Source organism: Neovison vison, chromosome 1 (assembly GCF_020171115.1).
Source record: "Neovison vison isolate M4711 chromosome 1, ASM_NN_V1, whole genome shotgun sequence".
Lineage (NCBI taxonomy): Eukaryota > Metazoa > Chordata > Mammalia > Carnivora > Mustelidae > Neogale > Neogale vison.
Genome location: NC_058091.1, coordinates 294,484,664 through 294,556,752, shown reverse-complemented (window position 1 = coordinate 294,556,752; position 72,089 = coordinate 294,484,664). Strand labels below are relative to the sequence as shown.

General features: G+C 34.7%; 1 pseudogene; it reads left to right on the top strand.

Annotated features, from left to right (window-relative positions):
• The first annotated feature begins 47,242 nt into the window (after positions 1-47,242).
• LOC122902299 lies at positions 47,243-48,065 on the top strand (annotated as a pseudogene).
• The last annotated feature ends 24,024 nt before the right edge of the window (positions 48,066-72,089 follow it).

Sequence of the window (72,089 nt, the reverse complement as noted above, 5' to 3'; positions counted from 1 at the left end):
TAAAAGTCTATTTTGATATGCTTAAAATATAGTGATCAAATAATTTCTATAATAAGGTAAAATCTCCATGGACAGCATTAAATTAGTATTGTCTTTTTTGTAAGGTATACATGTCAAGAGTCTAGATAAATTCTTCAGAGAGATTATCAAGACCAAAATATGTTTAGATACTAGTATTTTTAATTTTTTCCCATTTCTAATTTTTAATCCATTGTGTACTTTATTGATAAAACACCACTGACAGACTAAGCCAACAGCAGGAAATAGAACAGAATCTACAAATATTTTTGTGTCATTACTCCAGAGGAAAATAATCCACTATTCTAAACAGGGTCAAGAATCAAGTAAATGTAACACTATTTTTTATAGCATATCTCTTTCAGCAAGGCTACACACACTTTCAAAAAATCACATCTGAAGTATTTTTAACATTGTACAGATGTTGGAATTAGGAAATTTGGTGCTCCCTGTTTATTTAATCATTACTTATATATTCAGTGATGGAAATCTTGATGTGTTAGTAGCAATTTGTATGATGTTGTCATGTCATCTCATTATTTAGCTGAAAAACCACATAAATTCAATCCTTCTGCACATCTGTACCCTTTATTTCCTATATATAGTATTTTGTTATATCAACCAGTTTCCTATGAAAAATTTCTATTTATATTCTCATTCATATTCATGTTGAAGTCATAGTTTTCAAGATGCCAATTCCATGTTTCTGCAGCCTATGAAAAGAAAATTACAGAAAGAAGTTAAAAAGCAAAGTTAACATTAAGTTTAAGGTATTAAAATTTTTAAAAAGATACTAAGTTGTACATAGTATAACACAACAATCAGCATACAGAGCTTTTTTTCTCTCTTTTTTTTTTAAGGTTCCGTATGCTAAGCATACAATGTTTAAATTAGTTCTAGGTCCACAATATAGTGTTTCAGCAATTCTAAACATTACTCAGTGTTCTTAATATCATTCCCCTGTCTCACCCATCCCCACCCACCTCCCCTCTGGTACCTACCAGTTTGCTCTCTCTAATTAAGAGTCTAGGTGTTTGTTTGTCTCTTTTTTTCTTTGCTCATTTGTTTTGTTTCTTAAATTCTACATATGAATGAAATCATATGGCATGTGTCTATCTCTAACTTATTTTACTTAACATTATACCTGTAAATCCATCCATGTTGTTGCAAATAGCAAGATTTCATTTTTTTATGGCTTAGTAATATTTCATTGTATATAAGCAAACTGGTGTAGTCACTGTAGAAAACTGTATAGAAGTTCCTCAAAAAATTAAAAATAGAATTACCATATGATCCAGCAATTCCACTCCTGGGTGTTTACCCAAATAATGTGAAAGCACAAATTCAAAGAGATATAGATACCTGTATGTTCACTGCAGCATTATTTACAATAGCCAGATTATGGAAGCAGCCCAAGTACCCACTGATACATGAATGTAAAAGGGAGATGTGATATGTATATGTTTATATGCATATGTATATATGCTTATTTTTAAGATTTTATTTATTTATTTGACAGACAGAGATCACAGGTAGGCAGAGAGGCAGGCAGAGAGAGGAAGGGAAGCAGGCTCCCTGCTGAGCAGAAAGCCCAATGCGGGGCTCGATTCCAGGACCCCGGGATCATGACCTGAGCCGAAGGCAGGGGCTTTAACCCACTGAGCCACCCAGGTGCCCCTATATATGCTTTTTTGAGCATTATAATACTCAGAAAAATCCTCAATTTTATTTCACCATTAGAGTTTCAAAAGTATTTGCTATGAGGAAAACATGAAAATGTATGTTTGTGAAAAAGAAAATAGATCTGGCTGTCAAAATTTAAAAGAATTATTAGTTATTTCCACCTTAATCCAATTTTTTCCAGCTTTTTAAATTATTTTTATATCCAGAGATAACTGTTCTGTGCTTTCTGGAGAAGAGATATTAGGTAAGGATTTAGGAGCTCTGAGCTAGTGTTCTAATATTTCACCAATTAGCTGATTAATTTTAGGCAGATGAACATTTCTTTTCCAGATTTTACAAATTGGGTTACTGATTTCTGAGCTACTTTTCAACTGTGTTTCTTGGATACATCTAGGAAAAATCTCTTTATATGTGTGTGTGCGGGTGTGTGTGCTTCCTGTTCCTGACCACACTTTTTTTTTTTTTTTTTTAAGAGAGAGAGAGAGGGAGAGAGACACTGTGCAGATGGGAAGGGGCAGCAAAGGAGGGAGAAAGAGAATCTTATGCAGGCTCCATGGCCAGAGTGAACCTGGGTGAGTGGTCTGTCTCTAGACCCTGAGATCCTGACCTGAGCCAAAATCAGGGGTTGGATGCTTAACCCAGGGACCCCATGACCACACATATTTCATGCTATTTGACAAATTTACTCCATTTGCAATGCAATATTTTCTATTTATTTGTTGTTAATATATATTTGTTGAGTTTGTCTAAGTGGTGCATTTCATACTTTATAGTGTGTATAGTGCAGAACATAAGTAAATTTATGTGAAAAGTCCCAATTAAAACTGAGTGAAAGAGGGGTGCCTGGGTGGCTCAGTGGGTTAAAGCCTCTTCCTTCGGCTAGGGTCATGATCCCAGGGTCCTGGGATCGAACCCCACATCGGGCTCTCTGCTCGGCGGGGAGCCTGCTTCCTCCTCTCTCTCTGCCTGCCTCTCTGCCTACTTGTGATCTCTGTCCGTCAAATAAATAAATAAAATATTTTAACAAAAATTGAGTGAAAGAGATAGCAGTCTTATTCTCTGTATCTTTCCTATCTAGTCTGTTGCCAATGCTACCCAATCTCACCCATATCTTTATTTATTTATTTTTTTTAATATTTTTATTTGACAGACACATCTTTAAATATCATCTACATTCTGATGATTCTTAAATTTACATTACAACGACTCCTGTTTTGAAATGTCTCTCAATATCTCAATACTCAAATATCTCTACTCAAAAAGACATTTAAAATTAACAGTACTTAAACTGAATTTCTCATTTCCCCACCAAATCTGCTATATTTTCAGTCTTCCCACCTTTGACAACCTTATTCTCTAAGTATCTCTAGCCAAAAACTTATTATTTTCCCTCTCTTGTTTTCTTCAAACATCCATGTCAGACATTTCAAGGAATATCACTAGTTCTAATTTACAAATAGTACATAAAGACAACCACTTCTTACAACCTTTGCTACCATTCTAGTATACCAGGATATCTCACAATTGGACTGATAAGATGTCCTCATTTCCTCATTCCTTAGCTCCTTTCTTCCTTCCCTGCCTTATTAGAACCTATTCTTAATATTGCAGACACAGTCTATAAAACCCAGATCGCATCTTGTCATTCTGCCTAAAACTATTCAATGTTGTTTCCACTTACTCGGTATTTATATGGATTTGGAAGGACCTATCATGATTTTCACTTTTTGTGTATTGTTTAGGAAATGTTTTCTCACCTAACACTCATTTTGGTTATTTGTTTTGTTTTATTATTATACCTGGAGTTTATTTTTATGCAATTCTGCAAGGTACAGAACTAATTTTCTTTTCTCTCATAGAATTAACCAGTTTTGCCAACATTACTGATTAAGTATTATATCTTGTCTCACTGAGTAGTCAAGTAAACTCTACTGCATACCAAGTGTTTATATAAACGTGGATCTTTGCCTTCCTTCATTTGTCTGTTTACTCCTTTACTATTATTATAAGTTTAAAATCACTGTAGCCACAAAATATGTAGTATCTTTTAGGAAGCATCTTTCTTCCTTGCTCAGCTTTGCTGGAGTTTTCTATACTTCTTAGACATTTCAGAACACATCCATTGAATTTCTCAAAAAAAAAAAAAAGTTTCTTAGATTTTGATGGAAATTGCAGTGAATTTAGAGATCAGATTAGTAAGAATTTCAATACTTTATTTTCTTTAAGAGATTTTATTTATTTATTTGACAAAGAGAGAGAGAGACTACAAGCAAGGAGTGTAGCAGGGAGAGGGAGAGGGAGAAGCAGGCTCCCCACTGAGCAGGGAGTCAATGTGGGACTCTATCCCAAGACCCTGAGATCATGACCTGAGCTAAAAGCATCTGCTTAATCGACTGAGCCACTCAGGTGCCTAAGAATTTCAATACTTTAAATGCCACTTTACTTTACCCAAGAATATAAGGGAGATTTTTCAAGAATGTTATTTTTTATATGCAGTTTGTATCTGATGATTGTGATGCTATTATGAAAACCATTGAGGAGGTTTCGCTTTCTTACTTTCCTATAGCAGCGTTTATAGGTTAGGGATTTTATGGTCTTAACACTGCATTGTGATTACAGATAATATTGTGTGATAGACATCAAAGTTGCTAAGTGAGTAGATCTTAAATCATAATTATAATTATGGGACACAATGGAGGTGTTAGCTAACTGCATGATGATAATTGTTTTGAAATATATATATACATCAAATCAACATTTGGTGCATCTTAAACTTCCACAGTATTATACATTAGTTATATCTCAATAAAATTGGAAAATAATTTTGGTTACTTTTCCTTCCTCCATTGTTCATGGGAGTTACTATATTTGCATCTGCTTTATGAAAGACCCAACCAAAAAAAAAAAAAAAACATTAACATAAACTCTAACGGCAATTTCCATTTTTAATATACCCTTGATAATTTTGTGTATATGGGAGTTATATTTTTCATGGGCATATGATAAATACGTTTAAGACAATATTTATCTCTGTATAAAAATTCTTAACAATTGATTCAAATTCTTACTTTGATGAAAAAGTCTTTGGGTTTTTAATTTCTTAAATTAGCTTTATATATATGTGTGTGTGTGTGTATATTTAGAAGTAGAGTGATTTTATCTAAGTTTGATCATAAAATTAATTATACTATTTATAATTTTCTTGTACTATTTTAATGACTGAATCACTCATAATTTCTTCCATTTTTAGTTCTAGTATTTGATTTTTCGAAGTTTACACAATTTTTAATTTTGTTAATATTATTTTAATACCTTGATTTGTATTTAAAAATGTTTCCATTTACTTTTTAATCTTATTTTTCATGGATGTTGTTTTAACATTGTTTCTCTTATGGATTACTGAAAAATCAAGCTCAAAATGTGAAAGGGGTAGAAAGAAAGAACTAGGGTGAAAAGGGAAAAGAAGCCATCTTCAATGTCACTAAGATTCTCCCTCTATTCTGACCTCTTTCTTTCTCTTGTGTCTAACATTTATCAAAGTCTCCTCTGTCTGCTACTTTATCATATTCTGACAGTCAGTTTAATCATCCCAATATTGTAATACTCAAATATGAGATTAAGAGACTGATTTTTTTTTTTGCTAGAATATTATATAATTTCAGGTTAGGATGCTAATTTTATGATTTAAATAGTCATTCTATCTATGTGTCAATACCCACGGGCTGAGTAAAATTAAATGACCATGATCAAGTGTTTTACTAAATCTCCTTTCTGTATTACATTTGTTCTCCATGTTTTCCTAATAGAATTTTGGCTAGTCATATTGACTCCTAAAATAAATATTAGCTACATGTGGCCATGTGTCTAAATTATTTCTACTGAGATATAAATTGAAGTTTTGTATGATAGGTTCCAGAAACTTTTGTTAATTTTTTTTAAACTTTTTTTTCTTTTTTTAAGATTTTATTATCTATTTGACAGAGAGAGAGAGAGAGATCACAAGTAGGCAGAGAGGCAGGCAGAGAGAGAGAGAGAGGCAGAAGCAGGCTCCCTGCTGAGCAGAGAGCCCGCTGTGGGGCTCAATCCCACGACCTTGGGATCATGACCCGAACCTCAGGCAGAGGCTTTAACCCACTGAGCCACCAGGTGCCCTGGAACTTTTGTTAATTAGTTGCTCTTGTGTGCCTCTGCTGTTGTTGTTTGTTCTTGTTGTTATTGTTGTTACTCTCCTCCTTCTCCTTCTTGTCCTCTTTCTTCTCTTCCTCCTTCTTCTTCTCCCTCTTTTTCTCCTCCCCCTGCCCCTCCTCCTCCTTCTTCTTTTTCCTCCTCTTCCCCAATTACAGTGCTTTCTGTAATGAGAATGTTACCATCTTAAATAATGAAGATGGAGGAACGATCTTAAAATGGCAAGGTTCTGGGGCACCTGGGTGGCTCAGTGGTTTAAAATCTTTTAAATAAATGAATAAATAAAATGGCAAGGTTCAGGGAACTATAAATAGCCCAAGGTCTTGAGAACTATGAAAAATATAGGCTTGGATTTATTTATGTAATTTATATGAGAGAAACAAGCCTTTATCTTCTAAGCCACTATTATTTGGGCTCTCATTTACTATTGTTGAACATAATTTTAATTGATATAGTTGATATAGTTTTTTAAGAAAAATACTTTCTCTTTCCCTTATCTTTCTAGTCAAATCTACAAGGCATTCTACTTCCAAAATGTACCATCTCATTCCTTCCGTGTTCAACACAATAATACCATAAGCCAATAATCACATATCACCTGAATTATGGCAATTGTGGCCAAACAGATATCTTTCCTTCTACTGTTGCAATAGTTACAATATTAAAGTATACTTCTTATAAGACAATCAGAGTACACCATGAAAAAAAGCCATGTCATGTTATTGACTAGTAATGAACCCTCAAATAGTTTCTAGTTGCACAAAGAACCCATAAAAATCCTAAATTATTTGATACTAATTATACTTACAATATTATTCCACAGATCTTTTATTCATCATACAGAACCATGCTAGCATTTTTGTTACTTAAAACACCATATTTTTTTTCCCCACTACAATGACCTTACTGTCACTGTTCTTTCTGTATTGTTAAAAAAAAAAAAAAAAAAAAGAGTACCAGATAGTTTTGCATGCAGGGAAAATTTCTTTAAGGCTTTTGCTATAAGAGAAGAAATCAGAATTTAGCTGAGCTCAATAACACTACAACAAAGGGTTCAGGAGTCTTTAAGAGCTGGGGTGAGAAACCAAATAAACTGTCTGCTAATTGGCTTTTTCCAAAAGCAAACTTTCTCCTATCTTTATGACAGAAAGCAGTTTTACAACTTGAAGCAAGGAATTTGTTGAAGTTAGGTTCTTACCCTCTGACAGAAACTGGGAAATAAGGGTACTACCTTTCTTGATATTTCAAAGGGATGGCGCCTCTGTCCTTGAAAAGGGTAGAATGATCTTTTAAAAACTCATTTGCAGTGCCTGCTAGGTAACTTACTTGCTGGGCTGAGGAAAGATTCTATGTAAGATTACATATGCTCTGAATCAACTTCCAGTATATGGTGCCGTTTCTCTGATAGCCATATTCATGAGTCCAGAAATCAAGAAATGGAATTAGCACTGGCACCGTTCAGTATTACCCATAGTAATGTGCTACCAAAACTTACGCTTCTTGTTTCCACATTCTTATGCTCTCTGCTGGTGGAGAGATAGCAGGAAGGGATGCTTCCACCAAGAGACACAACAGTGTTTCCATGTACTGGGCATTAAGACTGTCACTGGCCATTTTGGTCTCTGAATCAACAGACAGGGAAGTTGCTGTGTTGTGATGTGATCCTCTCTACCAAAGGGAAACTGGACTGTTACCCCCACAATGGAGATAAAATAGAGTATTTTGAAATATAGGTGATCCCTTAGGGCATTTCGTAGTACTACCATGAGCTGTGATTAAGATCAATGGTGAACAAGTTTAGGCAAGACCACTAATGACTCAGGCCTTTGTGGAATGAAGGTTTGGGTGATCCTGCCAGGTGAAAAACACAATCAGTTGAAGTGGTGTTGAAAGTAAATGAAATACAGAATGGATAGTGGAAGAAGGTAGTTACAAATACCAGCTATAACCATGTGACCATTTAGAAAAAAGAGAACTGCAGTCATTATAAGAATTTCCATCTTATTTTGTTATAAATGTTTGAATGTGTGTATGTGTATATGTAGCTTCTTTTTCTCCTCTCTCTTACTCCCTTGTCATTTAGCATAAGATGTATTGACTTCAGGGGCCCCTGGGTGGCTCAGGTGTATTAAGCCTGACTCTTGATTTCTGCTTATGTCATGATCTCAGGGTTATGAGATCAAACCCTGTGTTGGGCTCCATGCTCAGTGGGGAGCCTGCTTGAGATCCTTTCCCTCCCCCTCTGCCCTTCCTCCTCTAAAATTAATATAGCAGTCTTTAAAGATGTATTACCTTTATCTCACAGTATTTAAATCATGGGATTTCAAGTAAAAGAATAAACACCATTCAAGGTCTTTACCTTTTTTTGGGGGGGGGGAGAAAGTAGTATGTTTTGGTTGTCACAGGATAGCTGCATTTTATTAGGCAGAAGTATAACCTTGTTATTAATTTTATTTGGAGATTGTCTATGGTTTAAGGAGATAAATTTGGGTGCCAAGTTGACAAGGGATTTGCTTGTGGTGGTTAATTGTATGTCACCTTGACGGAGACATGAGGTACCTAGAGGTTTGGTCAAGCATTATTCTGTTTCTGTGGGTTCATTGTTTATTTGATTAGTTTCTGTTTTTACATTTAATCAGTAGACTGAATAAAGAAGATTGTTCTCTCTAATGTGGTTGAACCATACCTGATCAATTGAAGGCCTACTAAGACAAAATGTTTCCTGCCTGAGAGCATTCAGACTTGGATATTGCCCTTTTTCCTTGCCCTCAGACTTCAGCTGAATGATTGGCTGTTTTTGTTTGTTTGTTTGTTTTTGCCAGTCTTCAGACTAAAGCTATTTCAGCTCTTAGTTCCAGGTTGGAACTCAGCCACCAGCTGTCCTAGGTGCAGCTTGCTGACACATCCTGCAGATCTTGGGACTTGCCATCCTTCATAATCTTGTAAGCCAAATTCTTTATTCTTTCTTTCTTTCTTTCTTTCTTTCTTTCTTTCTTTCTTTCTTTCTTATTTTTTTTTCTAAAGAGATTATTTGTATAATTGAAAAAGAGGGAGAGAGCACAAGCAGGGGGAGGAGCAGAGATAAAGGGACAAATAAACTCTGCTAAGTGTGGAGCCTGACATGGGGCATGATCCCATGACCCTGAGATCATGACCTGAGCTGAAACCAAGAATCGGATGTTTAACCAACTGAGCCACAGAGTTGCACACCCTTTTTTTTTTTTTTCTTTTTTAAATAGGCTGTGCTCCCAACGTGGGGCTTGAACTCATGACCCTGAGATCGAGAGTTGCACACTCTACCGGCAGAGCTAACTAGGCACTTTGTGAGATAATTTCTAGTAATAAATTTCTTTATATATAAGAAGTCTTTTTATATAGATAATTTTATCATCTATGAAATAATAATAATAATTTATATGTGGGGTATTTCTGTTACGTTAATCCCATATCTGTTCCTGTAACATCAGCACTTAAAAATCTGGCCCTTGTCAGTTTTATTTCCTTTGTCTTTGCCTTATAAATTTCTCCACATATCTGCTTTTACTCTTGTACTATATTTCTCTAGAGAAACAGAACCAAAAGAGAAAACATTAACTTCTATGAATTTATCCTGACATGTACTTGGGAATTTAATTGCAATCTTGAATTTCCCTTTGGTTTACTGCCGCAATATAGCTAGACCATTCATGGGTACAGTACAGAATCATGACTGGTTTATCTCAAAGTCAGTTTAAAATCTTCTAAATCTGAGAGTTTTGTGGGCTGGTCATAGCTGAAGTGTATCCATAGGCAACCTGTAGAAAAAAAAAAAACATTTTAGCTATAGTTAATAGTACTTACAGGGAAAAAAAAAAAAAAAGAAATTGTCTTGTGTCTCATAACACCATAAATAGTCCATAAATTCTGCAGCCAGAGCAAAAGTAATCATTGTGTGATTTTCCTCCTCGGAATTATGTTCACGACTGGTCTTTTAAAATCAAACCTTACCAAGAGCACCGTTGTCTAGAAGGTTGTAACAGGCTGAGTTTTAAGAGGATATACAGAGTGTGATGTTCTCAGTGCCTCAAAATGAAGAATAATGACCTTTACATGAGAGTTAGCTGACATTTTTATGACTGGCACTTGGTAATCCTGTCTAAAATTCAAACACCTTCTTTGGTCCTATGTATAGAAAAAGAGTATGGAAGAAGAAAAAATTTTAAAAATCTATGTAGATAGATAGATAGGTAGATGATAGGTAGATAATCTCCCTTTTAGACACAGCTCTGCCACACTGCTATGTAATATAATGTCTTGCTCTCTTTCTCATTCTTTATGCTCTTATTGGCCAGGCTACAGCAGGACACTCAACTGCTTTTAATGACTTCCATTACTCCTTCTTATTTTCTAGGTTAATGACATATTGAAAGTGCTAATGGCATAAAATTTTCAAATAGCTCACACACTGTTCATGAAAAAGGCAGTATATTTTACTTTATATGCATATAATTTTTTTCCCCAGCAGATTAGCTGCAACGTTTTGCTGCTTTGTAATTTCTCAATTTAATTGGGAAAGTTAAAAAAAAGGGAAAAAAAGCACAGAGTCTCTTAATGTGAAGTTGTAGTTAGGAAAGTGGCCATATTCCACCAGCCCCTACCCCCAGTAACTACAAAGGGCATTATACAAGTTGGGAAAGGGAATATGGAGAATCAAAGAATTTGATCCATCTTATTTTTTTTTACAAATCTGTGATAAATATTCCAAGTTAGGAGTATGCACTACTAAAAGTATAGAAGATTAAATTCGTAACAGGAATCAAGTTTATATAACCTGAGTTCTAGGAGTTAGCTCTCCAAGCACAAATTATAGAAGAAAACATTCAATTAAATAATAATCTAAAAAAATCCCTAAATGACAATTTTACTGTTCAATGAAAACACATTTCTACGAAAAGAAATAATACCATTTATGAGTATTCCTTTCTGAATCATGTATTCTGCTCCTTAGTGTCTTCTATAGTGGGGTCATTGGTCTATTTGAAGTATTTTAGATTAAAAAATTCCTGAAGTATAATAAATTAAAAAGCAATATTACCTACACATACACAGTGAAGTCTTTTTTTTCTTTTTCTTTTTCTTTTTTTTTATTAACCTTTTTTTTTCCAATTTATTTATTTTCAGAAAAACAGTATTCATTATTTTTTTTCACCACACCCAGTGCTCCATGCAAGATGTGCCCTCTATAATACCCACCACCTGGTACCCCAACCTCCCACCCCCCCGCCACTTCAAACCCCTCAGATTGTTTTTCAGAGTCCATAGTCTCTCATGGTTCATCTCCCCTTCCAATTTACCCAAAAGCACATACCCTCCCCAATGTCCATAACCCTACCCCCCCTTCTCCCAACCCCCCTCCCCCCAGCAACCCACAGTTTGTTTCGTGAGATTAAGAGTCACTTATGGTTTGTCTCCCTCCCTATCCCATCTTGTTTCATGGATTCTTCTCCTACCCACTTAAGCCCCCATGTTGCATCACCACTTCCTCATATCAGGGAGATCATATGATATTTGTCTTTCTCCGCTTGACTTATTTCGCTAAGCATGATACGCTCTAGTTCCACATGGATGGAACTACACAGTGAAGTCTTAAGTGACAATAGGGATGACTTCTCAAGTGGACCTTCCAGAATCTAGAGCTTTATTTGTGAATTTGTTTACAGTTCAAGGTATAGTTCAGTCTTAGAAGCCCATTATCTTGTTTCTTTAGCAGGGATTGGATTATGCTAGCATCTTAAATCAGTTTCCTTAGAAGCGGTGCCTGAGCTAGTGCTTTCTGTAAGAATCTTGCATTGAAGAAGTGATCTCAAGGGGCGTCTGGGTGGCTCAGTCGGTTAAGCATCTGCCTTTGGCTTATGTCATGATCCCAGGGTCCTGAGATCTAGTCCCATGTCAGGCTTCCTGTTACACTGGAAGTTTGCTTCTCCCTCTCCCTCTGCCCTGCATGCTCTGCCTGCTTGTGTTCTCTCTTGCTCTCTCTGTTAAATAAATTAATTAATGAAGTCTTAAAAGAAAAAAAAAATCATCTCAGGAGGAGTGCTGAAGACAGAAATGAAAGAAAAGGCTAAGCAAGGATGTGGTCTGTGCCAGAGATTAACTTCAGCTGGTGCCACAGCCACATGGAGCATAATTTTCACCAAGGATGTAGTCCAACCTGAAAGCCAGGCATTAGGTTTCTGCACCCCACCCTCCTATAACCTACTGGCTTTGAATCTCTGTGGCATAGCATCATTCCCTTCTACAGCCAATGAACACAATTTTCCAAAGACAGTGTGAGACCTTGACAGCCAAGATTTATGGAAGCTGAGGGATAGGTATAATGTCCAGGGGAAAGGAAACCAACTGGCTTCAATATGTAGTCCTAAAAGTTCATTTTTGCCCTTGCTTCCCTTGCCTTTGGCGATGTTCCTAGGAAGATGTTGCTGCGGCTGAGGTCGAAGAGGTTGCTGCCTGTGTTCTTCTCAAGGATTTTGATGGATTCCTTTCTCACATTGAGGTCCTTAATCCATTTTGAATCTATTTTTGTGTGTGGTGTAAGGAAATGGTCCAATTTCATTTTTCTGCACGTGGCTGTCCAATTTTCCCAACACCATTTATTGAAGAGGCTGTCAAAAGCTTTTGCACAGCAAAGGAAACAGTTAACAAAACCAAAAGACAACTGACAGAATGGGAGAAGATATTTGAAAACGACATATCAGATAAAGGACTAGTGTCCAAAATCTATAAAGAACTTAACAAACTCAACACCCAAAGAACAAATAATCCAATCAAGAAATGGGCAGAGGACATGAACAGACGTTTCTGCAAAGAAGACATCCAGATGGCCAACAGACACATGAAAAAGTGCTCCATATCACTCGGCATCAGGGAAATACAAATCAAAACCACAATGAGATATCACCTCACACCAGTCAGAATGGCTAAAATCAACAAGTCAGGAAATGACAGATGCTGGCGAGGATGCGGAGAAAGGGGAACCCTCCTACACTGTTGGTGGGAATGCAAGCTGGTGCAACCAGTCTGGAAAACAGCATGGAGGTTCCTCAAAATGTTGAAAATAGAACTGCCCTATGACCCAGCAATTGCACTACTGGGAATTTACCCTAAAGATACAAACGTAGTGATCCAAAGGGGCACGTGCACCCGAATGTTTATAGCAGCAATGTCCACAATAGCCAAACTATGGAAAGAACCTAGATGTCCATCAACAGATGAATGGATCAAGAAGATGTGGTATATATACACAATGGAATACTATGCAGCCATCAAAAGAAACGAAATCTTGCCATTTGCGACAACATGGATGGAACTAGAGCGTATCATGCTTAGCGAAATAAGTCAAGCGGAGAAAGACAAATATCATATGATCTCCCTGATATGAGGAAGTGGTGATGCAACATGAGGGCTTAAGTGGGTAGGAGAAGAATCCATGAAACAAGATGGGATAGGGAGGGAGACAAACCATAAGTGACTCTTAATCTCACGAAACAAACTGTGGGTTGCTGGAGGGAGGGGGGTTGGGAGAAGGGGGGTAGGGTTATGGACATTGGGGAGGGTATGTGCTTTTGGGTAAATTGGAAGGGGAGGTGAACCATGAGAGACTATGGACTCTGAAAAACAATCTGAGGGGTTTGAAGTGGCGGGGGGGGGTGGGAGGTTGGGGTACCAGGTGGTGGGTATTATAGAGGGCACAGCTTGCATGGAGCACTGGGTGTGGTGAAAAAAAATAATGAATACTGTTTTTCTGAAAATAAATAAATTGGAAAAAGAAAAAAAAAAATATGTAGTCCTTATCCCAATCAGGCCAGCTAGGTTAGGAAGTGTATTCTTGACAGAATAGACCATGACTGATCAGTCCATTGACTGACTGATGGATTGATTGCCTTTAGGTAAGACGTTCACCTTTGATGTGAAGCAAACCTGTGACATTTAGCATGTCTCAAAAATAATTTTGATTCCAACCCTACAAATTGATTTTCTCCTAGTTTTCTTAATCTCAGTAAATTACATAATCTCCTCCAGATGTACACACTTTGAAGTCATACTTTCCTCCCTTTAGTCCCCTTATTTAAGCTATTAGTTGGAGTGTCTCAGCCAGTGGAGAAGCCAACTCTTGATTTTGGCTCAGGTCATGATCTCAGGGTCCTGGGATCGAGCGCCGTGTTGGGCTCTGCACTCAGTGGGGAATCCGCTTGAGGATTCTCTCTCTCTCCCTCTGCCCGCTCCCTACTAACACTCTCTTTCTCTAAAATAAATAAATAAATCTTTAAAAAAAGAAAAAATAAATAAATAAACTGTCAGTTAAAACTTGCTTAATATTGTTCATCTTATTATTCACTTGCTGCCTGTAACTTTCCTCCATGCTAATGAGGATTCACTAATTATATTAAAATGGAAGAGGTTAAGAAACTGTTCTTGCAGGTAATGGCATTGACAATCTTGTGTATCTCACTATAACCAGAGTCGAATATATTTGGCACTGAATGAACAATATTTAATTAACAAATATAATTTTGGAAACCTCTCAAGGATAATGTCTGTATCTTATTGCTTTTTATAGTGATGCTCAAAAATATATACTAATATGACCAATCTTAAGTACATAATGACATGCATCAAATGTTGCTTCATTTTTACTTTCTTTATACCAGGTTTTGGATCATCAGGAAAAAAAAAAAAGTACTGTAAATATTCCCTGTAATGCTTAACTCTTGGTCTGTGATAATTTAATTATATAGATTCTGAAAACACTTCATAGTCTTTAACTCTTCCTTCACTAATCAGGGTGTAATTTTCAACCGAAGACATCCCTCAGGATTGGGAAAGATAAGCAAAGAGGAATTAATTAACAATCTATATTATATTATGCTTGGAAACAGAAAGTAGATCTTTATGTCTTTGGGGAAAGTACATTAACAATACAATTTAATTTTTGCATTGGGTCTCTAAGCAAGAATATAATTCACACAGGGCTGTTTTCTTTTCAAAAACATATTCTAATCTTTGTACGAGGAAGTCATTCTTCATCTTAATGTCTGCATGTTTGATGCATTAACACATAGAATGTGAAGCTTCGATTTCCTGCTGATTTCCTATTATGTCACTTAGTCTTCTCAGGAGATACCTGCCTTGAAAATACAGGCAAGAAAGACAAATGACAACTTCAAAGACAGATGCATGTTTGTTGTGTTTTCCACCTAAGACATATACTGGATATATTGACACTAGGCGGAGAATATAAAGATACTCCCTTCCAAGTAGGAGCACAAAGCAAAACAACGCAATATGATGCAAGGAAAAAAATTGCTTTTGAGCATTCATATTTTAATTACAAACTTCCAGAGATAAAGCCACCTTTTGAAATACTGTCTGTAAAGCCATAGTGTTAAAATAAATAAATAAATAAATAAATGAAATTAAGTTGCCTGAGCAGCAGGAAATTCAATTTTAGACAGAAACTGTCAGACTGATCTCATCCATCTTTCCAACAAGGATATCAATCACTGTTTCTTCCCTGCCTTCAGTATTGCTTTCCTTACTTTCAGCTGTTCATGTATAGTTAGCTGAATTTCATTGCTTCTGCTTTCTTTGTGTTTTATTCTTCAATCTTTCAAAAGCTTCCATAAGGACAGAAAAAAAAAAAAAAATACCGTGTTGCCCATAATACGTGTGCGATAAAGAGTTTGGGGAGAGTTAAAAGTAAAAGCATTATAAGAGAACAAATCCAAGTCCTCCTTCAGCGGAAAATGTTTGTAAAAAGGCACAATAAATTGATAATATAAATATATCATATGCTATATGGTTTGTTTACACTTTCTCTTTTATAAAACTCAATTATATTTTTGGGTTCCATTGCTAAACTCAGAGGTCCTTGTTTATTTGTTTAATATTTTATGTATTTAGTAATTTACTTGAGACAGAGAGAGTGACAGAGAAATCATGAGGAGGGAGGAGGGGTAGAGACAGAAACAGACTTCCTGCTGGGCAGAAAGCCTGATGCAGGACTTGACCCCAGAACCCTGGGATCATGACCTGAGACGAAGGCACACGCTTAACTGACTGAGCCACTCAGGGGACCATAAACTCAGAGGTCATTGCAAAATCTTTTAATGTATGTAGCCTTATTTATATCTATGAAGGTATTCATTTTGAAATAGATATCTTCAGCTATGTATCTATACATGTTTTTTAAACTCAGAGTTTAATTTTTAAAACACAGAAATATTTTAGCCAAGAATAAACCTGGCCACTAGTGAGTTTGATTATGACTCTTTCAATCAATTCTTTTTCAGTTCCTTAAATAAAACAAGTTTATTAATGTTATCTTACTATAAAAATGTCAACACACAATCTAATTTTAATAAAACCTTTATCATAATTTGTTTTGTTTTACTAAGTCTGTGAGTACTGTGATAATAATTTCAACTCTCTTTGCTATCCCCGATCAATTTCCGTATTTCGTAATAATAATGGTTGTAATCTCTACCTGGGTTTTAATGGCTTAAAATAAACCACCTTGGATTTTTAATATTCTAATACGATAGAATGATCTTTTATAAGAATAGCATGTATATAAAATACCACATAATAAAAGATAAAAAATGGAATACGAGTACAAATAATTACATTGATTCATTAAGAACTTCCATTAGAATACGAAGAGTAGGGGCGCCTGGGTGGCTCAGTGGGTTAAGCTGCTGCCTTCGGCTCAGGTCATGATCTCAGGGTCCTGGGATCGAGTCCCACATCGGGCTCTCTGCTCAGCAGGGGGCCTGCTTCCCTTCCTCTCTGTCTGTCTGCTTCTCTGCCTACTTGTGATTTCTGTCTGTCAAATAAATGAATAAAATCTTAAAAAAAAAAAAGAATACGAAGAGTAGGATTTAAACATGATCCTAATAATACTAAAGTGTGAGCTATAGTACTTTACATTCATATCTGAACGTATAAGTGATATGACACTAAGCTTTGCCATTTTTTGAGTACACAGGACAGACAGAAGAATGTCAGTAGATTGTGTTGATTGTGTTGTTGCTGATACCAGAGGAAGAGAAGAGAAAGTTTCAAGAAGTAATGCCTAAGTCAAAAGCTATGATGATGCCAGCTAAGACATTTCTAGATGCTGATCTTCATGGTTTGCTCCAAGGTCCTTCTTTCTTCTTATTCTATACTATGCTGCAATATCTCAACATCTCTTGTGGCTTCAGCCCCCAGGCTAATGTTGGTCTTGAGAACTGCTCTTTTTCTATATTGAATTGTGTAAAGTTTAAGTCTTTATGGAGATAATCCTTTAACATATTCAACTATAGTGTGTATTGACTAAAAATGCCTCACATATTTTGAGCTTATCATTTTTATTTTAAAATTCTTTATGCATGATAGACCTTTTTATTTTTTTTACTATCATCCTTTACAAATTTCACAACTAGTATCACTTCTCAGTGCTTGCAAATAAATTGAAAGCATTTGGTATAGTTTTTGCCTATCTGGGTTCAGTTAACACAGCATGCACAAAACTAAAACCACATTCTAGTCTCCCACAAAATTAGTTTGTGCTTCTGTGTTTCTTACCTCATAGATTTACTTTCCATTAATTTAGATGCATAAGCCAGGAACTTTTAAGACACCCTTCATTCTTCCATTACTGCAAGCCACTGTAGTTCAAGTAACTCCAATTTCTAATCAGTTTATCCTCCAGATATCTGTTGACCAAGTCTACTTTTTTCCATCTTTATTGCCATATAGCAAACCATGATTTATTTTTGTGTTCACATATACACTTAAACAGTTTTCTCTCTTCTTGTGTTCATTCATTTAGTTTTACACTGCAATTAGAATGTTGTTGTTTTTTTTTTTAAGTTGCAATTATAACTCCTTATTTCTCTTCACCTTAGCATAAACTCCATTACAGAATTGTTAGTATCCTGGATCATGGTTGATCATGGTTCCTTTTATATCCTCCCTTATGTCTGGCCACACCTTCCTTAAGCCCCATTTCAAGCTATAAAGAATCTCTTCCAGATCCTTACGTACACCACATTGTATATGCCATCTCAGTTTTTACATACACTATTTCATTTAAATAATATGCTCTTTTACTCCTCCCTCCATACCTCAAAAGACTGCCACCTTCTCATTTCAGTCTCAGATTCTTCCGGAAAGCCTTCTGAATCTGGTGTTTGCATTCACAAGAAACCCCATATTTGTTGTATAAAATATCCTGTATACTATCCTGTAATTTTCTAGCTACTTATTATGCCTCAGCTTTTCCTTTAATCCATTAGATGCCAAAGGTTCTCTATATCCAACTAAGCTGTATATCTGAAATACCTAACTTAGGTTAGGTATTCACTTCACATGATCACGTCAAAATATATTATTAAAAATAAATACATGCAGGTGCCTGGGTGGCTCAATGGGTTAAGCCTCTGCCTTCAGTTCGGGTCTTGATCTCAGGGTCCTGGGATCAAGCCCCATTTTGGGCTCTCTGCTCTGCTCTGGGGAGAGCCTGCTTCCTCCACTCTCTTTGCCTGCCTCTGCCTACTTGTGATCTCTGTCAAATAAATAAAGTCTTTGAAAAAAATGAATAAATATGTGCTAAAGGAACAAAAATTAAATATATTCTAAAGAAATAGTACATATCACTTATGTATATGTGTACCTCTATTAATATGCATATCTATGAGTGGTTTGTAGTCCGAAGATAAAGAAATTGTTTCCAGCCTAAAAATAAAAAAAGTAGTTTCTTATTTTGCAACAAAATACCAAACAGCTTTCATTTTATTCACTGCAAATATGGCCTAGCAGCCACCAATCAAAAAATCACAGTAAAAAAAAAAATCAGAGTGGTCTTCAAAACAACAAAACCTACACAATTCAGGTCTACTACTACTTGATAATCTTAAAAATGCAATTTAAAGGTTCTATTTCTGTTTTTTCCACTTAACATATATCATTCATACTTGGAAGAGAAAAACTACTTATCCACAAAAGTTAACTTTAGTGCACTGTTTAAGTGTCTATATCCTTCATTTATATCTGTACAAGTTGTTTCTTTATTAATTTCCAGAAAATAAAGTAGGTGGTAAAATAACAGTCTCGAAGCAACATCTATAACTATATTTTGATAAGATCACACTGTACATTATTTTTTCTGAAACTAAATAATTTTTATATAAAATTTACTTTAAGAATAATTGAGTCCTCATATTTTTGGTTAGCCATTCAATTAAAATCAAAACATTTATACCAAATGCCATGATGGTTTCTGAAATTTATAAGACACTATGGTTCATTAAAAAAAAAAAAAAAAAAAGAACGGGAGGAGGAAAACTACTTTGAGACATCAAAGATTCGAATCTCATATACATGATCGTGTTTGAGACTAATAAAAGGCAGTACATAGAAGTGTGATTTGCTGCATAAGCATTAGTAATTTTTTAATTCAAAAGAGTGTAATTCTAGTAATGGGAGTAAAATTTAATCTATCAATTTAGTTTACACATTTAATGTTTAGGATTAGGCCTCCAAAATCATTTCAATTTTCAGACACTGCTCCTTGTTCAATCAATTTTTTTTTCTTACTAATAGATCTCTGATCTTGGGGATAAGGTTTGTAGCAATGTTCTCAAGGAATCTAGTCCCTCCATCAGCTACAGAGGTTAATGGGAATTAGTTCAGTTCAGTCAACTAATACTTGCCAAAGCTATATATATGGAGTCTGCTCTGGGACTTCCAGAATTATCCCTCATAGATAAAAATAATGTATTGAACTCCTGTGCCTCCAGAATGATATGCAAGTAATAAATTGTGCTATTGTTTAAATCATTTTGCATAAGAAGTTGTGTAAATAAACCTCGTTTTAACACCATTGAGGTTGTTATGTAGAAAGAACGTTGGGATGTCAGACATACCCATCTTCTTTAAAAAATTTATTTACTTGAAATATAATTAGCATATATTATTGAGAGATGACATTTTAAATTTATAAAAATATGTAAAGTCAATTGTCTTAATGTTTGACTACCTCGATGAAAATAAGAGAAGTTGATAATGCACTTTCATGATTTCTTTGTAGGCATAGACACATTTATTAATATTGAGATTAGAGTTGTCTTTTGTCAGAATAAAAACTGCAAATGTAAAACACATGTAAACATTTTTGTAAGTTTAAGGTCATCTGGAAGATTTTCTGATTTGTTAATATTATTGCATAGTTTCAGGAAGTTTACCTAGAACAGAAGAAACTGCCTCTGGGGGAAAAATAAGATTTTATAGAAGCATTTTTAGAGCATAAAAGTGAATTCCTGTATCTGGGAAAAAAAATTCAAAGTTTTTTTCCTTCACATTCACAAATGTGTTCAATCTAAACTACAAATATTTTTTTGTTTTCTTGTGTTTAGGTGAGGCTCATCATGCTATGGAATAAAACCTCATAATATAGTTTAATTCTCTTAAAAATGAAATCAACACAGTTTAATTTTAAAATAATATATTTAACACCATTTAACATTCTCATTAAAAATAAAAATATAGGGTGCCTGGGTGGCTCAGTGGGTTAAGCCGCTGCCTTCGGCTCAGGTCATGATCTCAAGGTCCTGGGATCGAGTCCCACATCGGGCTCTCTGCTCAGCAGGGAGCCTGCTTCCCTCTCTCTCTGCTTGCCTCTCCATCTACTTGTGATTTCTCTCTGTCAAATAAATAAATAAAATCTTTAAAAAAAATAAATAAAAATAAAAATATAATGTGAGGTTAAGAGTCATTAATTACCATAAAGTTAATAACTTGGCAATAACTTCTAGAAATATAATTCACACCACTTTTGAAAGTTGAGACATTTTGGCTAAGAAGGTTCCCAGGAATATAGTCAAGACTTTACATAGAAGAAAATTGTGATTCAATCTCCTTACTAATCATTGGTCTTCTCAGCTTTTCTATTTCTTCATGATTCAGTCTTGCTATATATGTGTTACTAGGAATTTATCCATTTCTTCCAGGTTATTCACTTTATTGTTTTCTCTTATGAGTCCCCATGAGTTTCCATGATCCACATGCCGTCATTCTGGTTCCCAGACTGAAGGAACAACGGTTTCATGGGGCATGCTTTTCACAAGGTAAGCTCGAGAGAGCAGGAAATGTTTTTCCATGTTTCAAAGCCTCAGCTAGATCCGTACAACCATATTACTTTAGTCAAACCAAGTCACACGGCTAAGCTTAAATATTCTCTATTAGGAAGAATTGCAGAGACACATAATTATAGTATAGAGAGGAAGTAAAGAGTGGGAGAACCAATCCATCTATCACCGCTACTTTTTTTTTCTGCTTCCAAAGGGAAAACAAGTGAGTTTATTAAAATGTTCTTATAAGCCTTGGCTCTGAGATTGTAATGTTTCTTCACCTCACACATCAAAATTTGATATTTCTAACATTTTTCCCTTCACAGGAGAATAATCCAAAATCTGTGACTCTAATAGAATCAGTAACAAAATTATTTAAATGGCCAACTTCACGAAGCCAATATATTCTTACTCTTTAAATAAATAACTTTGAAGTTAATATGTCTTCACAAAAATTTATCCAAATTGAACTTGGACTTTGACAAATTATATATTATCATGAGTCTTAGGAAAAGGGCCTCTAAAATATTGGAACTTAGATAGTCTCTAAATCTTCCATAATCATCCTGTCTCTTAAAGGTAGTTAGGAAAATTATGCTGAAATATTTCCATGCCTATATATAGGAACTGAAATATATATGTACATGAATTAAAAAATAATACATATTGCTAAAAGTCTGATAATAAAATTAATTTACTACACAGGTGTAAATGTACTCCTAAGAGTATATTTCATGTCTTTCTAAAATTTCTAATTTGTATTAATTTATGCATATTATATTCAGAACAAAGTGAGAAACATATATCAACCCACTTAGGCCAATGTACATCTCTAAACTGAACCCAGCTTTGGTTAATGGAATTCTAGGTATATATGGAACTTTATCATTTACCTTATAACATCTTTTCAAAAATACTTCTATTCACTATATATCAAATATCCACAAGCATTGTTTCCTCTGGATATAAGGCCTGTATCAAAAAACAATTTCAGAATACATTTTTAATATGTTGTATTTCTCAAAGAGAGACTAGAGTTTCAAACTAATATGTTCATAATAGACTTACAGCCAAAGCCTAATGCATTCCTATATATTACAACCAAAGGACAAGTCTTTTAAGCAATTCCAGCATGGTTTTCCTTAGTAAAAATTATTTTATGACTTTTCAAAGGCAGTAAAATTTGTAGGAAATTCTACACAAGAGAATATTAAAAGATATATTATTACAAAAAAAGCTTTTCTCCTCTTAGATAATATTTAGCTTCTCTGAATTAAGGTAGCATTCATCTTTTTATTAGAAATTCCCACCTTCTAAAACTACCAAAAAGGTAGTAACTTTTTTAACAGTCGTAACTGAAGTGATTTAGCATAGCTGTAAGAAGAAAAGTGAAGGAGGAAAAAAGTGGTCAAATCTAAAATATATTTGGTGGGGACCACCTAGGGATATGTTTTAGAAAAAATAAAATTTATAAGTATATAAGGAAACTCAATAAAGTTAAAAAAAATCTACAGATTGAATTAAGTATTATGTATTGTCAATACCTTATTTTTTAATAAATAGATTAGTTAAAACAATCTATTTCAGATAGGAGAGATAGTATAAACAGAATCACTTACCAGCAAGATTTTGAGAAAATATTTTTCTTTGAGTGCTGTATAAAGTTAGTAAGTAATACTATTAATCAAATGAAAGAAATTGATAAAATAATATTAAACAAAAACATAAATTTAAAACTGGCTCATTAAAATAAAATTATGTAAGGCATTTTTGACATTGTTACAGAGAAATTTTCAAAAAGAATATATTCAGTGTCTGAGGCTGATAAAGTCTCTTATCACTTCATACTGTGTCCCAAGACTAGGCAGATGATGTCCTATTATTAATCATTCATGGATAAATAACACGTTTCTAACTCTAGATCATATTTATATTTACATAATTGAATACATCCTTATATATCCAAGTATACTGCATATTTCCACTTTGATATGTCAAAGGTCTTACATTCATAATAAATACATTCACTATACATTTGTAATACACTCATTCATAAGAAAACTTCAAGTATTTGACCCTTTAGTAAAAGATGTGGCTTTATGGGGCGCCTGGGTGGCTCAGTGGGTTAAGCCTTGTGATCTCAGGGTCCTGGGATGGAGCCCCGCATTGGGCTCTGTGCTCCGCAGGGAGCCTGCTTCCTCCTCTCTCTCTGCCTGCCTCCTCTCTGCCTACTTGTGATCTGTCTGTCAAATAAATAAATAAAATCTTTAAAAAAAAAAAAAAAGATGTGGCTTTATTCTGTCACATAAACTAGTGATAGGTCATACTTGACACCTCTCTCTCTCTAATCCCAGTTCTATACCATAACAAAGTAACTGCCAATCATCTGCATTCAAACAAAAGCTTTCTTTCCAAGAGCACCCTAAACCTCATCCCCTCCAGCTTGCACAGGGACCCAATCCAGTACTTATTTCTTTTCTTGCTTGTTTCAGTTATTTTGCTCCTTTCTCTATCTTTATCACCAATATGGCATATCATTTTATTTTTTTTCTTTTTTTAAAAATATTTTATTTATTTATTTGTCAGAGAGAGAGCGCGTGCGCACAGGACAGGGGGAGTGGCAGACTCCCCGCTGAGCGAGGGGCCCAATTCAGGACTCAATCCCAGAACCCTGGGATCATGACCTGAGCTGCAGGCAGACACTTAACTGACTGAGCCACCCAGGCATCCTTAATTTTTTTTTTTTTTTTCTTTTTTAAACAAACATCAAACAAACTTGTTGTCATTTCCAGGTACTGCTAATTACACAAATCTTCTCACAGTAAAATTTCTTGGGGGAGTTGACTGTTTATGAAAGGTTCGATTTCTTTTCTCCTATTATCTCTTAAACTCATTTCCGTCTGACTTTGTCCCTCCATTTCTCTGAAACTGCTTCGATCAAGGCTCCCACTGCCCCCCCCCCACTTTGTTAACGCTAGTGGTCGTTCCCAGGCTTCCTCTTCCGCTCCACTCAGCAGCATTTGCAAGAGACGACCATGTATCTTTCTGCGGGAAGCACTCTCCTTTCACTCACCCACTTTTCAGCAGATCTGTTTCCTTTCTTTTCCTCCTATTTCTTTGGCCACTTCTTTTCAGTGTCCTTGGCTGGATTCTCCTATGTCATGACTGTTAATGTTGAGTCACCTTGAATTCTCTATTCCAGATGGGGATACTAACTCCATAAGTGACTTTATCCAGTGCGATGGTTTTATCATGGATATGCTGAAGACTTCCAAAGTTCTATTTCCAAACTAACTTTCTCCCCTGAACTACAGATTCATGTATTCATAGGTCTTTCCCCCATCTTTATATGGCTAGCTAACAGGCACCTCAGTCCTGCTCAAGAAAAGTCTCCCTAAACCCGCTGTATATGATTATCCTCTTAAATATATGCTTTCATGCAATCATGTTCTTTGTTCTTTATGGATATATTATTTCTTCTACTTTTACTTATTAGGCTATACTCCACTGAGGGGCATGGATTTATATGCTCCTTTCTTACTATATATTATAAGCACTTAAAACAATAACAGTCATATAGGTTATTATTGAAAAATGAACAAATAGATGAATTTACTGATCCCTTATTAAGGAAAATAATAAAATCCATGTCAGGTTTTAGAATAAGAACATCACAATGAAAATGAAAATTTAAGAGAATTGTCAACTGTTTAGGATATTGCAATTACATACAACATCTAACATTGAGATTTTTAATTTTGTACTGATAGATTAACATCTAGAATAAAGATTGTGGTGCATTTTAGAAAATGTCTATCTATATACAATTTTATATATGTGCCATTGGTAGAAAAATATATGAAGGCAATAAAATTATATTATGAATAATTAAATTTAGAAACCATAGATATTTCAGATTAAATAAATTGAAGCCCAGTGCCATAAAATAACCTCTTAAAATCATATAAAGTACTCATGACATAGCAGAAACTAGAATTCAGTTGATTTATTCCTAAATGCAATGATTTATTAAGAAGTAAAACCTAATGGTTTGAGAAATAATCCTATGACAACATGTTGATTAAGCAAACAATAGATAGGGGTAATTGGAAAGAAATACATAGTTGGAAAATAAAAATGTAATATAACTGCACTGAATACTTTGGCAGAGACTTTTACTTGCCTACACAAATATCCCTTGATCTCTTCGTCCTCAGAACTAATAACCCCATTCTGTAGAATGTGGTATTCTGCCAGATAATAGACTATACTTCACAGTCTCTCTTGCCACTAGATACACTCTTGTGATTTGTGACAAGTAAAACTTATTTAATAGGACTGTTAAAAATGATTTTTTTAAATTTTATTTATTTATTTTTCAGAGAGAGAGAGAGAGAGGGCATGAACAGGGAGAGGGAGGGGCAGAAGGAGAAGAAAGCTCCCCTCTGAGCAAAAAGTCTGATGTGGGACTCGATCCCAGGATGCTGGGATCATGACCCAAATCAAAGGCAGTCACTGTTAACCAGCTGAGCCACCCCCACAACCCTAGAAATAATCTTTAAGTACACACATACATTCTCTCTCTTCTTACTTTCTTTCCTTCCTGCTTCCTCAATGCAGAGATGATGGTTTAAGTTCCAACAGTTGACGTAGACCTCAGAATTGCTTTGACATTGAAGGGCGTTTGCTGAGGAAGGCAAAGTAAAAGGATAGATGGGACTTAACATCCTTGTTGACTTTGAGTCATCTTACCTGGTTTGGACAGCCTAACTTGGTAATTCTCTTAGGTAAAAACTAAACTTTCATTTTATTTAAGCCAAGAATATAATATGGTGAGCTCTTCTTAGATGTAGTTAATTTTAACCGATCTAGGATTTTAAAAATCATCTAAATGGTTAAGTATACATATTTTTATAAGAAAAATATTTGGCCATGAAGAATTAATAAAAATAATCATTTTGGTAGTATACAAAATATGTACTAGTTTTTATTTCATTTCACATTTATTTTAGTTCATAATATTTGGGATAGCTACTCATCCCTTCAGAAGAATCTTAGAAAAAATGGTTATTTACAGTTCTGTATGTGTTTTCTATATATTTGCATTCTAAATATCTGTTAAATTTTATTTAGCATATTTTGATAGATTAAAGAAGTTATGATAAAAAAGAAAAACATCTACCTTACATTTCAAATGATCATTCATTATACTTATGTTCCATGCTTAGTGTATTCCTGATTCACTCATTTTCTTTTTATACACAGACAACTTTGTTTCCTTATTTTCATGTTGTTTCCTTATTCTTCAACTTCTACTTTAGAAAGACAGCTTAATTTTCACCTTGATGAACTACCTGTGGGTGTTTATTTGTCTTATTTTAACATAATTCTACATGATCAAACAAGTGTACTCCCCTACTGTGTCTTTACATAAACAACCTAGATGGTAGTAAGAATGACACCGCAGTGTTCCATACCAGATGGAATAAGATAAATTACTTGAATAGAAATGAGAACATTGAAAGTGAATACACATGAAAAGCAGAAAACTTTATTTTTCTTCTCAATTAGCATTTGAAATACAAACCTTGCTTTTTGATTATTGGATATATGACATCCTGTAGATAACAAAAAGCACAATACCGTTAATGTATCTGTTGCTATTGCTATTACAGGAGAGAAAAAGCAATTTCATTTTAGTTACCTTGTCCCATTTCTTATCCTAAAGAGGTATAAGCATTAGTTCAGTTAACCAAGAAAATAAGAACAGGTGTGTTTACATTCATGTTATAAACATGTGCACATATAATGTATCACCATTAATCCATTAAACTTTTGAACTAATTTCCCACCTATACTTAGTGATTACTGGTAAGTCCATTCAAGTTTTGGAGTAGTAGAGAGTTAGAGATAAGTACTTGGTGTCCTTTTAAAACTAGAGTGCAGGTTGAGAAGAGCCGTTTGAGAGGAAAAAGGAGGTGGATATGAAGTCAACACCTGAAGAAACGTCAAAGGCTTCGCTATTCACCTTTCATTCAGTAAATCATCTTTGAATTCCTACAGTAAACCAAATGTTATTCTAGAATCTGAGAGAAATCAGTGAACAAGACACAATGCTATTCTTAAGCTGCTTGTACAATGACTGTCCCTGTGAATCAATACTAAGATTGAACACAAGATTACAGGGGGAGACAAACACTAAGTATTATAACATAGAGGACTGTGGACCAGAGAGCAGCCACAGCAAACGAGACGGGAAGAATATCAAGTGTTCAACAAGAACACAAGCATAGTGGGATAAGTAAACAACAGGGGTGTATATCAAAGAATTTATGGGATTCTTACAAGCGTAAAGAACAGTAATCACACTGAATTTAATAGAAATTCAAAGGTCAAGGTGTATCAGTTGACATCTGCTTACAATTATGGTATGTTTACCAGAATGCATAATCATGATAATAATATAACTTTGGAACACTTTTATATAGAACAAGCTATTGATGTTTTTATATTAGAAACAATGTCAAATTCTCAGAAAGAGAAAAGGATGATTCACACATTTTTTTCAATAAACTCTACAAATGATGTTTACTGATTTTGAAAATCTATGTATGATATGTTTTTTTTTGATGTCATATGACTTTAGATACAGATTGACAGCAAGTTTTGAAATTGCCAGAAATATGAGACTCGAACTCAATATCAACTGTAAAAATACTAATACAAATAACTAACATTGACTTAGTGCTTACAATATGTCAGGATCTAAGTTAAGTGTCTTCTAAATTTTTAGTTCATTTAGTTCTCACCATATTCTTACATAGTGATTATCATAATTATCCTCATTTACAGATTAAAAATAGGTTTAATGAAATTAAGTAATCTGTCTAAGGTTATATTATCTAAGTGTGGGAGACCTTTGCTAAAATAGTGGGCAGAATGAACGATGTCTATTATAGATATTTACCACCATTCCAGGTGATAGAGACAGAAAGGGGAGAACTATTCTGAGATAATGGAAAATGGGCTAGTGCAACCAAACTTAATAATTTTATAATGTTTATCTTATCAATTTAATTCAAATTATTGTCTGTATAATATTCCTACACTCACAACATGCCTGTATCAACCTTGTTGAAAATGGAGTGGAATATTGGCATAATCTAATCTAGAATACACAAGGTATATAGAAAATAAACTTTTCAGGGCCTTGGAGAGTACGGCAGAGACATGATATTATAGTCTAGACACTACTGATATTATAGTGAAAAATACTGAGACACACCAAAAAACCAACTATAAATGACAGTCCAGATACTAAAATGATGTTAAAAAGAAAACATCTGAGGGGCACCTGGGTTAAAGCCACTGCCTTCGGCTCAGGTCATGATCCCAGGGTCCTGGGATTGAGGCCTGCATCGGACTCTCTGCTCAGCAGGGAGCCTGCTTCCCCTCTCTCTCTCTCTCTGTCTGCTTCTCTGCCTACTTGTGATCTTGGTCTGTCAAATAAATAAATAATAAATCTTAAAAAAAAAAAAAGAAGAAGAAGGAAACATCTGAAAGAGACATTTTACATATTTGTTGCAATTTAAATCCATAAAAGCACATATGCTGAATCCATGTATTACTTTGTAATTGAACTACTTCTTACATTATCAACTGTTGATAGCATGTTCTAGGGTGAGTAGAAGGGTTTATTATTATTTTTAAAATAATTTAAGTATGGTTCATAGTTTCCCTTCCACAATTGGGTAATATGATATAATGTCATTTTTTATATAAAATAAGTTACATTTAGGGATGCTTGACTGGCTCAGTGAAGAGTGTGCAACTCTTGATTTCAAGGTCATGAATTGGGGTCAAGCTCCATATTGGGTATAATGATTACTTACCTAAGTAAATAAACTTTAAAAAATGTTATATTTATTTGGTAAATACTGTTATTCAGAGTTGAAACTCTGTTGCAAATGATCTAGAACTACATATTATGTTTATAATACTTACTTTTCTCTTTAGGACAGCAGAAATTTAAAAAAAAATAGAAAAATATAAAGAAAAAAATTGAATCAATGGTAAAACCACTACCCAAACAAAATCTCTTTTGTTACTGGTGTCCCCCGCCCCATATATATCTCACAAATCTATATATATCACATTACCTATTTGTATGTATGTGTGTATATGTATCTATGTATCAATTAACTATCTATTTACCTATTTGTGTGCTTTATATTCACTTTAAATTTTAGTCTAAAATCTGGAGATATTTTTCAATAGTTACAAGAATTGGTTTAATGGGAAAAGATATGTATTTTAGCTTGAGTTTCTCCAGGAATCTTCAATATTTATCAATCTTCAATAATTCTGAGTAATTACCTAGAAGTTATATCAGTGTGAGTGGCACATTTATTGAATTTTTTTAAGGTTTCAATTATTTTCTTTCAATTTTCTTAGTCATAGGCTTTTTTTGTCAGTGTTTCTCAGTGAACAAAATGTGTGAATTTTGTATGACACTGTCAGAGTCATTTAACACCAAGGCTTCTTATAATATTTGTGAAGTATCAAGTTCCCACAAGATATAAAATCTGAGATTGGTGTTAATTGCCCACATTCCACTAATCCTCAAGTCATGAGATTAATGTCAATATGTTAAAAGACCATAAAAATGGTATGCAGTGTTCAGGCAGACAGGACATTGTTTGTCCCGAAACCGCAAAACTTTTTATTAGAAAGATTTTAAGTATCTCTACTTCATATGACTTTTTTAATGTGATTTATTCCTACAGGTATTACTTTGCTGATAAAAAGCTAAATTTTGAAGAAAAATTCTTTGGCAAAATGGATTACAAAACTATTGCTTTATATTAAATCTGACAGCCTACTTGATTTATATTTATATCATGTATACATTCAATTGACACATCCCTGCAGAAGTTTAATTTTGAGTATTTTTTGGTTTTTCCATATTTTTAAAATATGGTGTGCTAATATTTTATATGCTTTCATTGATCTATGTTTCCTTTTCCTGTCTACATGCAAAAAGATCCCATAATAACTAAGTAGTTAGTTCAGAATGTATAAACAGCCTGCTGTTATTTTTGATGGAGAAGAAAAATTGCCCATCAGTTCGTATTTCTAAAACTATGCTTTGTTCAAATCTTTCTGAATCATTTTAAATATCCCATTCTTGCATTCTTCTACAATTGTGCTACAAAAGCCCTACCCTCTCTGTGTTCAAGATATGAGATTATTTCATTTCTTTTTTTTTCTTTTTTTTTTGAGCCTATTTCATTTCTTTACGATGTCTTACACTTACTATTTGCTTTTTTTTTAGCATATTTATTCTGCCAAAAGAAGTGTTTTCTAATAAATGTTTGTCAAACATAAGAAATGGTAAAAGCATTAGAACTTTTACTGAACTTGTTTTTCAGTTTGGTAGAGAGGTGCTGCCGTGCTCATAAGTAATTGCCAAGAATATCCTTTGAAATTAAATGTCTTTGACTTTTTTTTTTTTTTTTGTCTTTAGTCCCATCTGAGTACCTCAAAAGTAAACACCTGTTGTTCTTTGGAATGGTTTTATTTTTTAACTGCAAAACTTACTTGAAACATTTAATTATTCCCCATAGAAACAAAAGATTGTGTTTATAAGTAACTACAGCTTTTATTTGGTGAACATAATGTCATTTTCACTTACTTTTATTCATATTCATTTTTTAAATTTCTTTAAATAAAATAACGTTAGTCTTCTTTCTTCAAAACAAAAGCTACAGCTTTACTAGATTGCCAATTGATGTTATTTCCACCTAAGTGATGCTGGCTTCATTTCCAATGAGGTTGGAGCTAGAACTTTATTAGCCAGATTGGCTTCTTTCAAATAAGCTGCAGAGACAAAAGAAAAAAAAATCCTAGTAATTAAAAGACATTACAGTGACAACACATAAGCTTCTGTGGTGGAATATAATAGAAGGAAAGTCCTAAGAATTAGGAAATGAGAAAAGGAAAAAAAAACAAAAACAAAACACAAACCATTGTGGCGAATGCTTGATTCCTTTTTGCACCCTTTTTTCCAATATAAGAGCTCTGGATTCCGAGTCTGGAAATATGAGTTCTAGTCTTGGCTCACTCATATACTAATGTTTTTATATTTGAGAACTTACTAAAATACTCAGCCCTATTTTTCTTATCTGAAGAATAAATGAAATAACTATGCCTTCCTAATACAGTATTCAAAAGGGTGAAGCTTGATTGAGTGTGTGAAATTAATTATATAATGGTTTGTTCTACACAAATTCAGCTAACAATTAATATAGATTTTTATGTTGTGCTGTGAATATTCCCTACTCTCATGATCAAGAGAAGACATCTATAAAATTACCTGAAATACAACAGACATTAAAATTGATTAAGAAGCCATTTAGTATGTAGCCACATTCATTTTCTTAACACTGTGTGATTCTTATGTGCCACGTATCACTCTTTAAAATAATGAAATTTGGGCACCTGGGTGGCTCAGTGAGATAAAGCCTCTGCCTTCACCTCAGGTCATGGTACCAGGGTCCTGAGATCGAGGCCCGCATTGGGCTCTCTGCTCAGCAGGGAGCCTGCTTCCTCCTCTCTCTCTGACTGCCACTCTGCCTACTTGTGATCTCTCTGTCAAAAAAATAAATAAAATCTTAAAAAAAATTAAAATAATGAAATTTTCTTACTTACCTTCTGTTAATTCATTGAAAAGGAGATGAACTATTCTTTGGCTTTGTATTTTTAGTGATTATTAAATTTCCTGACATTGAATGGATTCTGAACGTCTGTGTGTTATGCGCACAAAACATGAAGAGCTTTTCTCTAAATAAGGCATAAGCGGATTTCTCATGTGTCAAAATAGTGAAGTAAATGAAACACTAGAAGATATAAATCAGATTATATCTAGATGAAACTTCTTAGTACTCAAATTTATGCAAATATTCTAAGCATTACGGGTTCATTAAAGAACTCTATTATGGCCTAAATCCCAATGTTTCTCAATAGAAACACAATATTCCAGTACAAAATGTTACTTAATCAACTGTCCAGTAACAGCTGTGTAATTTTTCTGTGGTAGAACACACCTGATATGTTAAAATAGTGAAAAGAAGCTACTATTGGGACATACTTAAATTTTTATTAGTAACAAAGAAAATATCAACATATATGGCATCAAAACAGAATAGAACTGAAAATATTTTACACAGACATAAAAGGTGTAAAATGTGTGGAGTGTACATAATTATACACACAAATATTAAGCGTAGTGCAAATAAGGTCCCTCAAGTGTCATCTAGGTGACAGAAATGCAACTAATAAGAAACAGGTGTTTGTTAGCACTCTGGTACAGAAGTCTAGAGGAAGGAGAGGGCACATGTACAAGGAAAAAGGCATCCGTTAACAGCTGAACAATGGAAGATAGAACAACAGTCTTGGGAATTTGGGGGACTGTTATGAGGGTGACCAAGAGGCTATCGATCCTCAGGAAAAGAGAATCTGAGAGAGGCAAAAAGGAACATTCAGAAACTTCAATGAGTCAGTTTTAAGACCGTATTTTATTTCAAAGTGTAGAAAGGGAAAGTTCCTTCTACAATGCAATTACACAATTCTAAATTTTTACCTGTACAGAAATGGTATCATTGGATTTTAATGTCATCAGAATGATGGTGATAGTTTCCTGAGCATATATAGACTAGCAAGAGCATGGAAGATGTATTAAAATGGAATCTTGGAAATATATAGAATAGCAAGAGCATGGAAGATGCATTAAAACAGAATCTTGGAAATCACATATAGTAGTATAACAAAAAGCACAAATAAAATCCACATAGAAAGTACAATTGGGATGCCTGGATGGGTCAGTCAGTTAAACATCCGCCTTCGGTCAGGTCATGATCTCAGGGTCCTGGGATCCAGTCCTGAATCAGGCTCCCAGCTCAGTGGGGAATCTGCTTCACTCCCTGCTTGTCACTTCTCCTGCTCGCATGTGTGTGCTCTCTCTCTCTCTCTGTGTCAAATAAACATGAATCCTTAAAAGGAAAAAAAAAAAAAAGTACAATCAAACACTTGCAAGAAATCATGTGAAGTATGCGGCATCACAGAAGCCAAGGTAGAAGTTTGAAGGCTGATCAGGGAGCCAAATTTATCAGGCTTAAGTTAGATCCAGATAGCTCAGGGGATGTTGAATATGGCAATAAGTTAGAAGAGTAGTGGATAATGTAATAAAATGGGGAGTGAAGAAGTACAAGTGTGGACGGAGTCTTTAAAATTGTTTTATAAGTTTAGTAGGGCAACTGAGACCATTATTTGAGGTAAAGCCAGAGTGAAGGAAAGTTTCACTACGCAAATGATTAAATATGATCACATGCAAAGGAAATGTGCAAGTTGAAAAATGCAAAATTGAAGGCACAGAGAGGAATAGGCAAGAGTATATGTGATCAAAAGGTAAAGTGGTAAGTACTAAATACAGCAATTTGGAATTGGAAGGAAGAACAAAGCACAAACTAATGTAGCAAGAAAGTATCTCTAGAGCTGTGCTTTATTTTGAGTTGTATTAACTTTGTAACCTTAGGCAAAGCATTTCATGTCTTGGGATCTATTTCCTTATTGAGGAAGATATAGATATACCTATATAAGATATAGGTAATAAGCAGGTAAGACTCACCTACATAGTACTGTATGAAAATACAAGGGAAAATAAAAATGCTTCATCAGTTAATAAATGTACAAAGATGGTTGATGTTATTATTTCTCAGAAATAAGACTTTGGAAACCATTATGAGGAAAGCAGCAAAAATGTTCCGTGATTCTTACTGTGTAATGATTTAATGAGCCTGGGTTAGTTAATAGGTTAAATTTGCATAGAGCACATTTTTTTTTATTATTACTTGCACAACTTACTGATAGTTAGCATACTACATAATATCCCATTAAAATACTCCTCAGTTGAGATATTTAATTTAAATTACATCCATAGATGCATTCTTCCCAACTCTAAAACAAATTTCCCATGAATGTACCCCAAGTTATGAAATAAAGGACTCTTTTAATTGGTCTTATACATTCATATAATTTGAACAGTACGTAAGTAGCAATAAAAGTTGCAATAGCCCTTAGGACTTACACATGACAAGCAGCCTGTGGTAAGCAATAAAGATGCAAGGATAACAATATGAATCAGTTTTCTAAGTATACTATTCACAGTGAGAGAGCAATAGCATAGAACGTATTTTTATTTGTACATGCAAAAATAGTTCCCGATACTAAAAATGTCATCATATGATATTGCAAAGAATACTTCAACCTACTGCTCCTAGAGGAATTCATAACAATCTAACTAGCAGTTTTCATTCTCTGTAGATTTCAAAATGCAAATTGATTTGTTTTTGTTTTGTTTTTTTTCCTCGTTTAGGGAAAGAGAATATGTCCCTGCTGCCCCATGAGATTCTTTTAGATTTCTTTGACTGAAGGTAAAATACTTATTAGTACTTAGGAGGAAGTGCCCCTGGAGTCATACTTAAATCATAAAAGTTGCCTAGAATCCATCAACTAATTTTTAGAATCATGTGGAATTTCAAATTGATTAAATATCTTAAAATATATATTTTTTAAATCAACCCAGAGATTCATTATGCTTTAATTCTTATTTTTAATGGAAAATAAAAAAGAAAAGTTGTATCATAAACCCTTTCTTTAAAAGTGCTTGTATTAAAACTACACTAACTGTTGAAGGTAATTTATCATGTAATATTTAAGATAGGGGTAGAAAATGTTTTATAGATGCAGGAAGGCAATGAAAACTATTTTCTTTAATCACAAACTGGAGAGCTCTCAGCTAAAATGATACTGTTTAACAAATACTCATAGCAGTCCCTTCTTTTCTGTGGGGGGATACATTGTATGAGCTTTGGCGGATGCCTGAAATCCCACAGTACTGAATCCTTTATCTACTATGTTTTCTCATACATACATACTTACGACAAAATGTTATTTGTAAATTAGGTAAAACAGGAGATTAACAACAATTACTAATAATATTAAATTAAATTGATTTTAACAATATACTGTAGTCAAAGTTGTTTGAATATGGCCTCTTTGTCTCTCTCTCAAAATATCTTATTGTACTCTACTCACTCTCTTCTTGTGATGATGTGAGGTAGTAAAATGTCTATGTGACAAGATGAGGTTAAGGGAATGACAAAGACACTGTGCTATTACATTCAGCTATTACTGAGCCTCTGACAATAAGTAGGAAGGAGGATCATCTACTTCCTTGACCGTGGCTGAGCACAAAGAACCCAAACCATAGAAGTTGAATCTTTGGACAAGGAGGGATCACTGTATGGTGTATAGTCTACACATCACGCAGGGAAGCTGCAAATACAGTGATATACACCCTACTTCTTCCCCATGGAAGGAACTTGGAAAATAATATTACAATAAAATGTATAAAGTTCTATAATAGGTGCAGTGTGGTTGTGGAAATAAATACAGTGCCTGAACATAGATGAACAGGGAGTATTTAGGTATGGGCAGATATCCAAAAGATTTCTGTTGGGGAAACACTCTCGCTGTACTAGGCATTTTTTCAGGACTTGGCCAGAGTTTATACGTAAAGGATGAAGGCATGAGCATGATGAGGGGCCCACAGGTAGTTAAGTGTAGTTTGCCTGAAGATAGAGATGACAGAAATGACTGTGAAGTCAAAGCATGAATCCCTTCCATAACAGGCTAAGAACTTAGAGATTTATTTCTACAATGTAGGTGGTAAGAAGCCCATTCTAATAGTTAAGGTAATTTTAAGACAGTCACATTAGAAAGATTATTCTGACCACAGTGCTCATGGAAGCAGAGAAGAGGAGGCCAAAAGAAGTGGAGGAAAATTATGTGTGGATAATATGAAGATGAGGGAACTCAGTATAAAAGTGGTTTCCTTTAGTTATTCATTTGATGTGATAGACAAAGTATAGAATAATGTATATGCACTCGCCAGTTTTAGACATGGGTACTGGATGCTTATTGTAAAAAATCAAAAAAGGTATAAAGAAAAGCAAATGCCTTTATGGAAAGAGATGGACTACATAATGAGTGGCTTCAGTTATATTAAAATTAAGGCACTGTCTGGCAAAAAGTAACAAGTCAGGAAACAACAAATGTTGGCAAAGATGTGGAGAAAGGGGACCCCTCCTACACTGTTGGTGGGAATGCAAGCTGGTACTGCCATTCTGGAAAACAGCATGGAGGTTTCTCAAGGTGTTAAAAATAGAGCTATCCTATGACCCAACAATTGCACTACCAGGTATTTATCCTAAAGATACAGAGTTAGTGAAAAAAGGGGGGCACGTGCACTCCAAAGAGTCATAGCAGTAATATCCACAATAGCCAAACTGTGGAAGGAGCTGAGATGTCCTTCAACAGATGAATGGATAAAGAAGTGGTCCATATAGACAATGGAATATTACTCAACCATCAGAAAGGATGAATACCCACCATTTGAATCTACATGGATGGAACTGGAGGGCATTATGCTAAGTGACATAAGTCAAGCAGAGAAAGACAATTATCATATGGTTTCACTTATATGTGGAACATAAGGAATAGCATGGAGGACCACAGTGGGATGGGGGGAGGAATTGACTGGGAAGCAATCAGAGAGGGAGACAAACCATGAGAGACTCTGGACTCTGGGAAACAAACTGAGGGTTGCTGGAGGGGAGGGGGTTTGAAGGATGGGTAACCAGGTGTTGGATATTAAGGAGGCATGCGTTGTGATGAGCACTGGGTGTTATACACAACTATCGAATCATTGGCCACCATATATATAAAAAAAAAAAATGATGTACTCTATGTTGGCTAATAATAAAAAAAATAATAAAAAAAAGAAAACAAAAATAAGGCCTTGTCAAGAAATTAATTGAATAGCCGTAAACTCTAAGTATGGTAAAGATTCTCAGGGCTATGCAGCCTGGGGGTGGGGGATTCAGGATACTTGGTATAGGAATATCGAGTGAATGGGTCACCAGTGATGTTAAAGTGCTGTTAGTTGAATCAAAATGTTTTAATACTGGAACACAGGAAATAGAAATTGGTATGGAGTCTTCAGAAAGGCATTATTACACAAGTGAAGACATAGTTGCACTTCTACTTGGAAAATTGTTAAAGAAAACTATCCGGGCAGAGTCCGCTAGTTGTCTTCCCCGTGATATCTGGCCACCTCTTCTTTATAATAATAAACATTTTAGTTGAGTACATGACCATCTAGCCAAAACAAATTTCCCAAGCTACCGCATAGCCAGATGTAGCCTTGCAGCTAGGTCCCTAGCAATGAAATACAAGCAGAAATGATGTATGCACTTTCCACATCATGCAGACTAGAATGCGGACTTAGAAGTGGGAGTTGAAGGGGTAATTTTAAAGACAAGAGCCAAGTTACCGTTTGATGATGACAAAAGCAACCGCATAGAGCTTTGGTCCTCGACAACATAAATGACAATCATAAACTGCTGACACTCAGTCAATGAAAGTGAAATGCAATTTTACTTTTACTAAGACGTTGTTATTTTGTCTTGTTATCTCAACAGATGCAAGAACATGTTCTGAGGTCATTCTATATATGCACAGTAAAGGTACTGACGAGTGATAGTTACTCATATAGAAATTAAAAAAAAACTATGAAGAACATATTGAATTAGCTTTTAGCAAACAAGTATCCAATGGCTATGCTTGTAATGATGAAAGTAAACAAAGCTAGGATACTTAACAAAGCACTTTGGGTATATGCACAAATCACAGAAGGTTTCAGTTATTTGAACTAAGACTAAAGCAGTGTGCCGAGAGACAATACCATCCTACTCCTATCTTATAACATCTAACCCTATATATTTAATCCTGTATTGTTTAATTATCCTGATGGTTTCCTGTATTCTAAGGATAGGGAAAATTAATAAATATTAAATTGCCAATTGGTAATATCAAATAGTAGGTAATCTTTATAATTAAAAATGAAAAATAAATATGATTATTTCAGACCCAGGAAGTGACCTGTGCTAGTTAAGGTCCTTGTCTAAGCATTATACAAATTTAAAATTTATAATTCACACAAATGACTTTATTTATACCTTAAAATAAATATTTGAGGTTAGAGTACCACTTTAAATATGAACAAATGGAAGCTCAGAAAGTTTAAGTTCTATACTGTGAGTGATGTCTGGGTTATTTAATCCCAATAACTAATCCTGTCATCACTGCACTATTCTCCCTTCCATGTGCAAATCCAGTATATGTTGATCATTTACAACATACCAGTAACTGTGCTGTGCTCTTTACATATCTTAACTCTCAAAATTCTCTTTGATTTGCAGGTGAAAAATAGTTTCTGTGAGGTGTGAGATTACCCATTTCATATGCTAAAAAATCTTGACTTAAATCCTAGTTAGAAATGAAACTTTGTGCTTTTAACCACTATTCTCTATCGTTTATATATTTGTTTGTGAATAAAAATTTGCCAAATCCAAAGAATGCTTGTTTCATAATGTCATATTCATAGTTATTAGATATTAAGTATTAATTAGTTAAATGATCAGGGGAAGCCTCATTCATTACAGAAAATCAAGGCTGGATAATTAGAGAGTGCTCTGGGAGATGCAATAATATGATGTCTCTCTGAGTGCCTGTGCAAAGATTAGGTATTTATAGAGGTTGAGAGGGCCAAACCTATTCCCTTAACTTGAAAATAATCTCCCTTTGCAGTCTTTCCATGCTAAGTAAAAGCTCCAATTTTAATCTGTTGACACAAGGCAATGGTAATTCTTGTTACTGAAATGTTATCTGGAGAATATGGTACATTACAATATTTTCAGGCATTAGAAATTTTCTCAAATTAATTTATTTGAGGTTTTTTTTTCCCCCCTAGGAGAATCCTAAACCAATAGACTACAGTGATGAGTTGTATATTGTCTGATGATAAAAGGAAGGCTCTAGAAGGGTCTAGTGTCATTTAAAAAAAAAAAATGTGTTTATTGCCCTAGTTTCTCTGATGCACATACAACCCAAAGCAGTGCATTGTTCAGATTTGAGTTGACTGGTTTATTTGTATTTATTTAACTGATACTATTTATAGTTTCTGTAGGTCATGCACACACGTTAAGATGTATTTTTCAGTGAAAACCTATCTCTTTGTTTAAAACTGTCATCGTGGGCAAGCTCCATTTTATGTACATAGACACTGATGTCCAGGTTCAAAACCAAGGTATTTTTAACGACTTTCCTTTTCGGAGAAGAGGTGGTTTTCTTCAACACTGCTTCCTTCATTGTGCTTTGTACATCAGTATTTTCTGTTGCTCTTGACATTACCTATGTAGTCATAATATTACAGATGCAATGGCAGAAGTACACAGACTGGTCCTCTGGGGCATGTTTTTCAGTTCATAATATCCCACAGACAAGAGCATCTAAGTGTCAATTCCGGGATAGATATTCTCATAAAATGACCAGAATTCTAACTGTATGCTTTGTGCTTCTATTGGTGCTAAAAAGGCTGTGTCATATGTTTAGTTTTAAAAATAGCCAGAGTACTGAAATAACTTTACACATCATCCAACTCATGTTTCTGAAACTGCACTGTATCCTCTCACTTGTTTCCAGAACTTTCTTGTGATTTACATCTTCCAGATTTATTTATTTTTAAAGATCTGTCTTGTTTTTCTTGTCGACAACTACATAGACCAATGCAAGATGACCATTAGAAGACTTTAGTCAGCTTTGAATAGATCAGTCAATAATGCCATCTTTCATATGAACTTAATGTAGTGCTTTTAATGTTAACTATAGGAACAAGTGTAATATTAGAAGTCAAAGAGTGGAGAACTAACCAAGGCTCATTTTCTCAGCTCATTAATTTTCAAGTGCAGTTGTACTTGGATTGTTCATAAAGATGCTTAAGTACAGCAGATACCCTTTCAAAACCACAAGGCAAGGTTTGATCATTTTTTCCTACATTTTTATCAGAGAGAAAAAGTGCTATGAATATATTACACATGTTGCAAATAGCATCTTCTCTGTAGTAGACCTATGGGAACTGAGACAGAATCTTGCACATTGCACCCAAAGTTACCTCAAATTAAAATAAACAGATCAGTATGATGAGTGAAATTTCTAAATTCTATGCAAATATTGTACGTTAACAAATGACAAAAACCAAGCGCACTCCATTCAGGAATACTCAAATGTGACTTAGATAATCCTGAAGAATATATGAATGTGTATGAATGCAGCATGTACATAAACATGGATCAATTCATACAAGATATATTTTAATCAAACTAAGCAATTGAAATAAAAATGTTTTTAAATAAAAAAGAAGCAAAACTATCTATTTCATGGCTTACACGTGCATGTAACCAACATTTATCAAGTTCTTCCACTGGGCCAATTGTGGCAATTCTGGTAGTAAAAATATGTGATGAAACTAGATGTCTGAGCTTCAGAATTTTGATGCCACATTGGTTGTGGGTATGGAAGATAGAGAGATAAAGGCACACATTCTGAAGTCAACCGGAGAAGATTTTGTGGAGACAGAGTAAGAAGAGAGAGTAGGCTTTGCAATAGCTACATGTTCGTTCTCAGCCAGTGAAATCTCCATAGAAATGTGAGATAATGCAGGGTTTGAATTCCCTGGTGTATGGATTTGCCTAAATTATCATCTTTTGTTCTTTCTATGTATAGATAGATTCATAAACAGTAACTGTTCTCTTTTTCTCTTGTTTTTAATCTCTAGTTCATATTTTCTTTTTTTAAAAGATTTTATTTATTTATTTGAAATAGAGACAGTGATAAAAGAAACACAAGCAGGGGGAGTGGGAGAGGGAGAAACAGGCTTCCCCCTGAACAGGGAGCCCAATGCAGGGCGATCTCAGGACCCTGGGATCATGCATAACCTGAGCTGAAGGCAGACACTTAATGACTGACCTACCCAGGCGCCCTTGTTCATGTTTTCTTAATGGTTTATTTGTCAGTCAAAATACCTGTGTTCTACTTTTTATTTAATTTCATCTCCAGCAAGATTACAAATGTTTCTGAGTGTGTGAGGCTGGTATGTCTTCATTATACATACAGTGTTTTCCCTCTGTTAGTCACAAGCAGGCAATCCATAGATAAAATTCTGAGTGATAGAAATATTGAGTTCAATTTTTCAGAAATTCTCTAAAGTTTTATAGATGTTATGACCTATTTGGTTTTCCAGTAGATAAATAAGACGGCTTGCTTCATGTCACATCCATTCAGATTTATATTACTTCTGCCTTTAAACTATGCAAATATGCCTGAAAATGGCTAGTTCTATACTGTCATTATCTACGTCGATAGCATCACCATCCCATCTAAGGTATTAGTTAATGTACCTTTTAATATTTATTATTTTAATATAATAAAATGTATTTTAAATAGCATGTGAATATTCATTATGCATGATGATTTAATTCTAAAGAAAACCCCATTTATTCATTTCATGGTGCAGAGATCAAAACACATGCTCAACTTCGACTAGACTGCCTTGTAATATTAACCACATAACCTGATCAGAGATTTAAATATATATTAACACAAACTGACAATATTAATTCCAAATGCATGTGGCTTTTCTAATTAGTCATAAACTTTACTTGAATAAGCTACTGAAGCATATAGTAGAAGAAAGGAAGTAGTTCTTGGCAGGAAATAGAGTTTGTTACTTTAATTTACTCAAAAAACTGTAATGCAATATGTAAATCATGAGAGTAATATAAAAAAAAAGTGGAATATTATTTTATGAGCCCTTGGTTGGTTACTTGTCAGAAGCATAGAAGTATAAAACCAAAAAAAAAAAAGTTTTTCAGATTAATTATTTTAACATAGACAGTACTGTTTCACTGCAAATGGACTTCTAAAAGTGTTTTTGGAATTATCTTTGAGACTATTAACCCAAGGACACTTACCTTATATAAAAACGCTTAAAAACAAATTTCTTTCTGGACTGAATTACAAAATATTAAACCTGTATTTATCAAGCCTTAGTAGACAAAATAAAAAGCTGAAACTATAAAGTCTAAAGTAGCCATCTATATAACCCCAAATTCCATTAAAAGCTAATGTTTCCCAGAAAAAAGCATGTGCTCCAACACTCATGCAACTGCTGTGTTCTTACTTGATGCAGTTACATGAAGCGAACCTGATGATTTCTGAGTCTCACACATCAGTGTGCCTTTTCAGCCAGTGGTCGTTTACAAAGCTGGTTTATCCTTCGAAAATGCGTATCTGAATGAATGGATGAGTGAATGCACCCCCTGATGGTTTGAAAGTATGGCTCCCTTAGAGCTGACTAAGCCCTAGATTTTGCTAGTGTTGATAATCAAGTTCCTGTGTTTTCCCATATGTGGTAAAGATATCAAGACTTCTAGAGCTCAATCATATCTGATATATATATATTTTTTCTTTTTGTCCCCAATAATATTATATTTCCTTTCTTTCTTTAACTGAACGAAGGAGTGTCACACTGATTTTAGCCAATTTATTTTGAGTATAGGTAGTGTGCTTCATATCCAGGCCAAAACACTGAATTACTGGTGCTAGCCCATCGGTCCCCTCTTCCCACGGATAATAAGATCACATGATCCAGATACATCACAAGATGATCTCAGTCTCTGCCATCCTCTACTCCTGGTGACTTTGAACACAAGAGTTCACAATGCTGCATGCCGAGTATGTACCATGGAAGAGAAAAGTGTATTTTAGTTTTTATCCCAGGTATTTTTAAGGCATATTTATTATTCTGATATTCCATCATAATCAACCCTAGTTTCTTTCTATTTTTCTTTTTTTTTTTTTTAAAGATTTTATTTATTTGTCAGAGAGAGAGAGGGAGAGAGAGCGAGCACTGGCAGACAGAATGGCAGGCAGAGGCAGAGGGAGAAGCAGGCTCCCTGCCGAGCAAGGAGCCCGATGTGGGACTCGATCACAGGACGCTGGGATCATGACCTGAGCCGAAGGCAGCTGCTTAACCAACTGAGCCACCCAGGTGTCCCAATTTCTATTTTTCTATATTTATATATATAGTTTATAGTTTTATTAAACCATATATATTTTTATATATAAATACACATATATGTAAATACATGTATACTTATGTAATACTTGTACAAACTTACACTTAATGACTCTGATGTTTCATATTATTAGAGATCCTGACTAATGTCTCAGATAAGATAGATGGATGTACTCCCATGTTTTTTTTACTGTTCTTCTTTATATCCATCATTCACCTCCTGGATTGGAGATCACCCCAATCTGTTGGTTTAGAAACAGATAGCTATAGATGCGTTTTCTGGATGCAGCCTAGCTACTTAATTTGTGCTATTGTCTTTCTTTCATTTGCCTTAATTCTCTGTTCTTCATTATTATTTTTATGATATGCAAGACATATATTTTTAAATGGGTACTCAAGGATATCTTTCATTTATATTTCTCTTTTTCCACATTTGTTGAGATATGATTGATGTATCATTGTATAAATTTAAAGTGCACAATATGTTGATTTATTTTTTGCATTGCAAAATGATTACCACTATAGCCTTTGCGAGTATCTATACCACATCACATATTTACCATTTCTTTTCTGTGGTGAGAACATTTAATATCTACTCTCTTAGCAACTTTCAAGTATATAATGGAATATTATTCATTATAATCACCATTCTGTAAATTAGATTCCCAAAACTTATTCACCTTACAACTAGAAGTTTGTACTCTTTGATCTTTAAAATATCACTTCATATATTCCAGTGGCAAATTCTTCATGAGATTTACAGCCTATCCACATGCCTTTGCTGCATTACTTCTTACTGCCTAATTATTTTTAACAATTCCTACAGGTGAGTTTGTTTTCCCATGTAGATTTCACTCTATGGTCTAAACCCCAGAACATCCTGTAGTGAACAACAGAAATTTTTACCAAGATACCAAACAGTATTCTCATGAATAGTTTTTCCATCAAGTAAATTGTGTGATTTGATTATATTTTAGTTTTTAATTTTTTCTGTCCCTTCCCTCTTAAGTTAACATAACAAATTGCTTGAGTGAATTTAGCAGTCATTTAAAATTCACAACTTTGGATGTAGAGTGATGAGTAAAACCCAGACTTTCAAAGGTAATGCAGACTCACCTCCGAGAAGTCAGTATGATCTGTGCTGCTCTAATGCTTGCTTTGTAAATGTGACTTTGATCCAAAGCAACTGATATTTTAAAGGAACAATGCAAACATAATGTGAATTTTGAATTTGCTTACATTTTGTCCGCAAGAAACATCAGGTGAGCACAGGAAGTTGAACCAACCTGAACAGAGCTGTCTAAGAATACATAAAATGCAACACGTAGACACCTCAAACACCTATCAACCGACCTCTGTTCACTGCATGTGTTGTGAACTCACGCATTCACATGTCTTGTTTTAACTTTTGTTGCAGATCAGAGAACTCACAAGCTATAACCCCTCTTATAACCATTTCCAAAGCCAACGTCAGATCTTTTTCAAGGTCAAGTGACATAGTCATTGTGAAATATATATCTGTTTTAACTATTTAACATGTAAAAATGTGCTATTATGTTTCATTCTTTTATTTCATGTATCACTGAAGAAATTTTGAGTGTTGTGCCTCCAATCCCTTTTTCCCCTACAAACTTTGTGGTTTTATTGTGCAATGATGCATAGCATGGTGATTTGTTAAAAACTCCAATGTCATGCTATAGTGAAAAGACAGTACTTGAATTAAAAGTAAAATCAGTAAAATCTGGGTAAGAGTGGATGCTAGCAGCCTATGCCTGCATGTAGTCCAAGGAAAATGTTCGAGCATGGCAGCTGTTTACTGGGAAGAGTCTCCAAGGAGTCAGTCATGAAATGATGTGCCTGCACTGCATAGGACTACAAACAGACAATCCCAATGCACAGAAATCAGAAAGAAATTGGCTCAATTCAGAATTACAAGAAAGAGATAGTGAAGAAGCCCTCATACGTGATAACAGTGTCCCCAGACCTGATCATCATCAAATGACAGAATGACATCCACATATATGACCCAGTTGCATCAGTGATGTTACATCTCTTTCAGCTACACTCCATATACCAAGAGCAAATACAAAATAATTCAATATTCACTCCCATAAGAAAAGACGGAGGAAACCTGCCAGTGTACGTTTTGCAAAAATGTGTTAAAAACATGAAAACAGACCATTCGTAAATAAGGATTTGCTCTACATTTATATATGTGTAAATATATATTTAATTATAGCATAGTGTTAGATGTTGGGTAATATAAATTTTAAAGTTCTAGTTATTTAATTCATGTCAGAAGAAATCAGTTATAGTTTAACAACCTATCTACTAATGTGTCTTTTCCTTTTTTCCCTCATGTTTTGTGTCGTTTCTTTATCTTTTTGTGGTATTTATTTAAGCTTACATATCCTAAATCTTATTATAAGTACATTGCACCCTCATATTATCTTTGAACCAGTATTTTAATTTTTTTTCTTAGCCTTCACCAAGGGAAATCACTTCAGTAATGAGTCTGTCTTACTTTATATATTTTGCAATGAAAGAAAGCTTAAGAATTTCTGTAATACATGAGTCAATTCTTAGATATTAATGCATAATTACCATGTGGATTATTCAATTTATAATTGAATTTGATCTGATATATTCAATTTAGGTATTGTGAATTCTTACATTTCTTGTGCAAATTTCAGTTCAAAGACTGAGGCAAAGCATTTATTGAATATATACAAATATTACATATAATATCATTTGATATTTTTTAAAAATTAAGAAAAGCAGTATATATGAAATAATTTTTAGCTAGTTTTCATGTACAATCATAAAATGTACTGTCTTCCTTTATTGAGTATGATTATTCTTTTTAAAATAAACTTTCAATATTCATTTATATATTATTTAACAACACATAGTTATTAAATGTCTAAAATTTATATGTAAAGGTATTTGAGATATGTCCATATAATTTTAAGACAAAAACAGAAAATGCCTTTTCTCTGTATTATATATTATATATATATTATATTTATATATATTTGAGGTTTTGTTTTGTTTTTGTTTTCTTCTCTCAATAGTGATAAGTGCCACTGTGTAAAATAATATGAAAATTAGGGAAATAATAATATGAAAATTGGGGAAAATTAGGAAAAGTATCACTGAGGGGATTACATTTGAGCTAAGACCTAAACGAGATGACATGAAAATATCTGAGACTCAAGTTCCTAAGCAAAAGAAACAGTAAGAGCAAAACCCTCTTGATGTACAGTTCCTGAAGTCTTTGTTGAAATCAAGGAGACTAGGGGCGCCTGGGTGGCTCAGTGGGTTAAGCTGCTGCCTTCAGCTCAGGTCATGATCTCAGGGTCCTGGGATCAAGTCCTGAATCATGCTCTCTGCTCAGCAGGGAGCCTGCTTCCTCCTTTCTCTCTCTGCCTGCCTCTCTGCCTACTTGTGATCTCTGTCAAATAAATAAATAAAATCTTTAAAAAAAAAAGAAATCAAGGAGACTAGAGCAAATAAGAGATATTAATTACAAATGAGATCAAAGGGTTAGTGTGTTGCAAGATTATATTCTGTAGCAAATTGTAAACTAAATTTATGTTGGCTTTTATCACTTTATCACTATAAATTATGAGAGTGAGATACCAGCCATTGGATAATTTTGAACAAAGGATCTGATTTCAGAATTAAAAAGAACATTTTGGCTGTCATGTTGAGAATATGTGGAAGCAAGATGATCAATTACATTTCTATTACAATAATCCAGAGGATTGTGGTGGTTTAGATTTGGGTTGTATTGGTGTAGGTGAGAGCTGTTGTAAAATACGTGGATATTTTTTAAGGTAATTTGGGTGAGAGAGTAAAAGAGGACTCAAATAATTCTATAGATTTATGACCTGGGTCACTTCAATAATGGAATAGCCATGTACCAAGTGGGTGAATTCTGAAGAATAAATAGCTTTGGAGAAGAAATGAGAAGTTCAGTTTTGGACATATAAATAATACAGTATTATATACTTCAGTAATATGTTAAGAAGAAAGTTGGCGGGTAGTTTCAGGAACCTTCTTGAACCCGCACCTCTGCAGGAGCCACAGTCAGATCCGCACCAGAACTATGTTTCACAACCAGTATGACAAGGATGTCACTGTTTGGAGCCCTCAGGACAGGGTTCACTAAACTGAGTATGCAATGGAAGCTGTCAAGCAAGGTTCAGCCACAGTCGGTCTGAAATCAAAAACCCATGCAGTGTTGGTTGCACTGAAGAGGGCACAGTCAGAGCTTGCAGCTCATCAGAAAAATATTCTCCATGTTGACAACCATCTTGGTATCTCAACTGTGGGACTTACTGCTTATGCTAGACTGTTACACAATTTTATGTGCCAGGAGTGTTTGGATTCCAGATTTGTATTTGACAGACCTCTTCCTGTGTCTTGTCTTATATCGCTAATTGGAAGCAAGACCCAGATACCAACCCAATGATATGGCTGGAGACCATATGGTGTTGGACTGCTTATTGCTGGTTATGATGATATGGGCCCTCACATTTTCCAAACCTGTCCATCTGCCAACTATTTTGACTGTAGAGCCATGTCCATTGGAGCCTGTTCTCAATCAGCTCGTACTTACTTGGAGAGACATATGTCTGGATTTATGGAGTGCAATTTAAATGAACTGGTTAAACATGGTTTGCATGCCTTACAAGAGATGCTTCTGGCAGAACAGGACCTCACTACAAAGAATGTTTTCATTGGAATTGTTGGTAAAGACTTGGGGTTTATGATTTATATGATGATGATGTATCTCCATTCCTGGAAGGTTTTGAAGAAAGACCACAGAGAAAGGCACAGCCTGCTCAACCTGCTGATGAACCTGCAGAAAAGGCTGATGAACCAATGGAACATTAAGTTACAAGCCAGTCTATGTGTGTATTAGCAAATCTGTAGGAATGCAAGAACATGTGCTGATGACAGTAATCTATAGTTTGAACCAAAAGATGCAGGGTGGTCTTATGGTAAGTTTTAGGAATCAGTCCAGATGTGTTTTTCCTAAGCAATTTGTCTGAGACCATATAATGGTATGATTTTTCTTTGAGAGGGTCTATATAATCATTTTCTAGTAAGTGTAGTTATCTGTACTAATGTTTTTATATGAAGAACATACTGTCTTCGTGTTTTGAAAGACAGCTGTGAAATAAAATTGTTTCACCTGCCAAAAAAAAAAAAAAGAAGAGGAAGAAGAAGAAAGTTGGCTATATCAATCTAGACATCAGGGAGATTCTAGGATGAATATATATATATATATATATGATGAATTTAAATAAATACATATATATATATTTGAATTCGTCAGCATTTTAATAATATTTAAAGAATTAAATAACTAAGGAAGTGGGGGAGAAAAGTCCAAGCCATGAGTAACAGGAAGTTCCAACTCTGAGAATCTGATGGATGAGAAAAAATATAAACTAAGAAGTGAAATTTAAAGAAAAGAAAAAGAAAATGAAGCATAGCCAAAGCCAAAGGAAGAAAAATAGTTACTGAAAGAGGATTAGTCCTAATCTGTCAAAAATTGTTGATGAATACAGTAAGAGAGAATAGATATTAAACAAGGAGAAAAGAATTTTCAGCCAAGTAGTGGGAAAACATCTCAGTGGAATGCATGAAGAGACAGAGAGTGCAGTAGGAAAAAAAAAAAAAGGAGAGAGAGAGAAAGAGAAAGTAAAGATAGTGCTCTCGATAGTACTCATAATAAGTGTCTTTCTGGAGAGAGAAACTGAGCAAGAGTATTAATGGGAAAAAGAAGGTTGGCCAAGGTATCTTTAAATAGAAGAACAGCATGTTTGTTTACTCAGTGAGAGCAACATTGTGAAAAAGATAAAAGAAAATAGCTGGTACATATCCATGAATAGATGAGAAGAGAAGAGATCTAGTGGCCATAACACAATAGTGGTCATAGATAGAGCAAAGAGTTCAGTGATACTTAGAGAAAGGAGAGATAAGCTTAGATACAAATAACTTTTTGGAAATAGAGATGGGAAATTGTGGAAAGTTACCTAAACTTTTTGGAAATAGAGATGGGAAATTGAGGAAAGTTACCTAATTGTGGAAGTTACCTAACATTCTCTGATAAGAAAATCAAAATCAGTAGTAGTGGAGTAGTTGTTCTATGCTTTAAGAGAGAGATGGGGCTTGGAATTAAACATTTAAGGAATTAGGATAGTGAATGGACTTAGGAAAGAGACAAGAATTACTGAGGGGGGAAGGAAAAAAGGTTTCTGGTATTGGAGGTCATAAGATTGGAGCTAGATCCAGCAGTGTGATTGTGTTTTTCCCCCACCTGTATTCAGTTGCATACAAGTGAAGAAGACAATGAAAGTTGAGTTGACTAAGGTATTTTTCCAGGTTGAGTATGAACACTTGAGAACTTTTCCAGATGTGTATGAAGACTTGAGAAAGGCAAAAAAGAAGAAGAAGGAGAATAAGAAGGAGGAGGAAGAGGAGGAGGAAAGATAGAGGGAACAAACACTAAATTGATTTTGCTAACTCTGAGTAATTAAAATGAGTAGGTTGAGAAGTTAGGTCATTGAAGGGATGAATAACAGACCAAAGCAATAGACCAAGGTTTTACACATCCCAGTGGAGACAGAGAGCTGTGGAATTAGTACAATAAGCAATAATTGTTGTAATAATTGTAATAATTATTAGTGGCAATAAGCAGAAAAGGAACATTTTGGTGGTTAGAGATTGGGATTCTTAAATTGAAATTACAAAGCTTTAAAATGTTGTTGATAACAACAAAGTATGACCATTTGCTTAAGTGGTTTGGATGGAAAAGCAAAATGTGAAACTTTTATTAATAAACTACATATTGGGAACCATTAGTGTTATGAATATACACACACACTCTCACACACACACACGCACACACCTAACAACAATACTACGAGTTAGGTGCATTTACTATACAGACAAGGGAACTGGGACATACAGAGATTAAGTAACCTTCTCAATGATACCCAGCTATGTCATGGTGGAGGTGGGTTTTGGACTTAGAATATCTAATTCCACATACCGAGCTTTCACATTTGACTATACATTGGAAGAGAGGAAGTAAAGGACCTGGCTATTCAAATTACAGAAAATGCCTATATAAACTGTATATAAAATGTCTTTAAAACACTATATGGTGTTAGAAGTCACCAAGAGTTTTGTTAGGGCTGTTGGAGGTCACGATGGTGAAACATATGTTAAAATTAAAAATTGAGCAACTATGATTTGGGGATCAGCAACAATTACTATAAGGAGGATACTTCTAAGGAAGAAAGGGAGAAAATTCTGGAAGCAGTAAGAACAATGATTCCCATCCACCTTGAAATCCAAAGGTAAAAAAGGTTTGATATGATAAATATGAGTATTATAGAGGAGGGGATGTCATTGAGGAAGAGTCAGTTTTCAGTTATGTGAAAAGGACTGTCAGAAAAGAGATTTAAGGGCACCTGGGTGGCTCAGTGGTTTAAGCCACTGCCTTCAGCTCAGGTCATGATCTCAGGGTCCTGGGATCGAGTTCCACATCAGGCTCTCTGCTCAGCAGGGAGCCTGATTCCCTCTCTCTCTCTGCCTGTCTCTCCATCCACTTGTGATCTCTCTCTGTCAAATAAATAAATAAAATCTTTTAAAAAAATTAAAAAAAAAAAAGAAAAGAGATTTAAGGTAGAAGTCATCTTGCAGCTAACTGACTGTAAGTTCACAGGGCATAGTCAAAACGTTTAAATGTGAGAGGAGTGGACAATAGGATCAGGAAAAAAATGTATAAAACTGAATGGATATAATTCTGTTCTATAGAATTTCAGATAAATTGCATATTGTGTTTCAGTTGTAATGAAAGATATGAAAAATGCAATGTGATTTTTCTGCTATCACATAAAAGAATTAAAAATTAATAAAATTGCAATAATAATAATAATAAACTGTATGAATGGAAACATTTATTTTCCAATTTAGAATTGATTACATGAATCACGATATATCTATATGTTGAAATACTACACAACCCTTAAAATTCTTATTTAAAAATATTGAATCAAACAGGGGGATAGTCATGATGCAATAGATGCAATAGGAAATATTACACATTTTAAATTCAGCATCACTGCTGTCCTAAAATATGATAATAAAGAAGAATATATATACACATGATTACGTTTAGTGTGCAAGTGAGTTAGAGTTAGTTTTCTATCAGTTCCAAATTTTTATAACTAAGTTGTATTATCTGATAATGAGGAGAAACATTTTCAAAAGGCAACATTAAGAATCACACACACGGGACACCTGGGTGGCTCAGTTGGTTGGACGACTGCTTTCAGCTCAGGTCATGATCCTGGAGTCCCAGGATCGAATCCCGCATCCAACTCCCAACTCCATGGGGAGTCTGCTTCTCACTCTGACCTTCTCCTCACTCATGCTCTCTCTCACTGTCTCTCTCTCAAATAAATTAAAAAAAAAAAAAAAAAAAAAAAGAATCTCACACACACAAGAATCATACAACACAAAACAAACTGTCAGCCAGCCTGGAAGGAATACTATGTGGCATTGCTAAGTAGTATATGGTAATTCCTATTTTATTTTTCTGCTTTTAAGATTTCAGTGGGACAAAGTTCAATCCACAGTCAATCATCACTCTAAGTGAAATGAAATGATAAAGAATATACGGGATCTACTCTAGGAGCATACACTAAACATGATGGGATTTAGTGCATCATATTTTAAAATAAGGGATACTTTCAGCAATAAAGTATTCTCTAGGGGCGCCTGGGTGGCTCAGTGGGTGAAAGCCTCTGCCTTCAGCTCGGGTCATGATCTCAGAGTCCTGGGATCGAGCCCCGCATCGGGCTCTCTGCTCAGCAGGGAGCCAGTTTCCTCCTCTCTCTCTCTGCCTGCCTCTCTGCCTACTTGTGATCTCTGTCTGCAAATAAATAAACAAAATCTTAAAAAAAAAAAAAAAGAAAGAAAGTATTCTCTATGTATTTGAATGAGGTGATGAGTAATGAGTGAAAATTAGGTATGTTTCTGTAGATATTAAAGATTTTTCTACTGTGCTTTAGTAAGCAGATGCTACAAACTAGACAGGAGAGCTTTTGCATTACTTTGTCCACTGCGGGTTTCCATGTTTTAAGAGGACCTCCCAGCACTGCCAAAATTCAGACTGGGAACTGAGTCCCTTAATAAAGTTACCCCAGAAAACTGCTTCATGACACATGAAGTGCCCTGTTTCAAAACCAAGCAATTAAGGACAGAATAAGGGTGGGAAGGAATGATTCTTCAATGGAGCAGAAGCTAATTTGATCGATGTGGAGATGTAGGGACTGAAGCAGAAGGAAGATTTTTCTCCCGCTTACACGCTTACAGTTTCAAAGAGGAAGCAATGTAAGATGAAGAAAGAAATCTCACTTTTGAAAGAATAAAACATGTATTTTATGAAACTAATAACATATGATTAGTTATGACTCAAAAGCTTCTAACAATGTTATTATCTAAATTCTTAACTGAATCTGCGCATTATTTGGTATGGACAATGTAAAAGTTTGTTTCAGTAATATAAGCATTTTATAATCAACAGCTAAATTATACTAGTATTTAATGTTGTGATCCTTGGAAGGCATGTTGAAATAATAGTTCAAATAGGAGATAAAACCTCAGTCATATTGCACATTTCTTAGATGTAACCTTTGTCTCGCTTCCAACTTAAAGGGACAAAATGATTTGTTTTTCTCCACATAGTAGAATTGTTTCTGTTTCTAGGTCTAAAATCAATTACTCTTGGCACAGAGTAATTAAATGAACTAACTAGATGTTAATTCAAATTAGGACCACACTTCCTTGAAAAATTCTTGCACTGAACTTTGACTATGAACTCTCTATTGTTAGTATCTTTTCTGTCCCTGTACTGGTTGTTTTAGGGAAAATAGCATTTGCTATCAGAGAAAATAGTTACTAAGTGTTTTAACTGCTTTTTTTCCCCTCAGAAACTTAGAGGTTTTTCTATAGGCTCAAATTCATAAAGAAGTAATATCTGACTGCCTGTGTCTGCTGTCAACTCTAGTATTTAAGTTAATATCATTTCAATTAATTTGGTGCATCTTATACCGTAAACTGATTTAAATTTCTTCCTGATACAGCTCTGAATTACTGTGTTGTTTGCTGGCTTATTGTACAAGATATATTTTTGCCTGATATTTTTGCATTAGTTTATGATTTTCTTAAATCCTTATCTGAATCAATAATGCAATTTTGCTCCTCCAAGATTTCGAAGTCTAATGCTGTTAGGTAGAAAGCCGAATCAAATCAAATCACGATAAAGAATAAAGCGAAGGTCATTTCCCCAGAGTAAATATGCATTGTTATATATGACTAAAGGAATTACAGGGGTTTATTATGTTTTGCAATTTCATTATATTTAAATGCACATGGATATATTTGTCTCTTAAAGTAAATTTATCTTTCTCCTTCTTTCAAAGATAAATTATCTTTTCACCTAAAAGCAAAGATGATAAAGACAAATTCATAAAGCATGGCTCTCATCTCTCAGCACCAACAATCTTTAGGTTAAAACTAGTCTATGCTGACCTAAGGGAATACTATTTCCTGTATGTGTCTGTGTATGTGTCCGTGTGTGTGTACTTCAAATGTAGGAGTCCATGATCATGATGTTCTAGAAACCCCAACAGTCAATGCAGCATCTCCGTAGTGCAAACCAGCTGAGCTCCTACACACATGCAGGTAATTCTGTAGCTTTAGAACAGTCTCTGGATTTGTCCTTGATGAGCAAGACCTATCGTCTCTTGTCCACCTCAATGTTTGGAATGTTATCTCTCGTATCTCCAGCTATGTTATCATCCCGTATCATCATTATGTCACCATATGTCAATCTTTCCTAGCCTATAAGTTTTGTTTTTCTTTCTCCTTCTACTTCAACTACACTTATTTCATCTTGGCTTTGAAGTATGTAGAAAAAGAATCATGCTGATTTTTGAACACCACACATTAGATTAAATAAACAACAGAAATTGAAACTTGGGAAAATAGAAGCCAGTGGAAGAGTCAGAACACCAGGAGTCAAGCAGTGCCTGGATCAGGGCAATGACAGAATCTTAAGCAGTTGGGGTTCCATGGTCCTTTTTCAAGGTGCAAAAATAGCATTCACCAGCTTTAGGATATCTTCATTTTAGGGTCTCACTGTACCAAATTTTAAGCACTGGGGAGAAAGAAGCCCCTTAGTTTCAATCAAATGTTTACTCTGGATCAATCAGTGACAGCCAGAGTGCTTTGGTCACACAGCACATAATGGGACCATAAGTCTGCTGCACGAGTCCGAGGACTGACTGATGTGAGCCAGACTCCTTAAGAAGTGTCTTTCACTAGCAGCGCAATCAAGGGCTACTAGGCTCCAAACAGCTCTCAGTTAAGGGACTAGTGCTATACTCATAGCATAGGTAGAGTAAAATGTGATGAGTAGCTCATAGGACTAGGTATAGAGAAAAATATGTGATTTATTTATTTTAACTGAGGAACTTCATGTCTCACTAAATGGTTTCCCTTTGGGAAATTTTTGAATGGTATCAGAATCTCAGAGGACTCTTGCACCCACTCCTGTCCTTCCTTGACATAAAACTGAGGGCAAAATCTCAATTCAGTTTCCAGTTCTAATTTATGTATTTGTTTGTGGAAACATATCTCCTAATCTATAACAAGTAAACCTTCTTTAGTTGGGCCACAATCTTGTTTTCCAACAAAGACAAGGAGTTTATGCAATAGACAGGGTGTACATGAATTAAGGAAACCAAAATTGAAGGAGATTTCTAAGCTAGCTTGTAGAATGCATCTAATTTCATTGGGTCGAACTGACCTTGGAAGGGTTTCAATTACTCTTAATTACTAGTGCAGGGAATTCACAGATGGAGCTAAAAGTAGAACATAAATTTCAGAGGAAGAAAACCAAAGGAAGGGGATTGGGAAAGTGGTGGGTTTTTTTGTGGTGGTTTTTGTTTGTTTTTACCTCAAGTACCTCTGGAAGGATCAAGCTGTGTGGCGAGCCTGTCTATGAACATTCATGTATTTAATAAGGGATATGTCATAAGAGACCTGAGAACTCAATTTCTTCTGAAGGAAAAATAGAATACATACTTGGAGAAAGATATTCTTTAACCATGTAGGACCTGCCTATATTTGGTAGCCTATAAATTTTTCTTGCTGGCTGATTCATGGCTGGAATCCTTCACTGACTTCTGGAAGCCTACATTTCTTCCCATTACACATGGCGGTGATGTTCACTAAATGCTCCAAGCCAAGCTATGGTTTTAGGATAGTCATACACTTTGGTGCTTACATTGTAACATAATGATAACAAAAACGATACATTGACTTTTTATACATAGGTATGTTTATCTTACATTAATATCTATAATTTATTTTCTTCAACATAATATCTATTTATAGATAAAAGTTAAGTACTTAATAGGCTTAATGATGCACTAGAAAAAGTAAATCAATATTATATTCTAATAAATGGACTAATTCTTACTGGAAGATTCTTATAATGATGACATACTGTATCAACACAGGGTAAGTTATAATATTACCAAATGACCTAGGATCTTTAATTAATACATTTAACCAATCTAGATTTACAAGTAAGAATGACTTTTCTCAGCAGAATTTTAACAAATATATTTCAAACTTTATCAGCCAGTGGCCCTTTTTCACTTAACTGCTTGTTGAACCAGTTGTTGAGGCCCATTGCCACTGTCAGTCATATTGATTGATGCCTCAGGTACACCAAATGCCTGTAGCAGGTCAACTCCCCTCTGGATAGCCATTAACTTCTGCTTCTACCACTTGAGTTTTATACTTACTAAGCATGGGATGTCTTTTTCTCAAAGCTAGTTATGCTGCTTATATTTAAACTTAAAGCAATCTCATTTAATGCTACAAAAATAAATTAAGACTCATTTGAAATAGAAGAGATTTATTATTTTGATACAAACTATGATGTATTGTTTTAACAATTTGGTATCATTTTGCAAGGCAATAGAAGTAAAGGAGAGGAAAAAAAAAATAGGTGTGGGCCAGATAACTGAAAGACTGGACACATAAAAATAGAATGGGTTTTTATATACATTGCTACACAAGTGTTTTTGTAGTTTACTATACAAACTCTCTTTGCAGAATGAAGAAACTCAGAAATAATAAATGATATCTAATAGGCATGTTTTATGCAATTATCATACTATCAGATATAGTTTAGCAAGCCTGTGTCTGTAAAAATATCTTTTTCATTAAAAAGTTTGCTTTTCTGCATACTAAATTATAAAAATAATTTTCTGTAGATGTGCATGTGCCCACACATATCCCATGCATGCATATAAATTTACATATATTTTTCATTATTCACGTTTGAAATCATGATTTTAAGAAACTAAACATACAAGGAAGAATTTTACTTATTGGGCTCCAATATTTACTTTTATTTTACTTAGTCTTTGCAAGCACAGAAAGAGAGAGAGAGAGAAAAAAAAAAAAAAAAAAACACCCTAACTTCTCTCACCAATTACTTTTTTAGGATGGCAAGTCTGGAGTTGTCAAGCTGATACCTCAGGTAAAAGATTTAACTTGTTGTTTTTAGAGATTGAGGAGGGAATTGTGTTATCTCTGTTCTCTATCTCATATCACTAATATTATTTTGAAAAGTGAAGTGTAAAATTGTACCTTAAAGAACAATCACTCCTGTTGCTCTTAAGTCACTATGCCATGAAATCTTGTACATCTTGAAATAAAGACTTTCTCTTTTTCTAGACATGGATACTCTATCACAAATAACATGAAAGCACATAGGAAGAAGAGACAATATTTTTTCTGGACAATTCAGGAAAAAATTGTTCTAACATCAGCCCATTTCTATCAGATATTTACCCTTTTATTCATCCTTAATATAGATCCCCAGTATGCCATGCAAGGTTTTACTTTAATGGTGTCAGAGAAAAAAATTGCACCGCACACTGGTACGCGGGCAAGGAACTCTTCATTCAAGGGAAGAGAGGCCAGACATCAGCCTGAACTCAACTCAGAGAAGACAAAATGTGAGAAAATTTTAAGAGCTGGAGAAGGGGGAGATCATAGGGCATGCTAATTGATCTTACACAAAAGAAAAATCAGTATTCTCATATCTTTATTATAGGACTGAGATGCCCACTGAGGTTAGGCTCATGCCCTCCCCCGAGACACTGAGAGATAACTGATGCTAACTTGATGTCTACATTTCAAAGGGATAATTCTAAGGTCTTTGAGAAGGATATTCCTGGGCTGTAATTCTGGCTAGAGGCTTTTAAATAGATTTACTTATATCTCAAAGTGGCAAAGAAAGAATTTACAATTTTGTGTGTTAAAAGAAGAAGGAGGAGGAGGAGAAGATGGAGGGGAAGGAGTTGGAGGAGGACTAGGAGGAGAAGAAGAAAGCAGCTCTAAAAACGGAGCTCAGGACCCAGTCAGGAAGCAGCCAGTCTAAAATGTATTCAAGCTGAGGGGACCATTAAGGCTGCCTTGGTCAACAGAAATACTGTTTCTTCAGCGAGCCGTAGAGTAGCCATTAGCCACATGTGGCTACTGAGCACTTGAAATGTAGCTATTATGACTGAGTTATTGAATATTTAATTGTATTAAATTTATCTTAACTTAACTTAAAATTTAATTAGTCACATGTGGCTAGCGAGCGGTTACAGTCCTGGGCAGCACAGATGCAAATTACTGCATAATCAATGGCTATCATTTGAACAAAAGTAACATCTTAGTTAAAAAAGAACAAAAGTAAAATCTTAGTAAAAAATTTTATAGCATAAATAAAACATCAACACTTGTGTTTAAGGTATTTTATATAATCCTTTTGGTTGCTTCCCTATTTTCGTTGTTGCTGTCATGTTCTTTCACTTACGATGAATCATCAAACATATTACCATCTAAGCACACATTGCCTTATTAATTTTCAAATATGTGTGCTCAATTATCAGTCATTTTCTAAATACGAGAAGGGCACCACAGCATGGTGGAATTTATTGAGAAATAAAGGTAAACTTCCAAATTTTGCATTTTTGCTTTGGTTACAATTTTCTTACGTATTCAGTGCTTGAGATGCACAACATTGTTAATTTCAAAACCAGAATCTCTCTTAACCTTTCTCTAAAATTGCCATCTGTTGTTTATCTCACTCTTTTTTTTTCCAAATGAGTGAAGTAGTTAAATGCCCGTGTTCCACAATGAAATTATTTTTTTTTCATTGTTTATTCCAATTTTATTGCAGGAGGTAGAAATTTTTCAGCAGACATTTCTCTGCATCCTCATTCTTTTCTGTGTTTTTGAAAGATGGAACTTTCATTTCAAGATCAACCTCTGGCCTTCTGTTATCTCTTCACCTAGCTGTCTTTTTGGTACCAAAATCAACACCCCTCCCACGAACTATGCCAATTTCTCTTTTCAGATTCTTTCTCCCCACCAGATCCTAAAATTAAATTAAAATTGCTTCTAGCTAGGAACAGAAGAAATCAACAGCAGCAACAAGGAGGTTAATAAAACCTCACATACCCATGGTTCAGTTATAATCACTTGCTCTAATTTTTAACATGCTGAAATACATATAAGAACTAAAGAGAGTGGACATCCCCAGAATCTTCTTCTCAAAAATAAAAGACAATTTTACCACTTGGTTGTTAATATAATACATCATTTTATTAAATCAAAGGAGGAAATATGTGAGAGGTTGGATAGAACTCTATCTTAAAAGACAGTATAACTTAAAGGAAAAAAAAATCTCCAAATATAAAGTCAGATAATTCATGTTTAGGACTTGGTTTTGCCAAACCCTTGTTGTGTGGCAAATTCAGGTAACTTCTCTATGCTCATTCCCTTATCTATAAAATTGGAGTAACAAAAGTTCCTGCTTCATAAAGTTATTTTGAAAAAAAAATTTAGAGAGATTAAAAAAAAAAAACAACAACCTCGTGTGGGGTGCCTGGGTGACTCAATTGGTTAAGTGCCTGACTCTTGATTTTGGCTCAGGTCATGATCTCAGGTTGTGAGCTCTAGCCCCACTTCAGGCTCTGTGCTGAGAGTGGACCCTGCTTAAGATTCTCTCTCTACCCCACTCATTCCACCTTCCACTTGCTGGTGCATGAACTCTCTCAAAAAGACCCCAAGATGTTAAGGTGCGTGTGCCTCTTTTTTCACTACATCTGTATCTTTGGAGTAAATACCCAGTAGTGCAATTGCTGGGTTATGATGTAGCTCTATTTTTAACGTTGTAGAACCTCCATGTTGTTTTCCAAAATGGCTGTACAAACTTACATTCCCACCAACAGTGTAAGAGGGTTTCCCTTTTTCCACATCCTCTCCAATATTTGTTGTTTCCTGTCTTGTCGATTTTTGACATTCTGACTGGTGTAAGGTGGTATCTCAGTGTGGTTTTAATTTGAATTTCCTTGATGGCTAATGATGTTGAACATTTTTTCATGTGTCTGTTAGCCATTTTTATGTCTTCTTTGGAGAAGTGTCTGTTCATGTCTTCTGCGCATTTTTTTTTGACTTGATAATTTGTTTTTTTGTTGTTGAGTTTGAGGAGTTCTTTATAGATTTTGGATACCAGCCCTATATCTGTAGTGTCATTTGCTATTGTAGTGTCACAATAGCCAAACTGTGGAAGGAGCCAAGATGCCCTTCAAAAGACAAACGGATAAAGAAGATGTGGTCCATATATACAATGGAATATTACTCAGTCATCAGAAACGATGAATACCCACCATTTGTATCAACATGGATGGAACTGGAGGGGATTATGCTAAGTGAAATAAGTCAAGCAGAGAAAGACAATTATCATATGGTTTCACTTATATGTGGAACATAAGGAATAGCATGGGAGACCTTAGAGAAGGAAGGGAAAAATGAAGGGGGGGGAAATCAGAAGAGGAGATGAACCATGAGAGACTATGGACAAACAAACTGAGGGTTTCAGAGGGGATGGCGACAGGGGGACAGGTTAACCCGGTGATGAGTATTAAGGAGAACACGTGTTGCATGGAGCACTGGGTGTTATATACAAACAATGAATCATGGAACACTACATCAAAACCTAATGATGTACTATATGGTGACATAACATAATAATAAAAGAAATGAAATCTTTCCATTTGTGACAACATGGATGGAACTAGAGCGTATCATGCTCAGCAAAATAAGTCAAGCGGAGAAAGACAACTATCATATGATCTCCCTGATATGAGGAAGTGGTGATGCAACATGGGGGCTTAAGTGGGTAGGAGAAGAATAAAAATGAAACAAGATGGGATTGGGAGGGAGACAAACCATAAGTGACTCTTAATCTCACAAAACAAACTGAGGGTTGTTGGGGGGAGGGGGGTTGGGAGAAGGGGGGTGGGGTTATGGACATTGGGGAGGGTATGTGCTTTGGTGAGTGCTGTGAAGTGTGTAAACCTGGCGATTCACAGACCTGTACCCCTGGGGATAAAAAAAAATATATGGGGACGCCTGGGTGGCTCAGTTGGTTGGACGACTGCCTTCGGCTCAGGGCGTGATCCTGGAGTCCCGGGATCGAGTCCCACATCAGGCTCCCAGCTCCATGGGGAGTCTGCTTCGCTCTCTGACCTTCTCCTCGCGCATGCTCTCTCTCACTGTCTCTCTCTCTCAAATAAATAAATAAAAATCTTAAAAAAAAAAAAACATATATATATATGTTTATAAAAAATAAAAAAAATTTATTAAAAAATAATAAAAATAAAAAAAATAAAAATAAAAATAAATAAATTTAAAAAAAAAGACAAAACAACTAGTGCCTGAATGTCTGGCACATGATAAATTCTCAATATATATTAGCTATTATTAACTTATGTTATATTTATTATATTTATTTACTTCCATAATTTTATTTATTTATTTTTAATTGAAGTGTAATTGACCTACAATGTTATATTAGTCTCGGATGTACAACACTGATTCGACAGCTCTATGCATTTCAATGCTCACCACAAGTGTAGTTACCATCTGTCACCGTAGGACATTATTACAATATTATTGACTATTATTCCCTATGCTGTACTTTTCATCTTTGATGAAACTTACTTATTTTATAAGTGGAAGTGTGTACCTGCTAATCCCCTTTCTCTGTTTTACCCACACCGTCATCTCTTTTTAATACCCATTTTAGAATCCTTTCTGTTCCATTCATAGCATCTTACAAAGTGTATAATTATACATTTATTGAGAATTATTCTAGGTGTGTGGTAAACTTGAAGCCTGCCCCTCAGGAGGAAGCTCCAGGACAAATTAACAGGCCTTTTTCAGGAAGAGAGGGGTATGTTTCAGTTTGCTGTCTGTGCAGTGTCCAGGAGGTGGTGGCCAGACAACAACTGTCTCCCAATTTTTCCTTCCAGATCTGTGGGGTCCAGAAAGGCAAGTCAACCTGGCAGCCAGAGCCAGGCACTCGAGGGTGTTGCTTGTATGGCCTGTGCACACCCATTGGCGTTAGTGGGCTTCAGATGAGTGCAGGGGTGAAGTGCCCCCACTGGTTTTAGTGATTATTCTTTTAATATCTGGACATTCACATAATAAATGACTTGTTTCAGTAGATCTTTATACATGACTTTATACATGACTAATCATTTGAAATATGTGTACCATTAAGGAAATAATAATTTGAAGTTTGTTATTAGTTTTAATAACACTGTCATCTCAATTAAGGAGTGTTTTTAAAAAATATTCCAGTGCACCTGGGTGGTTCAGTTGTTTAAGCAACAGCCTTCAGCTCTGGACATGATTTCAAGGTCCTGGGATCAAGTCCCACATTGGACTCCCTGCTGCTTCTCCCTCTGCCTGCCACTTCCCCTTGCTTTTACTCTCTCTCTTTCTGTCAAGTAAATTAAAAAATCTTAATAAATAAATAAATAAAAAATATCTCCTACATACAATTAAAATAAGATAAAATCTATAATAACCCAATATTAAGATACCTGTTTAATAATTGAAATATATCTCAATATATACCAAGTTATTTTGAATACTTTAAAGTATGAAATAATTTGTATTTGTTTCAACTTTTGAGACATATTCTTTCGAGCTTTGTATTTTCACATTTAAGGAGGCTAATGAACCCCAGCATTTTAGAGGATAGACCGCCATCTGGTGGAAATTTTAAGTCTTAACTAAATTACCTAAAACAATTTTATATAGCTCGTTCATGTTGTTTTGAGCATGCTAGAAAGCATTCTGGTCGCATAACAGAAAATGTATTAAATTAATGAGCTGAAATCTAATGGAAAATAAAAGCAAATAAGTTTTAAAATTAGACAAGTGTGTTTCTGCCATCCTTAACCATCCATTTGTATCACAATGAATTTAATATTGTGAATATTAGAAAGGCCATAAAAACTCAACGAATAGAGAAATAACCAATCGGTGACTGCTTGTCTTCACTTAAGCATATTTAACCTAAATCATAAACCATGATTTGTTTTTGCTGATATCATGGAATTAAAAAAAATCTCTAACTTTCTATTATTTCTGTTTTGGTCAGGCTCATGTACAATCATTTCAAAATGATCATAGTCATTATTTCTAGAGAGGTAAATTATTGAGAACGCTAGAGGTTCATAGAGTTTCTGAGGTTCTAGAGGTGCTATTAGGTGCTGATAATATCCCCAGTACAATTATTGACATCACCTTCAAAGACAGTGCATTTTCATCTAATAAGGGTGTTATTCTAGTTGGATACTTTTTATTTCCAAAAAGTTAAAATTTAATATCACCTTAATGGAATGTTTGCCTAGACATGGGAGGCTTGACAGAGATGATTTATGCCTTTGAAAATATAACTAAATTGCACACAGCCTGTGAGAAAACTAAAAGCAGAATATGTTAGGTGAATGAGGGCTACATTGTGAAGTAGGAAAACTCAAGAGCAGTCCTTGTTTGGTTCCTAATTAACTGTACGGTCTTAATAATAACAAAAATAATAAACAACAATAATCATGATACATGATAATATACTAATAATATAAATATCAATATATGTATAAAGCATAATGCAAAGCAACTTTCATATCACAACAATCATATGATTCAGGTTCCCTTATCATCTGGATTGTATAACTCACAAGTTCAGGAATGCAAAATAACCTCCCAATTTCAAAGAGCAAGTACATGCCACAGATAGAAAATTCATCCAGACTACCTGAGGTGTTGTTTGTCCATTCAAAAAATAATAATCTTTAAATATTTTTCAAGATTTTAGTTTCTCATGCAGTTGGCTCATAATGACTATATTTCTTTTATTGTGGGATCAGTTAATATGTTTTTTTTCAGTTACTATGTTTTAAAGTTATTTTATGCATATTTGTTTTATCAGGATTCTATCATATATGCATAATGTGATGTAAGGAAGAATCCAAAAAAAATGCATATGCCTAGTTCAAATAAATGAAAACAAAGTGCTGTAATTGTTTTTATAGTTAACACCCCAGAAGACCCCAGCTCTTCATTTATAGTAAAATAACCACCCACAACTGACCTGGGTACAAGCCCTATCTTAAAATTTGTGACAATGATCTATTTAATATACTTTAAAATTATATTTCCTATGTATCCATCCCTAACCCTAATTTAGTTCTGCCTATTTTCCTTATTTAATCTCACTGTATGTTATTTCATGACTTGTTTTAATCAATAAGTTTGTAAAAAACAAAACATGTTATTGTGTAGATAGTCAGGTTTTTTAAAAATTATTTTTAAAAAAATGTATAATAATTTCTTCTAAAAACACGGAGGAATCTCAGCATTCAGTGAGTCGGGGGTGGGTCCATTACATGAACCAAAACCTCACATCTCGCTTTTCGGGGACCACTGCTCAGGAAGACAGAGAAATGAAGCTGGAGAGCCACTTAGCAGCTTCAAGCTTAACACAGCTGTCCTCACATGCTAACATCTTTTTGGTATTCAGTTTATTTTTATTGCCATATGGTAATGCATTGTATTAAGTTAAAATAATTTAATTAGTACATTATTAATGGATTTATTTTTTTTCCCACCAAGCTATTTCTTAGATCTGTTATGAAACAATGCAGTGGGACTTCTGTTCCATAAATTATACACATTTTCAATATGACTCTATAATTTTAATGTAATTTTTTAAATGGTTGTACCAATTTACTCTCCCACCCACAGAGTGAAATTTTTTATTTGTTTTTGTTTTTTGCCACTCCAGTGGTTATTTTAATTTGCTTTTCCCTGGTGCTAATAAGGTTGAGCGCTATTACACAGAATTATAAGCTATTTGTATATCGGCTCTTATATTCATTTTCTGTTATGTTGTCTATTTTTATAACATCTGGGAGAAGAAGAGTGAACTGAGCATCTGGTGAGCAGTCAGACATGACTGTGAAGGCCTTGATATTCACTAAATCTTTCTAGCCTTTTTCTTTGCAGTAAAATAATAAAATCACATATCCCTCCCTGCCTTTTTTTTTTTTTTTTTAATTTCCCGTGGCCATGTGACTTGCTTTGGCCAACGGCATATGAACAGGAATGATGTCAGTTCTCAGTGACAGAAACTTTACCAGCCCTTTTGTAATTTACCACATTCACTTCCGGCTGCCATGGTGATCACCTGTCAAGATGGAACCTTCGTTAGCTCCACCCTGAGTGAGTCCATGAGCAGACCCATCTGAGGATCTAGTAATGTGAATGAAAAGTAAACTTTTTGCTTGTTAAGCAAATACAATTTTAGAATGGCGTATTATCGCAGAACGAGTTTCCCTATTTTGTTTACTCCTATAGATAGGTGTTTTTATCAGTCTCTCCATTGTGCTTCCCTACTTAATATTCTCCAAATGAAGGTACCTGTAAACACTAGGTCTCATTTATCCTACTTTTTCTGTAAATGATATTGCAGCTTAATGGTGTTTTTCCTCCAGTAAAGTCAGCTGTGTCGTATTACCTCTTACACAATATTAACAACACACCTGGTAGTTACAAATGGACACTTTTACTTCTTTTGTGTTTTATTTTAACTGAAAATAATATAATCCATGATATCAATGAAATGTGAAGCCAGTAGTTAAGACACAGACACACATGCACACCCATAATTCCATAGAATTGCATTTAGGATGCAAAAGAACTCTGAGGTCCACTTATTTTCCTAATAATTGATTGTAAAGAAGATAATCTTAATGGTTGAGGGCAAGCTTTAGGGCATTCATGAGTTCTTTTTGTTATTCTAATACTTTTTCTTATTTTCCCCCCTCTGGAAATAACATTATTATTGTTGTTTTTCAAATTTATCTCCTTTGTATTCTCAGAATCAGCCCTGAGTCTTTTTCCCTACCATTACTTTTAAACTTTCCATTATATTTTGAAGTCTATCACCTTTCCATCATATTCTAAAATAATTTTGTCTTGCCCAACTGATGCAAGTGTAATATGGTGTAATAACTGTAAAACATTAAACCATAATACTAATGTACAGAGAGTAATGGAAATTTATTATTTTTTAACTGTCAACAGTTCCATGGGGCACCTGGGTGGCTCAGTCCATTAAGTGTGTACCTCTAGCTCAGGTCATGATCCTGGAGTTCTGGGATCGAGCCGCACATCGGACTCCCTTCTCTCTGGGGAGTCTGCTTCTCCCTTTCCCCCTGCTCCTCCCCCTGCTTGTGTTTTCTCTCTCTCTCTAACAAATTTAAAAAAAACAAACAAACAACAACAACAAAAAACCAACTCTCAGCAGTTCCCGCCTGTTTTTCAGTGAAATTAAAGTTTACATATGAAGATTGATTATATATTCTTTTTTGTAAGAAGTAGAATTTATTAAACAAACAAACAAAAAAGTTAGTAGATGGATCCCATATGCATGTAAGCATACTTTAATATCCTAGACTTAATTGTGATAAGGAATTTCAACACAATGAGAGAAAAAGCTGCTCAGCATAATTACATGATAATTTGTGTTATTAGTTGCATTTTTAGAGATTTTCCTAATTTTGACAAAAGTTGATCCCTTAAGCAGAAATGGAAAAAAAAATGTTGTTTGTTTTTGTTTTTCCTCTTCGGTCCAATGTCTGTTATTGGTAAAGCTGGATTGCAGATTAAGGGGAATAGTCAGCAAACATCAGTTGACTATTACAACAAGGTAGCAGGTGAGGAACTAAGCACAAGTGGTCAAGCTGAAAATATCTCCATTGAGACGTCAATTAAGAACTTTCAGAACCATGGGATGCCGGGATGGCTCAGTGGTTGAATGGTTGCCTTCAACTCGGGTCATGATCTCAAGGTCTTCAGATCAAGCCCCACATCAAGCCCCACATCAAGCCCCACATCAGGCTCCTTGCTCAGTGGGGAGCCTGCTTCTCACTCTCCCACTCCCCCAGTTTCTGTTCCCTTTCTCGCTGTGTCTCTCTCTGTCAAATAAATAAAAATAACATCTTAATAAAAAAGAAATTTCAAATCCAGTATTATCTAATATTTAATAACAAAATTTGCCATTTTTGAATGGTACTTTTAGCAAACTTCTGTAAGAAAACAAAGCTTTCATTAACTTTGAGTATTTTAAGTTATATATCTCTGTACTTGGTTAAAAATAGCACACTTATCAATGGCCTGTGTGGCTCAGTTGGTTGGGTGTCTACCTCTGGCTCTGGTCGCGACCCCAGAGTCCTGGGACCAAGTCCCAAAGCAGGCTTCCTCTCCCTCTGCCTGCTGCTCCCCCTGCTCATGTTCTCAGTCTCTCTTTCTCTTTCTGACAAATAAATAAATAAAATCTTTAAAAAAAAAAAAGAAAGAAAGAAAGAATTGTAGAACCACAAATTCTGGGGGAAAAAAAAAGCATACCTTAGTACAGAAGAAAGAATAGCTAGTTCAAGATAGCCAGGTGACATTTATGGAACCTAAAAAATTATTTGAGGACTGACAGAAATATTGAGAGAGAAAACACTAGACAAAACTAGAAGCCACACTACTCTCTTGGAACATTATAGAGTGCCCACTGAAAGCTAAAACATTTGGAAATACTTGTTACATAAGTGGTCTGTTTTCAAATAGTAATACGCTGATCAAGTGGAAATACCTTAGCCAAAATACTTCCTTGCTTACTATTCCCATTGTTTTATTTGTTTTATATATATTACATTTTGTTATGTTCTGTTATGTATTATATTATACATTATACTATGTTATGTTGTACTATGTCATTATATTTATATATTTATATATAAATGTGCATAATTTACATGCTATTAAAACACAATAGATGGGTGATAGAAAGATAGATAGAAAGCTACATAGACAGATCTATTACATTTTCCAATAGTTTCCATATACTTAATCTCAAGAATTCTTATTCACTTAACGAATTTTCATCTTTCTCTTTCTTATAGTATTGGTCCCTTTTGGCACTTGTTTCAGTTTTAAATAGTTTATTTAACCACAATTTCTCACTCTAGTTTTATAAAACTTTGAAATCACACTTAATTTTGCTACATCTTTATTTTGTGCACACAAGCAACTTTTTTTTCCCATTTTACAGCATCTGGTTGTTTATTTATTCATCTAATTATTTACTTATGCCTCATTTACTCCCCCAAAGATTTCTGTGTCATTTTATCCATCAGAAAGGTTGGTTAGCTATAGTACCAAGGATCTCATAGCTCTTTCCCACTTACCTTCAGTGAAGGGAGATCTGCAACAGAGAGCCACTCAAAATCCCTAGCTGAAAGGATCTCATTTCTACATGTGTTTCCGTAGTCCTCTTGACAGGGAAAGGGTATTCTGTAGGAATTTGCACCAGCAATTTCATAATCCAGACTGGAAATTACACATACCACTTCCACTTAAAATTCATAGACCACACCTGTTTGGAAGGAGTCAAGAAGTCTAGTCTGCTAATAGGAGCCAGAAAGAGGAAAGGCCTAAGATACTCATTGATAAGGAACATTCAAGACTCTTGCAATCTTTCTAAGCTGTTAACTGAAAGTTCTGAAATTAAGACGGGAAAGTTAATGCCCTCAAAACATGTTAAAGGGAGCTGAAAAAAGAAGAAAAAGATAGTGATTCATTTATTACAAATATTCTGGAAGTACCAAGGAGGTTGAGAGAGTACTACAATAAAAATACATAATGGAGTATTCAAAGTACTCCTTGTTGTATTTAAAAGACATTAAATAATAACAGGGGTTAGTTCAAGATTTTCATGCTGAGACATGGCTGAAGTTGAGGTGAACGAAGATAGCCATGGACTCTTTAATAAATATAAATATGAATATGAATAAAGGAATTAATGAGTTTGAGGTTTATACACATGGAAATGGGAATCCGATTAAAAGCAGAAAATACGAACAATTTTCCTTAGGAAGAGATTCTTTCAACAGCAGGGTGAAGAGAAATTAGAGTCAGGATACAGGAGAAGGAAATAAATCTCGGAAGAGATTGCTACAATTATTCCGATAAGAAATGTTAACAGTATTAAATACGCTGATGACAGAACTAATTGAGAGAGAACTAGGGGACCAGAGAAATTTAGAAGGCAAAACGGGCAAGACCGAAGTACTTAGGAAGAAAAGAGTGTATGTAGGCAGGTGTTCATCTTTTTTGTTCTTCTAGTTGCCAAAAAATATTCCGAGAAATAAAGGCTCAGAGATAATTTTCACTCATTATCACCCTTAAAATGCAAACTTCTAGGAACAATAGTCCTCATGTCCTCTTCATTTCCTTTCTTCCCAGTTCCCCCTTGGACTTCAATCTGGGATTCCAGTAACATGTTTTGAAGAGCTCATTAATAACCTCTACGAAGCTAAAATCATTGGACACATTCAGCCTCACCCTACTTGGGCATTCATTAACATTTACCAAAGTTGTCACTTCAACTCTTCCATTCCCTCATCTGTTTTCAGGTTTGTTTCTTTTCATACCAGCTGACTGAGCTTTTGGTCTCAGTGCTCTATGGAAGCATTTACATTATCCAATTTTCATGTAATAAATACTGTAAGACTGTTTTTTCTTTCTTTATTCTTTAGTTAATCTGATCTATGCTCATGATTTCGCATATACTCTATCTATAACTTACTATGAAGTTAATTTCTAGCATAGACTTTTGTTCTGATTCCTAGAATTAACAAAAACTTCTATTTGATATTTAATATACATCTGAATTTGAAATTGAGCAACTGTGTATTCAAATTTTCTGTTGTCCAAATCCTCTAGTGTTCCTGAGCTTGGTAAATGGTACCACCAATGCCTAATTTATCATGTCACTGGTTTGCCACGAAAACCAATGACAGTTTCTTTCTGATGGCGTATCTAACCATTCAACATCCCTGTTCATAGTGCTTGCTAGGTATTCTTCAAAAATGTTCACTTCTCTTCGTCAATACAGCCACTTCCTCAAATAGGACATCAGCTCTTACCTGCATGACTGCAGGATCTTCCTAGATAAACTTTCTGCAATTATTCTAACTTTTTTAAGTTAATTAAATTTCTATAGAGATCATAGTGTTTTTCCTAAAAGTTGCCCAGATTATGTCACTTTCAAATTCAAAAACTTGCAGCAATTTCCTGTGTTTTTAGAATCAGGTCTGAAATGATTAACCTGGTCTATGAGGTCCTGACTCATGACTACATCTCAGGTTTTCGTGTTCTATTCATAGGATTCTGGAAAAAGCTGCTATGCCTCTGGCATATTTTCATCCCCTGAAATACACCATGTCCTTTCTTCCTAATTCAGCGTCTTCGTGCATGTTTCTCCTTTTGCCAGAGACATTTTTAAATTCATGGTTCAATTCGAATGTGACTTGTCTCTTTCAACCAGTGTGTCTTAGTTTATTTCCATAGCCCTGTTTATTTTTGTAGAGAAAATAATATTATAATCATATAGCTGTATTATAATTGTCTAAATGATTTTATGTATTGTCAATCTTACTGATTAGACTTAGGGTCATTTTTGACGTGTTTACCACATTAATGCTTTGTAGAATACTTTGCAGGTAGTTGACTTAAAACTCATTCTTCACTGACTGAATGAATTCATGCATAATTAAACAAAATCATGGATGTGAGGCAGATGTTGAGATAAATTTTGAACTTTTTAACACTTGATATTCATGCTAAGAATAGTATTAATAATATTAATGATAATAATAATGGCTAACATTCACTGTACTATTCCTAAGGGTCAGGCGATCTTCTGATATTTTATGTATTTAAAGGGCTTGAATTTATGGGTAAATTTCTAGCTCAGTTCTCTGAATTTCGTCACACATTTTTACCATTTTTGGTCTAATTAAATTTTCATTTTCCTCTTACCTACAGAAGACATGACTTTGTCATTTTTCTCAGTATCCTCTAACAAGGGTTTATAAATAGAGAGTGTTAAAGCTCCATTTTCTTTGTCACACAAAAGAATACAATGGATATTTCTTTAGTTAATACCTAAGTTCTTGCTATGGTGCCCTTATTCAGTGTATGCTTAATAAACATTAGGGCTGAAAACAAAGAAGAAGATATGTCTTATTTAAATGACTAGAATTCAATCAGTACTGTTTAACATCCTAGGCAATTTGTGTCTTTGAAAGTTCAAATAAGAATCTCTTAAAAAAAGAACATACCTGTGATAGAAAGAACAAACTTCTATTATTTTAGGTATATACCTTACTCATTTGCAAATTTAATTTGATATCAGAAACAAAAGAAAATGTTACTGAACAAAAGACACACTCAGATTATTATAGTGAAAAATATTGGTATATCAAACCGTGTGTGATCTAAGAGGGTCTTCTATTTCCAGGCTTACAGAAAGGCTTTTGTCAAGCCTAAAAGTAGGAATAATGGGACATTTTGGAAAGGTTTAGAAAAATATGCCTGACCTGGAAATGCCATGTTCCTTTTTGCTCATTATTATTATTATTTGAGAGAGAGTGTGTGCACAAGGCAGAGGACAATGGGAGAGAAAGAATCTTAAGCAGGCCCCATGCCCACTGCAAAGCTGGGAGCCCAATGCTAGGACCAAGGCAGGCTTCAAGTAGGGCTCTATCTCAGAACACTGAGCCATGACCTTATCTGAAACCAAGACTCCTACACTTTTTTTTTTTTTTTTTTTTTAAGATTTTGTTTATTTGTTTGACGGAGAGATAGGGAGCACAAGAAGGCAGAGCAGCAGGCAGAAGGAGAGGGAAAAGCAGGCTCTCTGTGGAGTGCAGAGTCCATGTGGGACTCGATCCCAGAACCCTGAGATCATGACCTGAGCCAAAGGCAGCGGCTTAACCAACTGAGCCACCGAGGCTCCCTGGGAACTCCATGTCCTGAGAAGTTTCTCTGATGGAAGAACTGAAAGCTAGAATGAAGACTTAGGACTTGTTCCTCAAGTTACATGTCTCAGGCAATCTGACAAATTAAATAACAACAAGCTTGATGGTGTAGCAAGTGAAAGTTTGGTATAAGTAAGTAGTGCTTTAATGAAGCAATCCTAGCAATCCTGTAAAGAAGCACATCCAGTTGTCTTTTGTTGCAATAAAATGTCGAACATCATTCCAAATGCTTTGTACCCCACTTAATTGCATAATAGTACTCAGATTAAAGAAACAGGCAACATTGTTGGAAATACGAGCTAGCTCATGATTCGGTGAATAGTTTAGATGACTACATTAAGGGTTGCATGCAAAAGTCATAAAAATTCAACTTTAATTGTAATTGTTTTAAAAATCATTTTGTTAATGTATTCTAGTTGATTGCCTAATGAATAATATCCTTTTAGACCAGAAACTAGATTTTGCATAGGAATCTAAGCAGAGGAATCTCCTCTAGTGAGAGAATGATTTTTTTTTCTGATAAGAACCCAGATGTGAGCAATCAAAAGATTGCATAATTTA